This window comes from Chelonia mydas, chromosome 13 (genome assembly GCF_015237465.2).
Source record: "Chelonia mydas isolate rCheMyd1 chromosome 13, rCheMyd1.pri.v2, whole genome shotgun sequence".
Taxonomy (NCBI): Eukaryota; Metazoa; Chordata; order Testudines; family Cheloniidae; genus Chelonia; species Chelonia mydas.
The window spans coordinates 1553840-1625474 of NC_051253.2; the positions used below are offsets into that span (position 1 = coordinate 1553840).

Genomic DNA, 71635 nt, shown 5'->3' on the forward strand with positions numbered 1-71635 from the left:
TTTGCCTGGTCAGTATATTCTTCGAGGATGGATGTTATGGTCCCTTTAAGGTCTTCCGTGCTCACTGTAGTTTCCCTTTTGTGAAGAACATCTACCCCCAGTCCAGCAGCTCCTGTGATCAACTCATTGAGGACCATGGCAGCCTGCTTCCGGTACACAACAGATTCGCTGTATAGCCCCATGAAATGATCCACTAGCAAGTAGAGGTTCCCGTAGTAGCCAAGTACCCGGCAAACCTGCTGAATAAGCAAGAAAATCCGCTCATCGATGAAGAACCGGAAGTGTTTCTTCTGACATTTGCCCTCCCGCAAACCATGCTGCAAGGAATCAGAGGGCTCACCTAGAGAGCCTTCAGGGCCCCAACGTCTTTCTTCAACAATCTTCACATCAGCCACATCCAGCTCCAGAACTTGCATCAGGGCTTTGGAGAGACGCTGGAGGTGGGCTGCAGAGTTGAGGACAATGTTAACCTTGGGGCCCAGCAACTTCAGGGAGCCAAGTAATAAGCTCAAGGTAGAGAACTTGCCTTGATCATCCTGGGAGTTCATCAGACGTGGAAGGGCTGTGGCAAGGGAATGCAGATTCTCTGACAGAATATCAGCAAGAGCCCTGTTCTCAGCTACTGTTCTCAGCTCCGCAATGCTCCTGAGAATCTCATGACACTTGCTTTGAACCTCATTGCTTTCATCATTAACAAGCCCAACCAAGGCTTTTAACAGGTGACCAACTGATTCCACCAGTGACAGACTGCACTTCAACATAAGGTGATGGACCAGCTCCACCAATTCCATCCTGACCTTCCAGTGAGGGTGAAGAGAAGCAAATTCAGCTATCTTGTGGATAAGGAGAGACAATTTGTCTGCAGTGATTTTTACCCAATCTGGTCCTCTATGTACCACAAGCTCAGATAGTCTGCTTTGTTCCACTGAAGGTTTCTCTTCGTCCTTTGTGATTGTGGCTAGTTGTTCATCTGCCATTACCAAGCTGACTGTGTGATAAAAGAGCTTGATCGCAGAAACAGTGACCATATGACCTTGTTTGATGTCTCCAGTAATAACCCGGGACAGGGCAATAGAGATCCCAGGTAGAAAAGAAGCAAACAAATTCCCACATTGTCTTGTTTCAACCGTGTCTAAGAGTCTATGATGCTCCGGGCAGTCACACTGCAGAATTAGGACCTGTAAACACTTTAAGGCAGCCAGCTTAATTTGCTTTGCTTTTTCTTGTTCTGCCAAGGCCAAAAGCAAAGATACAGCAAATCCTAAGTGAGGAAGGGTAGAAGGCTGATACAAAGTCAGGATAATGTCACCATAAGCTGAATGCATCAGGACATTGAGTGCTTGGATTACAGTCAGTTTTAATTCCTCTGATAGTGGGGCTGGCGGCTGCAAACCAGATGGAGAAGATAGACACAGGCAGAGCTCAGAAAAAAGCTCCTGGAGGAGGTCCTGCTTCTTCACACATGTTGTTGAAAGGATGGATGTGATACACTGCACCACACTCTGGACAAGACTCTCCCGTTTGGGCCCTGGGGTCTTCAGGGTGAACCTCAATGGGAAAAGGACGTACTCCTGCAGTTCCTGCAGGGCAGAGTCACTGACAACCTGCAGCTGAGCCTGCAAGCGTTCCACGTTTTCAGTAGTCTGCACCTTTGTCAGCTGTACACAAGCTGGGCGCAAGATCCCGAACGCTTCTTTTGGGGTATCAAACACTGCCATTGTCCAGCGAGCCTCTTCTTATGTGCCTGTAGGTATCCTCCTGCAGGAAAGAACGAAAAGCCATACTTACTTCAGTGAAAGCAGCATTAAAACAATTGCCATCTGTTCCTTACTGATTAGCCAGACCTACGGTGCTCAGAAAAGTGTGACCGTGCCTGCTGCAAAGCAAAAGGTAATTCAATTCATTTCTCTCTAAGTGGTATAAAAAGCATTCAGATTATTATACAGAAGCTCTTTAGGCTTCCACTCTAGAAGTGCTTTGAGTCCTACGGATGAAAAGCAGTATATAAGAGCTTGGAGTTTTTAATTATTAGAATTAAAAGTGTAGACTCCCCTCCCACCCACCCTTACCTATAGAAATCTATAATTTTGTGTTTACGTGAAAATGGTCTACTCTGTGTTAGTCACGTCTGACTCTAAGAAAAATAAATCGTTACTGAGGATTGGTTTTTAACCAGTGAGGGTACAACACAGCCGCTATAGACCCAGGGGAAGAGGGCAGTTTCTTAGCTCATGTACAGTGAATGTTTGTTTTGTTCCACATTTCTCTTTAGTTTCTGGCAGGATGGGTTGAGCCCTGTTTCTCTAGTGTTTGGCTCCATCTCAACCAGATTTACAGTAGGGTTTAACTTTTGGTTTTTAAAAACACTTTAAGCATGAGTGTAACCAAATAGGATTTTAATTGTGAGGACAGATTTTTAAAGGTACCTAGACATTTCCAGATGCAGACAGGGGCCTAGTGGGATTTTCAAAAGCATCAACGGGACCTAGGCCCTTCTAAAAATCCTATTGGGTATTTATCTGCATCTGGAGGTGCCTAAGTATCTTTAAAAATCTGGTCTTTGGTCAGGGGCCATGGGGGCAAACTCTTTAAAACAAAAGCCATATTCTAGCATAGGTAGGGTTATGGCAGAGCATATGCTTGTAGGCCCCAGCTTGAGTCTGCTGAGCTAGAGTGCAGAACAAAGGTGGGTTGATATACTGGACGTGCATGTGATAGGGTAGTGGTAGGACTCGGCTGATTGATTAGACACCAGAGCACACTAATGAGCATTAGTATGTAGGTTATTCCACACTGGAACCCATATAGGGTATCATCAAACAGTTACAACCTATACGTCATGGGGACCACAGCCTGAAAGAAATCTTTTCTGAACCTTCTCTTCTAGCCTTCAAACAACCCCCAACCTCTCCAAGCTCATCAACAGAAGCAAGCTCCCCAGTGACCAGGACCCAGCATCTCAAACCAGAACTAGACCTTGCCAAAACAACTGATGCAAAACCTGTACACACATCTCCACGGCTCTGATGATCAATACCCCCCATGCCCACCCTTTCAAGATTCACGGTTCTTACACAGGCCTGTCACAATACGTGGTGTACCTCGTGCAGTGCACTAAATGCCCCAACAACTATGTGGGTGAAACCAGACAATCACTATGCGTTCGAACGAAGTCACGCAGGAAAATGGTAAAAGACACCACCACCCCATCACCCCCTCTTTTGTAAAGCGATCACTCTGTATATGACCTCTTACTCCCCATCCCCAAAGGAAACCTGCACAACGCCTTCAAAAGACGAGCCTGGGAGCTTAAATTTACAGCTTTGTTAGACTCTAAAAATCATGGGCTGAATAGAGACACTGGATTTATGGCTTATTACATCATTTTATAACCCACTAACCCCTCTCCAGCTTCCCCCCTATGACTGAAGGGGTATCAACCAGCCAGTTCACCTTGAAGGAGCCCTTAAACTATGTGCGAACTACTTATGCTAAACAATCTGTTCCACCTTGTATTTAGCTGTGACGCCCTGTGTACCTTCCCCAGACCTGAAGAAGAGCTCCGCATAAGCTTAACAGCTGGTCTCTTTCACCAACAGAAGTTGGTGCAATATATTACTGCACCTACCTTGTCTCCCTAATGAGAAGTTGACAGGTAAAACTCTGACCCTGACCACTCCAAAAAGCCTGAGTGGGTGGGACCACTCAGTGGCACTGAGGATGCTCCTGAGGAACCCATTAAATTCACAGGTGCATGGTCCAGGAGGTGAAGGCCATGCCTCAGGCTGTCTCTGCACAACTGGCCCGACCTGGTAACCATGGCCATGGGCTGAATCTCTCGGCTTACACCATCTATCTGTAAGCTTGGAGGGGTGGGTGGGGGACACCCTGCCAGGCGGGTCCAGGATGCCAAGCAGGGTAATAAACAACAAGACTCCCCCCACCCCCTCTGCCGTCCCCCCTACCCCTCTGGCACTTGCAGCAGCCCTGAAGCCTCTGCCTCGCCCCGCAATTCAAGAGCCCCAGGCCTGTCCTGCCTTGGGGGAGCCCCTGTCCTCCCCCCCCCGCATGAATCCCTGCCCCCTGCCCAGAGCTGGGGGGGGGGGCAGAGCCCCTGTCGTTCCCCCCCCACGTGAATCCCTGCCCCCTGCCCAGAGCTGGGGGGGGCCCAGAGCCCCTGTCGTTCCCCCCCCCGTGAATCCCTACCCCCTGCACAGAGCTGGGGGGGGCAGAGCCCCTGTCCCCCCGTGAGTCCCTGCCTCCTGCATAGAGCTGGGGGGGGGCCCAGAGCCCCTGTCCCCCCCGTGAATCCCTGCCCAGAGCTGGGGGGTAGGAGCCCCTGTCCCCTCCCCCACGTGAGCCCCTACCCCCTGCCCAGAGCTGGGGGGGGGAAGGAGCCCCTGTTCCCCCCCTCGTGAGTCCCTGCCCCCTGCATAGAGCTGGGGGGGGCCAAGAGCCCCTGTCCCCCCCGTGAATCCCTACCCCCTGCACAGAGCTGGCGGCGGGGAGGAGCCCCTATTCCCCCCCCATAAGTCCCTGTCCCCTGCACAGAGCTCGGGGCGGGGGCCCAGAGCCCCCCCACGTGAGCCCCAGCCCCAGCTCGGAGGCAGAGCCGCAGGGGACCCTCCAGGACCCCGCCTCCTACCTGCTCCAGTCACGCTCCCGCCACGGGGCGCGCGGCACATGCCGGAAGGAACGTGGACAACCCCCGCGCACCTAACTCAGGAGTAAAGCGAAAAAACTCCCCAGACGGTCTAGGCAGGAAGGGGAAACAAGAAAAGTCTCAGGTGAGCGCACTGCGCATGCGGAGCTGGCCCGTGCCGGGGTTTTGAAATAGGGCTCAGTTAGGCATACAGCGCATGCGTCCTCGGCTGGCGCCGGGCGAAGGCTAGAGACGCCTCAGCTGGAGTCGCTGCGCATGCGCCGCTTTCCCGCGCCTGCCTCGGGCCCCCTGTGATGTGCGAGCTATAACTGGACACACGGGTGGGCTCTCTTCCCCGCCGGCGACCCGTAGCATGGGGCCCTTTGACCCGCCGCGGCGGGGTGAGAGGTCGGGTGGCCATCTTGTGGCAGCGGTGGCGGTTTGTTGTTGGTGAGGCCCCGCCGCGCCCCCTCCCCGCGGGCTGAGCAGGCCCCGGGGCCGGGCCGGGCCGCGCCGGGCGGCGCCATGTCCTCCTTCTCGGAGTCGGCGCTGGAGAAGAAGCTCTCGGAGCTGAGCAACTCTCAGCAGAGCGTCCAGACCCTGTCGCTGTGGCTCATCCACCACCGCAAGCACGCGGGGCCCATCGTCTCCGTGTGGCACCGGGAGCTCCGCAAAGGTAGCGGGGGAGGGGGCGCGCCCGGGCACCCTGACCAGCGCCCGCCCCGCCGCCGGAAATCAACCGGGACCGGAGCTCCGGACCCGTGGCTCCCCAGGCCGGCCCGAGTCGGTCCCTTGCGCCCTGCACGCTCGGGCGCTGTCCTGCTCCGGAGCCGCCCGGCTCCTCCCGCCCCATCGCGCTCGCAGGTGGCGGGGCTGGAGCGCTCCCCTCCTCCCTGCCTGCGGCCCCTGGGCTGGGCCCTCGTCTCTCATCCCTGCTGCCGGCTCCCTTGTTTCCTTTCCAGCGCGCTTCCCGCCTGAAAGGGGCCTTAGAAAACCTCGTTTACTAGATGGGGGCAAGCCCCTGGTGTGGCTGTAGCCTTCGTGCGGACTCAGAGACATGTGGGTCTGTAGGACGTCCTGTGCTGAGGCGGGATGAGCTCCACCTAGGCTTTAAAAGCGCGTGTATGTACCGTTGATGTGAGCGAACGCTTTAAGAGCGGTGTAACTGCATCCATACTGGAGGGCTGCGCTGACTTAGTTAACCTTGTGCAAAAACTTTCTGTAGACCAGCCCTGAGAGTCAGCCGTGGTAGAGTAAAACCTGCCAAGAGCCACCACTCATGGGAGTCGGCAAAAGTGGTCACTTGTAAGAGGTGGTCTCTCTCTCTCTCTCTCTCTCTCTCACGACCTCTGCAGGTAGTCGCTCGTGACAGGTGGTCCCTCTTCAGAGGTGGTCTCTGAGGCAGGATTTACTGTATTTCCATTTTGAGTGTCCGGCTCAGTTACGCCTGTGTGGTCCTGTTGTCTTACAATGGGACCCATAGCGATACCTGTGGAACCCCATTGCCTTCAGTGTGTTGGATGGGAATGGTTTTTTTCTAGGTTTTAGTGAGCTTGTGACTCTTTAGTTTGTGCTCTTAGGTCCTTTTATTCACTCTCTTAAATATCCCATTGTTACTTGGAAAAGGCATTTCAATTAAATTTGAATGGAATGCCAAATGGAAAAAATTGAATTGTAAACTATGTTCCTGGAGTATACTATATTACATCGCGTGCGCGTGTGTATGTATAGATATAGATGCGTACTATTAATACAGGTTCCTTGATGTTTGGAACCCAGAAATGTTGTTAAGAAATAACTGGTTTATTTGCTGGGGGGGGGAAATTGTAGTAGTTGGCTCTCTTAATCTGTTAAAGTCCTCAGCATTTTGCAGAATCAGAGACCCAGATCTTAACACTTATGAATACATTTTCTTTAAAATCGTAGACTACTTTGACAGTTATATCTATCAGCTGTTTTGTCTTGGAAGTCATAATATTTTTCCAATATACTTATTCTTTGGGGACTGCTACATGGTAGAAGTAGGTTGTGGCCTTACACGGACATTTTTGGGGCTTTCTTTTCCTGGGAATACATCCAGTGTCTACCTTTCTAATGTCTACACAGCATTTTGCAGTGAGCCTCCCTGCCTGGATCTACTGACTTGGGCTGGTGGGGCTTGTGCAAATGCTCTAAAAATTACTTTGAAGTTGCATCTGGGGCTGAAGCTCAGATTCTGAAGCCCATTCTACTCCCTAGGCTTCAGACTCAGAGCTCCAGCCCCAGATGCAACTTCAAAGTGCTGTCTATACAGCAATTTTTAGAGCACTAGTGCAAGCCCTGCTAGCCAGTTTGTCATCCCAATCTGGGAGGCTTGATTCTGCCTGCTCCAAAATGCTGTGTAGACATATCCCATATACGTTATAGTTTCCTCAAAGAGAACTAGAGTGACTTTAACAGGACTTAGTTTCACTCTTGGGGTTCACAACCCTGTGAATAGGTGTGAAACTGACCAGAGTTTTGTTAATTTCATTTTGCTGCTTGTTGTAGATATGGTAGGGGTTTTTTTTGGCCAGTTGAGGTAGATGGGGCTGTATGGAGTCACGTTTGGAAGTTTTTAAAAACAAAAGCTTAGAAACTGCAGAAATTGATAGTCTGCCTGCATGCCCTTTACTTGGCAAGATTTTGTTAGTCCTGCACTTATATAAGATATTAGGTGTCACCATATATGGTAATAGAAAAAACTATGTATTTGAAAGAGCTGAGGTAGGCTTGCTGTGGGAACCGTAGCTGAATTTCCTGACTCTGGTGTCTGTAAATTCTCAGTTTTTATGTTGTATAATATAGCTTTTGCATATGTTTTAGGCTCTAGAACATAGAGACTATAGAATCTAGAGAGTTTGTCTCTTGTAGATTCTGCTCTTCGGAGTGTAGGGTCTATTGGCATTTACTAATGGTGGGTGATGAATGGAAATAGCTAACTTTTGTGGGATTGAGAAGAAACACACAGCTAATAGCTATTTCCACATAGCATGGATTAGAAAAATTGATTCTGAAAAATAAAAGGTCCTAGGTTCAAGCTCTTCCATCCAGGGATGTTCAGTATTAAACAGCTTAAGTATAAGGCTAAAATAACACTGTTTCAATATATATGATTAATGAAAAATAAGTCTATTGTCACACTGATTTGGTGTTAAAATGAAAAGAACTGTTACAACTTAACCTGCACTTGTGGTGAGGTTTAATGTTTATGCAACACTGAGATCATCAGATGAAAGATGCACAGTAATATTAGGATTATTTCCCTTCTTGTCGTATAAATTAATTACGAACCAAAGAGGATCAAGAACTGCTTGACTTGAAAGCTTCTAGCTGCTTTTGCTACTTTGGTAAAATTGAAATGCAGGAAACTCAGCCATATTTTAAGCTGAGAAACTGTGAGCACTTTTGGAATGTATAACAAGTAGCCTCAGAATAAAACATGAAATGAGAAATCAAGAATGCAAGTTAAGTTTTCTTCTCTTCTTTCCCAGCAAAATCAAGTAGGAAGCTTACATTTCTATATTTGGCGAACGATGTCATCCAGAACAGTAAAAGGAAGGGTCCTGAATTCACAAGGGAGTTTGAATCTGTTCTTGTGGATGCTTTTTCTCATGTTGCCAGGTAAGTTTGCACATTAATCCATTCTGCTTTCCTTCACCAATTTTTCTGTCCACAGCTTTTGTGTTAAATATTCCACAAGTCTAAATTCAAGTGCTTTTCAGTTCTAGGAATATGTATGCTCAGGAAGGTTAACTTGTCTTTACTAGAAGCTGAACTCAACTCCTTTCCTTTAAGAAATTGTCAGTTATGCCTTGCTCTTGAGAAACAGAAGTAAAGTTGTGGGAGGCTGGTTCTAGCTTTGGTTCTGTGCGGTGACAATTGGTTTGTGGGTTTTTGTGCATAACTTCTATGTAGGTTAAATACTTTACACTTATCCATAAATCTCAAAGCTCTGTACAAAGTTGGAAATTATCTCTGGTCTAAAGATTTGTCCAAAGTCACATAATTTGTCACTACGAGAGTGTCACATAATGAGTGACTCTTCCCCTTAGTGGGAGAGTTTGAAACAGAACTCGGGTTTCCTGACTACTGGCTATCTGGTCAGTCCACTAGACCAGTTTTTCCTATAATGAGCTTTGAAATTACACAATTTCAAAGTGCTTTATTAATATGAACACGCACACCATTCCTGCTTTTTTCTGCAGCTGTGCTGCTAATCAGCTGCTATATTTGGTTTTTCTAAAAGATGTGCAGTTTGAAAATTATCTTCATGTTTAAGCTAATAAATCTTTCTTGATCTCACTTAATTACCTAAAAATTTATAGATAGGTCTGAAACGTGTTACTAGCTAGAATATTCCCAATAGAAAACTTAATTTAAACTTCCTTCTTCTATACCATCTCTTTAGTGGGCTTAGGGTACAGTTCTTGTATGTCTTGCCTTTGTGTTGACATTTTAATATGCTACTAGGTGAGATCTGATTATAGAGTTAAATTATGTCTCAGAATCTATATATCCGGTAGGTCCAAATTGTGTGAGCTTTACTGGCTCCTATCAACTGTTATCAAATGATTGGCCTCCTCATTGGGCTGAAAGGGTGACTTGTATAATCCAGAGGAGGAGACAGGAGGTGCAAAGGGGAGCAGCTGCATATTATTCCTGTCATAGGATGGTCTATAGCTAGTTAAGGATTGTTTTACTATTTAAAGACGAGCTTAGTCTCTGAACCAAACAGTTATAATGCACAGGGGAATTAAAGAGCATCTAATGACAGTGTGTTCTGGATAACTACATAACGTTTGGCACTGTTTCTTATCTTATTCCTTACAAGTCTTGCTCATTTGGTCGATGTTTAATAAGTAAATTCTCATTTGAATGCCTAATGACCCAAACAATTTCCTTTTTAATTAGGATGTCATTGACTGAAACAATCATTAGAAGTGAACATTTTAAACTATAAACCTGGTAACTTTGTAGGATTTTCATAGTTCTTTCTATAACAGCAGAAAGATACCATTTTTTTTCCGTCCCTGCAAAAGTTCTTATGTCCTGTTGGTATCCAGGAAGTGGGCGGGCAGAAAAGACTGGGGGTACTTCTACACACTGTTGGGTTCCAGCTTAAGGGAAAAATGTTACCTAAGTATTTTGCACAGTGTACTTCAGACAGTACAAGAAAGCCTGTCCCCAAGTTTGCATCTTCCTTTGACGGTTGCAGCTTCTAATTTGTACGACATTTTTTAAAAAGCATACTCATGTTTAACCATAGTTTTAACTATTTTTTAATATTTGAACAGAGAGGCAGATGAGGGCTGCAAAAAGCCCTTGGAGCGATTGCTTAACATCTGGCAAGAAAGGAGCGTGTATGGCAGCGAGTTCATACAACAGCTGAAACTTTCTATGGAGGACACCAGTAGCCCTCCACCAAAAGGTAAAAGCATAGCTTAAAAAAAAAAAAAAAAAAGCAGTAACACATATCCCATTGAAAAGTTAATGTGTCACTAACTGACATTAGAACTATGGTGGTAAACAGGCCAGTTCCTGGCATCATGCGCATAGAAGGTTAGGAGAATTGCTATCAGAGCTGACACTGGAGTCACTATGGGTAAGTCAACTGCATTTTAAAACACAGGAGTCTTAAAGACTTGGCCTGACATTCTGGTGCTAAAACAGCTGTGTAGATGTCTGAGCTTGGCCTCTGAAGCCCACCCCTCTCCATAGGCTTTCAAGCCAGTGTGTAGAGCCATGCTCTGTGATTTGCTCCTCTGGGTTTCTGCTGGCCATTTAGGCATACCCCTAGACTAAATGTCTTGAAGAGATTTTGCATTTGTAGAGATGACAGATCTGGTTTGTTAGCCTGAGACCTCATGGGCCTGCACCAATCATTTGACTCTACACATGCAAGTGGATACACTCTGGATCTATCTTGATAGACATGAGTGTAGATTTTGGGCATATAGGGAACAATATCCCTATGGTGACCATGGTTACTACCTCCAGGATGAGATTAGGACTCTTCCGCTCTCCTGTAGAAATAGGCAACTGCACTGATGGTCCAACCAAGGAGACAATGTAACTTGTTGGTTTCCAGAGCACTCTGACAGTTAAAATTGTTCTGCCTCCAGACACGAGTCTGGATGGGGGCTAGGTGGGTCATTACAATGGTCTGTTCTCCACACTTTGGCCCTCGGATGCCCTTCCTCATTCTGCATCATCCTTACAGATCACTGTGATTTAACAAAAAGCAAAGGAGTACTTGTGGCACCTTAGAGACTAACAAATTTATTTTGAGCATAAGCGTTCGTGAGCTACAGCTCACTTCATCGGGTGCATTCAGTGGAAAATACAGTGGGGAGATTTATATACACAGAGAACATGAAACAATAGGTGTTACCATACACACTGTAATGAGAGTGATCACTTAAGGTGAGCTATTACCAGCAGGAGAGCTGGGGGGAGGGAACCTTTTGTAGTGATCAAGGTGGGCCATTTCCAGTAGTTGACAAGAACTTCTGAGGAACAGTGGGGGGTGGGGAATAAACATGGGGAAATAGTTTTACTTTGTGTAATGACTCATCCACTCCCAGTCTCTATACAAGCCTAAGTTAATTGTATCCAGTTTGCAAATTAATTCCAATTCAGCAGTCTCTCCTTGGAGTCTGTTTTGAAGTTTTTTTGTTGAAGAATTGCCACTTTTAGGTCTCTAATCGAGTGACCAACAGTGACTTTTTGGCACATGGAAGTGGAAGGCTAGAAAATGATGTTGCAGTTGGTTTGGCTGGTTTCTTTTTAACTCGAGTTGGTAGCAACTGAAACTGGCGTTTGTGTGATGGATTTTCAGTGGCTTCCTGACATAAATTGATTTCAGTCCAATTCCTGGTGGGCATCTATATCACAAAAGCCACCATTATAGCTGGTAGTCGGGTCAAAGATTGAGTGGATCATAAAGTAAAACACTGAGCCTTCTTGCTTATTTTCCTTGTGGCTTTTCAAACACAAGTATGATAGCAGTAACTGACTTCAGTGACTTCTGAATTTGCAAACTACCATGGAAACAGTAGGTTTGGAATCTAGTATAAATATCTTTAGATTGGCAAAAGGTGGTTCTGTTAAAACTCTTGGCACTCCTGAGGATATTTGAGACTCTGATAATGAATATACTTTTTTTTTTTTTTTTTTAATCTAAGGCTGTGCGGTAACTCAAAGCAGAAAATTCTGCGGGGTTATGCCAATGTACACCTTTGTGCAAAGCCACAGTGTTTGATAAGATATGGTTGAATAGATGCGACTTGTTGAACAGGATGGCTCTGAATAAATTCCAACACATTCAGTATGCTTAGGAGCCTGTGATACTTGCCCAAATGTGGTGACACCATAAGAGACTGAGTAGGGAAAGTATCAAAGCTTAACACTTATCCTGCGAAGCAGTGACTCTGAGAAAGATTTGGTGGTCATGGTGGATAATCAGGTGAACATGAGCTCCCAATGTGATGCTGTGGCTACAAGGGCTAATGCAATCCTTGGAGGCATAAACGGGAAGCTTGAGTAGGAGTAGAGAGGTTATACCACCTCTGTATTTGGCCCTGGTGCCACCATGGCTGTAATATGGTGTCCGCAATCTAACTTGGAAAGAGCTCAGAGAAGAGCCATGAGGATGATTAAAGGATTAGAAAACCTGCCTTATGGTGTTAACTTCAGGGATCAATCTACTTAGTTTGATAAAGGGAAGGTTAAGGGGTGACTTGATCATGGTCTGTAATGTGCCTACATAGGGAACAAATATTTAATGGGCTTTTCAGTCTCGCAGAAAAAGGTATAACGCAATCTAATGCTGAAAGTAGTTGACTCTCGCCAAATTCAGACTGGAAACAAGGTGTACATTTTTAACAGTGAGGGTAATTAACCATTAGAACAGTTTACTAAGTGCTGTGGTTCATAGAATCATAGAATATCAGGGTTGGAAGGGACCTCAGGAGGTCATCTAGTCCAACCCCCTGCTCAAAGCAGGACCGATCCCCGAATAAATCATCCCAGCCAGGGCTTTGTCAAGCCTGACCTTAAACTTCTAGGGAAGGAGATTCCACCACCTCTCTAGGTAACGCATTCCAGTGTTTCACCACCCTCATAGAGAAAGTTTTTCCTAATATCCAACCTAAATCTCCCCCACTGCAACTTGAGACCATTACTCCTTGTTCTGTCATCTGCTACCACTGAGAACAGTCTAGATCCATCCTCTTTGGAACCCCCTTTCAGGTAGTTGAAAGCAGCTATCAACCCCCCCCTCATTCTTCTCTTCCAAAGACTAAACATCCCCAGTTCCCTCAGTCTCTCCTCATAAGTCATGTGCTCCAGTCCCCTAATCATTTTTGTTGCCCTCCGCTGGACTCTTTCCAATTTTTCCACATCCTTCTTGTAGTGTGGGGCCCAAAACTGGACACAGTACTCCAGATGAGGCCTCACCAGTGTCGAATAGAGGGGAACGATCACGTCCCTCGATCTGCTGGCAATGCCCCTACTTATACATCCCAAAATGCCATTGGCCTTCTTGGCAACAAGGGCACACTGTTGACTCATATCCAGCTTCTAGTCCGCTGTAACCCCTAGGTCCTTCTCTGCAGAACTGCTGCCGAGCCATTCGGTCCCTAGTCTGTAGTGGTGCATGGGATTCTTCCGTCCTAAGTGCAGGACTCTGCACTTGTCCTTCTTGAACCTCATCAGATTTCTTTTGGCCAATCCTCTAATTTGTCTAGGTCCCTCTGTATCCTATCCTTACCCTCCAGCGTATCTACCTCTCCTCCCAGTTTAGTGTCATCTGCAAACTTGCTGAGGGTGCAATCCACACCATCCTCCAGATCATTTATGAAGATATTGAACAAAACCGGCCCCAGGACTGACCCTTGGGGCACTCCACTTGATACCGGCTGCCAGCTAGACATGGAGCCATTGATCACTACCCGTTGAGCCCGACAATCTAGCCAGCTTTCTCTCCACCTTATAGTCCATTCATCCAGCCCATACTTCTTTAACTTGCTGGCAAGAATTCTGTGGGAGACCGTGTCAAAAGCTTTGCTAAAGTCAAGAAACAACACGTCCACTGCTTTCCCTTCATCCACAGAGCCAGTTATCTCGTCATAGAAGGCAATTAGATTAGTCAGGCATGACTTGCCCTTGGTGAATCCATGCTGACTGTTCCTGATCACTTTCCTCTCCTCTAAGTGCTTCAGAATTGATTCCTTGAGGACTTGCTCCATGATTTTTCCAGTGACTGAGGTGAGGCTGACTGGCCTGTAGTTCCCAGGATCCTCCTTCTTCCCTTTTTTAAAGATGGGCACTACATTAGCCTTTTTTCAGTCATCTGGGACCTCCCCCGATTGCCATGAGGTTTCAAAGATAATGGCCAATGGCTCTGCAATCACATGCGCCAACTCCTTTAGCACTCTCGGATGCAACGCATCCAGCCCCATGGACTTGTGCTCTTCCAGCTTTGCTAAATAGTCCCGAACCACTTCTTTCTCTACAGAGGGCTGGTCACCTTCTCCCCATTCTGTGCTGCCCAGTGCAGTAGTCTGGGAGCTGACCTTCTTCGTGAAGACAGAGGCAAAAAAAGCATTGAGTACATTAGCTTTTTCCACATCCTCTGTCACTCGGTTGCCTCCCTCATTCAGTAAGGGGCCCACGCTTTCCTTGACTTTCTTCTTGTTGCTAACATACCTGAAGAAACCCTTGTTGTTACTCTTAACATCTCTTGCTAGCTGCAACTCCAGGTGTGATTTGGCCTTCCTGATTTCACTCCTGCAAGCCCGAGCAATATTTTTATACTCATCCCTGGTCATTTGTCCAATCTTCCACTTCTTATAAGCTTCTTTTTTGTGTTCAAGATCAGCAAGGATTTCACTGTTAAGCCAAGCTGGTCGCCTGCCATATTTACTATTCTTTCTACACATCGGGATGGTTTGTCCCTGTAACCTCAATAAGGATTCTTTAAAATACAGCCAGCTCTCCTGGACTCCTTTCCCCCTCATGTTATTCTCCCAGGGGATCTTGCCCATCAGTTCCCTGAGGGAGTCAAAGTCTGCTTTTCTGAAGTCCAGGGTCTGTATTCTGCTGCTCTCCTTTCTTCCTTGTGTTAGGATCCTGAACTCGACCATTTCATGGTTACTGCCTCCCAGGTTCCCATCCACTTTTGCTTCCCCTACTAATTCTTCCGGGTTTGTGAGCAGCAGGTCAAGAAGAGCTCTGCCCCTAGTTTTCCTCCAGTACTTGCACCAGGAAATTGTCCCCTACATTTTCCAAAAACTTCGTGGATCGCCTGTGCACTGCTGTATTGCTCTCCCAGCAGATACCAGGGTGATTGAAGTCTCCTATGAGAACCAGGGCCTGCGATCTAGTAACTTCTGTGAGTTGCCGGAAGAAAGCCTCGTCCACCTCATCCCCCGGTCTGGTGGTCTATAGTAGACTCCCACCACGACATCACCCTTGTTGCTCACATTTCTAAACTTTAATCCAGAGACTTTCAGGTTTTTGTGCAGTTTCATACTTGAGCTCTCTTACATACAGTGCAACTCCCCCACCTTTTCTGCCCTGCCTGTCCTTCGTGAACAGCTTATATCCATCCATGACAGTATTCTAGTCATGTGAGTTATCCCACCAAGTCTGTGTTATTCCAATCACATCATAATTCCTTGACTGTGCCAGGACTTCCAGTTCTCCCTGCTTGTTTCCCAGGCTTCGTGCATTTGTATATAGGCACTTGAGGTAACCTGCTGATCGCCCCTCTTTCTCAGTATGAGGCAGGAGCCCTCCCCGCTCGTGCTTTCTTCCGGTATCCCACTTCCCCGCTTACCTCAGGGGTTTGGTCTCCTTCCCCCAGTGAACTTAGTTTAAAGCCCTCCTAACTAGGTTAGCCAGCCTGCTTGCGAAGATGCTCTTCCCTCTCTTTGTTAGGTGGAGCCCGTCTCTGCCTAGCATTCCTTCTTGGAACACCATCCCATGGTCAAAGAATCCAAAGCCTTCTCTCCGACACCACCTGCATAGCCATTCGTTGACTTCCACGATTCAACGGTCTCTACCCAGGCCTTTTCCTTCCACGGGGAGGATGGACGGGAACACCACTTGCACCTCAAACTCCTTTATCCTTCTTCCCAGAGCCACGTAGTCCGTAGTGATCTGCTCAAGGTCGTTCTTGGCAGTATCATTGATGCCCACGTGAAGAAGCAGGAAGGGGTAGCGATCTGAGGGCTTGATGAGTCTCGGCAGTCTCTCCGTCAAATCGCGAATCTTAGCTCCTGGCAAGCAGCAGACTTCTCGGTTTTCCCGGTCAGGGCGGCAGATTCTCCATCACTGGCAATTTTAAAATCAAGATTAGATTTTTTTATATTTAAGATCTGCTCTCGGAATTATTTTGGGGAAGTTCTCTGGCCGGCGTTACACAGGAGGTCAGACTAGATGATCACAATGGTACTTTCTGGCCTTGGAATCTATAAGGAGACAATCCCATGAGGCGAGGAAGAGAAATCTTGCAGCAGATTTATTATTTAGCTTTCACTTCTTATGAGTTATAAGCTATTTCCACACTGGAAGTCTTCCCGTTTCCTCAAGGAAATATGTGGCATACTTCTCTCACACATACATGCAAACATACGTGGACATCTATATTTTGTTTCTATGTCTTTCAAACCTAAATGTATCCAGTAAGATATTCTTGTAGCTAGTTTCTAATTAATCTCCTATTTGTTAGTAGTAGACTTTGAATAGCCCATTCCTTTAGCAAGAAATGAATTTTATATATCCTACCTAGTTTCAGCTAACTTACTTTTTAAGTACATAAAAAATAAAAAAAAAAAAAACTAGGTCCGGGCAGACTTTAGTTGTAAAATTCTTTGTCTAACTATTAAACATACCAGCGTTATAGATTATTTCCATGTGACTGGTTTGCAAGTGAACTAGGGGAGAAGCGCTTGAGCGAGCTCTGTCACAATTAGAGGCTGAGCAAAACATTTTTGGACAAGTTTATTTGTGGGAAAATGCAGTTTCAGGTCAGTCATTGTTACTGTTACAACTCCTAGTCGTGATGGCAGTGGATAGTCCTTGGGCTAAGGCAGGGGTCTCAAACTCAATTTACCAAAGCGCCAGAGCCAGTCCTCAAATCCTCCCAGCGGGCCGATGATGTCACTGAAGATGGTGTTCAGAAAAGAAAACGTTTATATTGTATTTTTTTATTTTGAATTTCTTAAAAATAATAGTCATACAACTTTACACAATTCTTCGCCTGCCAGAGAGTTTATAATGTTTGCCAGACACCTGGCAACACTTCAGTTCTGTCCATTTGTTGATGTTTGGCCTCAGTGACTGAGCAGTTGAAACCTTCAGGATTGCAGTAAGGTGTGCATCAGACAGCTGTGTTCAGTATTTTGACTGGTTTATATTCCATTGTGGGGGAAAAAGTGATGCTGTCTCCATGTCTGACTCTGCCAGGCAACTAATGATGGTATCTCTGTCCCTCTCCCCCAGCCAAAAGGAGCTGCGGGGGAGGGGGGGAGCCGCCTGCAGGAGACATTGCCGGCCCCGTGGCTGCATGTCTCTCTCCTCCACGGGCTGCAGTGGAGAGGTTCTCGGGCCACAGATGGCCCGCGGGCTGGGACTTTGGGACCCCTGGGCTAAGGAAAGAGTGAGTGATTCTACAGCCTGGTTGAGATTGAGAGAACCCCATTCCAGAATATCCCAGTATCTAGGCACTCTCCTTCCATGTGGGAAACAAATCCTTTCTGCATATCAGAGACAGAGAGAGAGGAATTGAACCTCAGTCTCCCACATCTCGGATGAGAACCATAACTCCACTGGGTTAGGGTTAAGGGAATCTTCTCCTCCTCTAGCCACTTTGTAAATCCTTCCCTTTCCATTTGTGAAGCACGATTTAAAAAAATGAATAGAATACCATTTATTGAAATATTTTTGGATGTTTACATTTTCAAATATATTGATTTTAATTACAACACAGAATACAAAGTGTACAGTGCTCACTTTATATTTTTGATTACAAGTATTTGCACTGTAAAAAAACAAAATAAATAGTATTTTACAATTCACCTAATACAAGTACTGTAGTGCAATCTCTTTATCATGAAAGTCGAACTTACAAATATAGAATTATGTACAAAAAACTGCACTCAAAAACAAAACAATGTAAAACTGTAGAACCTACAAGTCCACTCTGTCTGAGCGATTGGCTGAACAAGAAGTAGGACTAACAAGTTTGTTTACATTTACAGGAGATAATGCTGCCCTCTTCTTATTTTCAATGTCACCAGAAAGTGAGAACAGGCATTTACATGGCACTGTTGTAACCGGCGTCGCAAGATATTTATGTGCCAGATAGGCTAAAGATTCATATGTCCCTTCATGCTTCAACTACCAGTCCAGGGGACATGCGTCCATGCTGATGGCGGGTTTTGTTCGTTAACAATCCAAAGCAGTGCAGACCGATGCATAATCATTTTAATTATCTGAGTCAGATGCCACCAGCAGAAGGTTGACTTTCTTTTAGCGTAGTTTGGTTTCTGTATTTTCCACATTGCAGTGTTGCTCTTTTAAGACTTGTGAAAGCATGCTCCACACCTTGTCCCTCTCTTGGACAGGCCTCTTGGAAGGCACTTCAGATTCTTAAACCTTGGGTCGAGTGCTGTAGTTATCTTTAAAAAAGGAGTACTTGTGGCACCTTAGTGACTGACAGATTTATTTGAGAACAAGCTTTCGTGAGTACAACTCACTTTAATTAATGCATTTTTTTTAATGTGCGTCATGAGCATGGAAGCGTGTCTTCTGGAATGGTGGCCGAAGCATGAAGGGGCATATGAACGCTTAGCGTATCTGGCACATAAATACCTTGCAGTGCCAGCTACAAAAGTGCCATGCAAATGCCTGTTCTCACTTTCTGGTGACATTGAAAACAAGAAGAGGGCAGCATTATTGCCTGTAAATGTAAACAAACTTGTTTCTCTTAGCGATTGGCTGAACAAGAAGTAGGACTGAGTGGATTTGTAGTCTCTAAAATTTTACATTGTTTTGTTTTTGAGTGCAGTTATGTAACCACAACAAAATACACTTGTAAGTTGCACTTTCACGGCAAAGAGATTGCACTTCAATACTTGAATGAGGTGAATTAAAAAATACTATTATTTTAGTGCAATATTTGTAATAATATGCATTTTGATTTCAATCCCAACACACACAATATATATGAAAATGTATAAAAATATCCAAAATATTTCATTTCAATTGGTATTGTTGAACAGTGTGATTAAAACTGCAATTAATCGCAATTAATTTTTTTGAGTTAATCGCATGAGTTAACTGCGATTAATTGACAGCCCCATTGAAGATGTAAGCAAAATCTTTCTGATCAAAATGTTCTGACTTGAAATTTATTCAACTTTTTGATATTTTTTTTTGTTGAAAAATGTCAAGAACCATTCTTTTTGGTTTGACCCCAAACAATTTATTTTAATTGCCAACAAACTGAAAAATCTGTTATTAACCCACCAGCTGCATGGGGGCATAACTTAACAAGGAACTGACCTGTTGAGCTCAGTAGCAGAGGATGGATCTAGTGTAGGATTGGAATGTGAGGGGCAAGACCAGTGCTGAAGCTGAGGGAGCAGAGAAGAAGAGTACCAGCAAAGAGAGAAAAGCAGGGAGGGATGGCTCCAGCAGTAACTAATGAGGCAGCCAGGTGACAGTAGAGGAGAAGGAGGCAGTTTGGAGCAGAGCAGCATTGCTCATGTCCATCCTGGATAGGCTACCAGCTGATGTCCGTGTAAACGGAAATGGATGATCTTCCCCCATCCCAGAAACCAAAGAAAGGGTTAGGTATCGGAAGATGCACTGGAGCTTATGGCCATAATCTGTAATATTTTGGGAGGGCTCTCATATTTAGTCATGCCCCCAGCCTCTGATTTTTCTGATGTTCTCCTTCTGTCCAGTCCCAAAAGATGTCTTTTAGTTCAGATGTGTAATTTGATGGTAAAACAAACAGACCTCAATCTTTTTCCGGAAATGAATTTCTCAAACTGAGTTTCCTTGGACATGGCCCAAGTTGCTAAATTGCTGTAATTAATAAGCTAAAGCCTACTGAATGTTCACTTGTCCTACACAGGTGGCAAGCTGTGTATTTAATATTTTTATTTTCTTGTTCTCGGGTTCTTTTATAAATAAGCAAAGTTTAAAACACCAGGTGGGTCTTTGAGCATTTGTCCACACAGATCCCATTGTAGGATGTGTGCTCCCATGCATGCAAGCCCAGAGTCTTTTAGCCAGCAGTGTCCGTTGGGGCTGTGCGTGTGCCCTGTACACCCTGGCACCCCAGAATAAGGGTATAAAGGGCGAAGCAGCCCCCACCATTTCCTGCCACCCATAGTAGCTAGTCAGAGTCTCTGTGTCCTCTTACTTTTGGATAGGATTAGGATATTATAGTTGGTTAGTCTTGTTAAGTTTTTAATTAAAGTACATTGGATTTTTAAAAAATACTTTTTCTTGTTTCTTCTGAGTCTCATCTTGGTATCGAGGAGTAGGTGTGGTGGCTGAGAATAGGTCTTCTGGCTTTTAAAATCTCCCTGCCTGTGAGACAGCTATGCCTATGAAATGCCTCTTGTTTTGGGGCATTTCCTACCTTAAACAAGCGCTCTATTTGTAACTTTTTTTGAAGTGCATTCAGAAGGCTCATGATGTCTGCTTGAAGTTGTTTCTGATGGAAAAGAGAATGAGAAGTCTCTCTGACTCCGAGGATCCTCCTCAGAAGCAGTCTGCTCCTGCCTCGAAGCTGGGTTCAGCTAATGCTCTGGCTACAAGAGACGCTACTTGGGGTGCCAAGAGCTCTAAAAGGTGTCATTCTTCCTTGAAACACTCTCTGAGCCTTTTCATCAGTCCTCTTCAGCTCAGTCAGTGGCTGCTACTGCCCAAGGTAGAAGGGACAAAAAAATCTCTGGATGGGCCTTGGCACCAATGGCTGTCCCTAGTCCTGGCCCAGAGGGAGGCTCAGTTTCATCATGCCTCCAACATACCCAAGCATGCTCCTTTGAAGTTGCAGCTGTACGTTGAGTTTTCAAAGACTGTGAGATCCCACTTTTCAGCTGCTATACCACGTCCTCTGTCTTCAGTGACTGACTGCTTTCTTGCTACTGTTGGCATTGATACTCCCCTTTAGCTGGGAGCTATAGAGAAGATGCCTCCAGAGTTCTGCAGCAGGGAGTTCTATTCCCACTACTTCCTCACCCCAAAGAAAAGAGAAGGATGGATGGTGTCCAGTTTTAGATCACAGTTGTCTCAGCAAATTCATGTCAAGTTTCAGATCACCCTTTCTTATAACGTTCCCTCCCCCCTCCTTACAGCCCATGAATTGGTTTGCAACTCTACTGGCAGGACACCTACTTCTGTGCATGAATCTATCCTGCTCACCAAAAGTATGTGTTTCATGGTCAGTGGACTCCACTACCAGTTCAGAGTCCTACTGTTTAGCCCTTCAACAGCTCTGAGGGTGTTTACCAAATACTTGGCTCTGGGAGCAGCTCAGCCAGGCAGAGAAGTCCTCCATATATATTTCTATCTTGACGATTGGCTGATTTGCGGCCCCTCATTGCAGCAGATCAGCAAGGATGTTCTCACAGTTTGACAGCCATTTTCCACACTGGGTCTCAGGGTCAATTGAGAAAAGTCTCCTCTCTCCCCATTTATCCATAGAATTTATGGGGGCTGTTCTCCACTTCCACTTAGCAGGAGCATACCTTCAAAGATTTTTTTCCATAATGAATCGCATCAGTTCATGTATTCAGTCTCATCCAGGAACCATGCTGACCATCTGACTCAATTGTCTGGGTTATATGGTAGTTTATACTTATGTGACTCTCTCTCTCATGGTTGTCTTTGGCCTCCTTTGGGGTTGGTTAAGGATGTTCATCCACCAGCCAAACATGGTATGAATGTCCCTCTAGAAGTTCCTCTGTAATACTGTCATACCTACTTTGGTGAACAGACCCTCAAAACGTCCATCTGGGTACTCAGTCTTTGAAGGAGATTGTTTCATTCACTATCTCCTTCAAAGATTGAAAAATTCATCCAATCAAGCAGTGCACATTTGGACACATTGGACTCTCTCCAGATACATTGGAGTGCACATTTGGACTCTCTCCAGATACAGGGCTCATATAATTGGACAGAATCTCAATTATAATAAATGTATTAGAGCTCATGGCCTTTCAGCTGGCTTGCAAGGTGTTCCTGCTTCTCCTTCAAGGTACTGCTGCTCCAATCCGGATGGATTATATCCTGGCTATGAACTATATAAACAGACGGGGGAGAAAGATTATCCCCCTTACGTCAGGAAGCAACACATCCGTGGGATTGGTGCATTCTGCATCAGAGTAATCTAATAGCCCTGTGGAAGATCAGCTAAGCAGAAGAGTTCCTTCACTCATAAATGGGAGTTAAAAGACTGTTCTAGAGAAAATATTCCTAAGGTGGGGAGTTGCTCAATAGACCTGTTTGCTACCAACATGAACATGAAATGTCCAGTGTTCTGCTGATGAGGAGACGTAAGACCAGGGTCTGTGGCAGATGTATTTCTGGTTCAGTGGGAAAATAACTTGCTTATGTCGTAGTCTTCCCATTCTGCTAATTCTCAATCCTCAGAAGGACATGCCAGTTCGAGTATTCTGATCTGATACATCTATCAATCAGGCCATCTCTTCAACTTCCCCAAACTCCTCCATGTTTATCAGAACCAAGGCCTGGTGCTGCACCCATGCATTTGATAGCATGGAGGCTACCTGGTCAAATTTCAGTGGACAGAAGCTGCTTAGCAGCTGTATGGGAGGTTTTGATCCATAGCAGAAGGGCCTGTGTTAGAAGGACATGCCAAGTTAAGGGGAAACATTTCTCACTGGGGTCCCATTCAGAGACCTCTTCAGCCTGTGGAATCTTCTATTCCATCTATTTTGAACTAATGTTTCAAATACATGATTGCTTAGTTCTAATAGAGTTCATCTGGCTAATATATTCCTCTGTCACTCAACTGAGAGTTATTCAATTTCCTCCCCCCACCTAATGGTATCTGGAGATCTTATTTTTTTTTTATTTTTATTTTTATTTTAAAGGTCCTAATTCATACATTTCCATCAGTGAGGCATAGTTACCTGTCAGGAGCACCACATTCAAGCCCCAATCGTAGATGTACCCACCCTTTGAACCCAGATTGTAATATTTACTATGTCCCTTTTCTGTTAAAATGGCATCAGCTTGGCTCAGAGGGTGAGTGAAATTTCAGACTATGATGTCAAGTCCTCCATTAGTTCGTTTTCATAAAGACAGTTAGACTCAGGCCATATCCAACATTTTTATGGAAAGTGGTTTTGGATTTTCATATAAATCAATTTACACATTTTCCATAAACCACATGATTCTTCTGCTGAGGCTAAACTCCACAAACTAGACCTTCTTAGGACTATTCTCTTTCTTTCCAGTACAAAGCCATTTCACAAAGCATCCAGGCTCTTTGTGCTTTTGTGATAAGTCTCAAGGGCAGGCTGTTTCTCTTAAAGATCTCTAAATGGGTTACAGACTGCAGTAAGATTTTCCTACTCCATTAGATAAACTACTTCTTCCTTCTTGAGTTAGGGCACACTCTGCTAGGCTCAGTCAACCTCCATAGTTGCTTAGGTGACCCCCCCCATTTGAGACTTGTAAGGCAACTATATGGAGTTCGGTACATATATTTATCTATTACTACTCCATTGTGACAGCTTCTAGCTCAGATTCATGGTTTGGAAGGGCTCTCCTACTGTCATTATTTAGATACCCCTCAAGTAGAAGTGCTAACTGCTAGTCACTCATCTACAATGGAATCTGCATAGACAAATGCTTGAAGAAAGAGGTTACTTAACTTTCAGTAACTGGAATTCTCTGAGATGGTTTTGTCCACACATCTTGTGACTTGCCTCTCTTGCCTGGATATTCTTTATTAGTGAAGAAATTAAGTGGTGGTTGGGGTGCTTTGCCCTTTATAGGGTGCATAAGAGCACACAGGTGAATGCACAGCCCCAAGGGACACTGCTGTCCAGAATATTCCAGGCTTGTGCGTACATCTGCTTTTGTTCATAGGTCTCACTACAGTCTCAAAGAACTTCAGTTACTGTAAGTGATCATTCTTTTGCCCTTATGCTGCTGATCATTCTGAAAGTGATGCATAGATTAGCCCTCTGTAAAGAACATTAAATTGTAGATTGACCCTCTGTAGAGCTCATGAAAGCATCTGGTATAACTTTTGAAAATGTAGATAGTTAAGATTCTGTGAATGCACAAATGACATCAGGCTTGAATGGCTTGTATTGAGACTGTGTGTGTCTACAGTTACAGAGGAGAAAAAGTCCTTGAAGCGGACGTTTCAGCAAATACAAGAGGAAGAAGATGAGGATTACCCTGGGAGCTACTCGCCCCAGGACCCCAGCACTGGGCCATTACTGGTATGTTTGGAGGGCTAAGGATCTGAGAAATTGTGAAAGGTGACCTCTTATAAAGACACAGCCACAAGATGGAGCCATTAACAAGTAAAATGTAATTAATGGAGAAATACAATTTACGCTTGGGAAGCCAATGTGTAACAGAACAGTTTTATTAAACCACTGGGTTGTCTGTTTTGTAGTGGGCAAGAGGAAGGGATTATAAATGCATTCTGGTGTGAATGCCATTCCAGAAGTTATCCTTAACAATAAAAACCTGGGTAGGTGTGACTTAATCTAGACCGAGCCAAGGCCCTTGCACTACTGCCAGTGTGTCTTGTTTTTGTTTCCTTTTTTTTTTTAAAGGAAAAAACAGAAGATATATAAAAAGCTTTTTATATATTGACCCATGAACTCTCAAATCCAGTGCACGAACATTGACTCAAGAAATTTCATTTGGGTTTCAGGTAGAGTACAGCCTGACAAAGAAACCAACAGCAAGTTTTATATACCCTGTAGCTGCAAAAGATCAGCATTAAATAGATTTATATGGAGTTGGAAACTAAAGTCAGTTGAGAAGATTTGAACCTTAGTTTGAGACTGGCTGGAGTGTAGCGTTAATGACACGGAGATAACAGAAATGAAATAGACACTATAATCAAAACTCTTCTCTTTAAGGCTACAATTGGCCTTTTGTTAAATCTGTGGCTATTTGAAGGAAGGTGAAGAGTTAAACAGTCTGCCAGATGGGTGGCGTAAATACTACCAAATTACATGAGCCGAGGAAATGAGAGCTTTTACTGCAGATTGCTTACAGCTTTTGGCTTGTTTTAACACACGTTTAATTTGTCACTTATTGGAAATCATTATGTAGCTTACAAGGAAGTATGTATGTCAAGCAGACAGTGAACATCTTCTGGTTCTTCAAACCAGCATAAACAGTGAAAGGGTGCGTGTTAAGAAATTTGTGTATTTTTATAATGAAAGTTTTGAATGTGTGCCTAAAAAATTAATTACTGAAAGTGGAGGATAAAAATCAGCACTACAAAGTTAGCCTAGCTAATGCCAGCAAAATCATCAAATCCTTGAATGCTTTTTAAAACAAAATAAAACTGAATATTTGAGGTTTTCCTGCTTAACGTCTCGCTCCTATTAATGCTATCACTCAGATTCTCCTTTTGACTAGGTTAGTAAAAGCAATGTGGGTATGGTCAGTTGCACTGGTGGGTCTTTCTCAGTGGCCATTCCACTTGCTGATTGTTAACATCAGAATGGCTATACTGGGTCAGACCAAAGGTCAATCTAGCCCAGTATCCTGTCTGCTGACTGCGGCCAGTGCCAGGTGCCCCAGAGGGAATGAACAGAACAGGGAATCATCAAGTGATCCATCCCCTGTTGCCCATTCCTAGCTTCTGGTAAACAGAGGCTAGGGACATTATCCCTGTCATCCTGGCTAATAGCCATTGATGGACCTATCCTCCAGGAATTTATCTAATTCTCTTTTGGCCTTCACAGTATCCTCTGGCAAGGAGTTCCACAGGTTGACTGTGTTGTGTGAAGAAATACTTCCTTGTTTGTTTTAAACCTGCTGCCTATTAATTTCATTTGGTGGCCCCTAGTTCTTGTGTATTAGAAGGAGTAAATAACTCTTCCTTATTTACTTTCTCCGCCCCAGTCATGATTTTATAGACCTCTATCATATCCTTCCTGGGTCATCTCTTTACCAAGCTGAAAAGTCCTAGGCTTATTCATCTCTCCTCACACAGAAGCTGTTCCATACTCCTAATAATTTTAGGATGATTTCTGAACCTTTTCCAAGTCCAATATATCTTTTGAGATGGGGCGACCACATCAGCACACAGTATTCAAGATGTGGGTGTACCATAGATTTATATAGAGGTAATATGATATTTTCTGTCTTATCTATCCCTTTCTTCATGATTCCCAACATTGTTAGCTATTTTGACTGCTGCTGCACATTGAGTGGATGTTTTCAGAGAACTGTCCACAGTGACTGTAAGATCGTTGAGTGGTAACAGCTAATTTAGACCCCATCATTTAATATGTATAGTTTGGATGATGTTTTCTAATGTGCATTACTTTGCATTTATCAACACCGAATTTCATCTGCCATTCTGTTGCCCAGTCACTCACTTTTATTGCAAAGAACTAAATAAAACTGGCAGAACAGGATTCATGGAGTACAATATCAGTCAATTGTATTGCAATTATATTCCCAAAGAATCAGTTGAGCTAGTGAAGGAATGGCAATGGCTTTAAAGTCTGCTTTAAAAGGGATGCTCTTTAGCTGGGGCCAAGTGAGTATGTGGTGCTTAACTGGTGTTATTAAATAAACTAGCCTTTCTGAACCTTTTGGATTTATAAAATGTGCCCCCTCCACATTATCCCAAGGTGCATGTACGCTGTTGGATAAATTTGCATGTAAATTTGCCTCTTGGTCAAGGCAAAATAAAAACAATCCTCTAAGGCAAAATATTGAGATGAAAAGAAATAGACGAAATGCGGAAGTGAAATGTAAAGAATATTTTTATTCCTCTAATCTGCATAGTGTTGTCCTCCATCTTTTCAGACTTGTTTTTAAATGTCCTCTTCTCTTAATTGGATGAATGTCCACTGCAATGTACCAGTTAAGATAATTGTATTGGACTTATGCAAAAGTCCATAGTTTTTTGGTTATTTTAGAGTTTTGTGGATACTGTGGACAGCTACTTGCTGCAGTACTGAGTGTAAGGAGAAAGTAGGACACTAAGGAGCACTTTAAAAGGTAAGTGATTCAGCCTGTAGTGCAATGACAATAGCTAGAGAAAATGGCTTAGCAGTAGTCCTGTTTAGAACTTGGCAGTGCTGCAGTTACCTGCGACTCCATTTGAAAACTGTCTGTTTTTTGTCTTTCCATCCTGCAGACTGAGGACTTGATCAAAGCCCTGCAGGACCTGGAAAATGCAGCATCAGGAGATGCCACAGTGCGGCAGAAAATTGCCTCGCTGCCACAAGAAGTTCAAGATGTGTCACTGCTGGAGAAAATTACAGGTAAGAAGCTAGAAGATGAATGAAAATGAGCGTAGAGGGATTTGACTTTCAAGACTATAATGAGCAGGATGGATGCACCTCGTGCCCTTTATGCCTGCCAGCTTTATAGCTCCCTAACAGTTAGCAGGTAAAAATCTTCTGGCATGCGGTTGGAGGTAAGATTTACATCTCTCCTTCCATTCCTTGGGCCCAAACCAAAATGTGTTTACAAGGATTTTTATACTTGGAGAACCTGTATTCACTGTCCTTTCCTCAACCAACTTCTGACGGCTTCATTTTGTAGTTCTGAAAAGAAACTAGAGCCAGAATATTCAAACTCGGGTGCTGAAAGTTAAGCATTAAATATATATTTATGTATTTTAAGTGGCCTGATTTCTCTCTCTTCTTCTCCCCTCCCACCCCAAGCTGAGTACCTGCAACTCCCTTTGACTGCAATAGGAAGTGGGTGCTCAGATGTGCTGACCATGAATATGTGGGTGCATATAAATGTATGCACCCATGTTTGAACAATATTTGCTTAAGAACCTGGGAGCACATGCAAACAGAATTGATTTTGACTCTTGGTTTTGAAAGTATTCCTAACTTTTAATTTTAGAATTCTATGAGGACTACCACTTATTCAACTCTTCGTAGTGTGTGCTCATCATGTCCAGCTGTGAGAAGGACAAGTGTGTATTTATGTGTAAGCGTGTGTTCTGTGTGTTGATAAATATTCACAGGCATAAGGTCCATCATACAGTGCACATCTGGCATGAATGCTAGGGCCCCATGATGTGACAGAACACATTCTGTTACTGTAAGCTAATATTCTAGTATAATAGCTCATAAAAGATCCACAGAAACAACTTCTAAGGGAGTGTGAGCACAATTGCAACAGCGGCACAGTTGTGGCGCTGCAGCTGTACCAGCATGGCTCTGTAGTGTAGATTCTCCCTTCAGCAACAGAAGGGGTTTTTCCCATCAGTGTAGTTAATCCTCCTCTCCAGGAGGCGGTAGTGTAGTTGACAGAAAAAATCTTCTCTCAACCTGACTGCATCTACAGGGGGTTAGATCAACCTAACTGTGGCACTCAGGGTATGAATTATTTTGCATTCCTGAGTGACGTAGCTAGGTTGAGCTAGTTTTTAAGTGTAGCTCAGACCTCACTGTTGGATCTGCAAGACTAAAAATGTGACCATCTGGTTCTGTGTTTAAAATCTTCCGTTTTCAGGTTGTTAGTCTTAGCAGTTTTTGGGTGCCCCTTAAATCTCTTGATTACAACTATTTTCTTTTAACCCCTGGATAACTCTTGTGAATAAAATGTTGTGCATGTGGTTGTTGGATTAGAGCCTTTTTTCAAAGCATAAAAGGGTTTTAGCTGAGTCCATGTACATTTTTACCACCTTTGCATGTAGACAAAGAGGCAGCAGAACGTCTTTCGAAAACGGTGGATGAAGCATGTTTGTTACTAGCCGAGTATAACGGGCGGCTGGCAGCAGAGTTGGAAGACCGACGCCAGCTGGCACGCATGCTGATTGAGTACACCCAGAACCAGAAGGATGTATTGACAGAGAAAGAGAAAAAGTTAGAAGTGAGTACTGCTCCGAACAATGCTGAAATCTTATCCTCCTACCAAACACACATACTTGCCTTCAAAATTTAAACATTTTTTTTCTTTTAAATGAGAATGATGTAAGGTAATGTAGCAATTTAGTTCTCCCTGGAGCACTCTGCTGTCAAAAGAAAACAGGACTGAGGAAAAAATATTTTCTGTGAATAAGTAAATTAAAAACTGTGAACTGCTGAACTCAGATGTCCAGCACAAAAGTAGATGGAGAAGGAAGCACTAGAACTTAAATATATTTTTTGAGAGAGACTGTTTTATCATCAAACATTTTTGATGTTCAGTCCAGGTTCATGTCAGGGTTTGTTCTTGAATGAAATCCCTATCCCCCCAAAAAATCAAGTGTCCATGTTACTCCTTCCTGCAAGTAACTGATGCTTTTTGTATATTTCGTGTGTAGTTGGTTGTTGCTTGTCTGGCTTGAAGGTCCTATTTGCTGAGCTGACTTGTCAAATGTGTGTTTTAGTACTGCCAACCCTGCTTAACCAAAAAATGGTGATGCTTTTAATTGGATTTACGTGCAGTGCTTACATGAAGGAACAGGTAGTGGTGATGCAGAAAGATGACAACTCAGACTTCATGCCGTAGCCAGCTTGAACTTGGAGGGCAAGAAACTGCTGTAAAAATAATACTGTCTGACTGGAACTCAGTAGTGACCAGAAACCCTAGAGTGAGTACATGGGGAACAGCAGACGGTCGTTTATCTGAAATGTTCTTCTTTCACTGAGGAAGTGTTTTCAGCACCATGTCGTAGGACTAATATGGCAGTTTAATTAATGATTCTGGTTGTATGTCACTTTGCCATCTGTTGAACTGCCCCTTGGCGACACATTATGGGCTTCCTCTACACTGTCGGATGCTGATTATTATGAGCAGCTGCTGTTGGGTGGGACATGAGTTACAGAGGACGTAGTCTTCTAGAAGGAGGCTGGATTGTAGAGCAGTTCAACCCTTTGTGTGCCCTCTTTCCATCACAACTTGTCTTCTGTCCTGGAATGTTAGGCAGTACTCTTTAACTTGTACTCTGTTTTGGCCATGGGTTTTCCTCCTATGTCTATACATAGTTACTTGAGTACATACTGTACATTATCCATCCAGAGTTTAAAAATCAGCTAGAAGATTTAGGACTGTTGCATTCAAAAAATCTAAAGACTGTTAGGCTTTAACTATCTGTCTAGCAAATTTATTTAATCTCCGGAAGCTGATTTGAGAGTTGAGTTTATGGTGGTTTTCCTATAGTTGGTTCATTTATAAAGCACTTTAGATATCATGAGTACAAAAGAAGCCATAAAAACAGCTTTCTGGCATCCGTTACATTATTTACGGAAAATAACAATAGAAACCTTGGGTCAGATTCATCTTTCACTGAAGTCAGTGATAAAACTCCAGTTCAGTTCTGCAGGAAGGGGATTGTGAGCCCCTCCCATCTCTTAACTGCTTTAATGGCATCTACAGTAAAAAGCAGAATGCCTCAGCGTGCATTTTAAAAATCCTAGATTTTGAATCAGCTTGAGTTGTCGTAAAACTAATTTGGAAACTTGTGCTATAGCAACTTTAGACTAAAGTTTATAATAAAGTAAATTATAAATGCTGTGGGTTTTGTTTGCTTTTGAAATGACACTTCTGATAAGGTCTCTTATGTGAAAGTTAGCAAACTGCTATAGGCCAAAATAATGAAAGTTCAAGCACTGAGCCTTCAAACAGGGAAGCCGGTATGTAATTTAATTCACATACATAGTCCCATTGACTTCAGTGGGACTAGTCATATGCTTGACTTCAGCGTGTGCAAAAGTGCTTGACACATTATGGACTAAACCTGTATTTTATTAAAAAGGTCTCTTAATGGCATGAAATCTTTGTTAGTTCAGAACACAGTCACCTCATTAACAATGAAAAATTAGACTTGTAGCATACTCTCACAGTATACCACCAGGCCAAAACTTAAAAAACCCCAGGAGTCTTAAATTAAGCACCTAAGTGTGGAATTTTCAAAAGCAGTTAAGTGACATAGAAGCACAAGTCACGTTGACGTACTGCAAACCCTTTGGGGTATAGTCGACAAGCATTTCAGCTTTCCTGACTTGTGGAAGTTTAACATATTGGAGGATTTTGTTGGTTGCAAATGCAGCCCAGGCTATATGCTTATCAGTTTTGTGTTTGAGTTTCTGGTGTTCTCAAGTAACAATGTTAATGAGACCCTGGGTTTATCTCGTTCAGCATAGATGGGCGTTTTAAGTGTGTAATCCCTTAACAGAAAAAGTTGAAATTCTAATAAGATACTAAAGAAACAAGGACAAAACATTCACTCTAGAATTTAAGTCTATAAAATAAGAAGAAAGTAAAGAACTAGCAACATGTAAATACTCCGATTTAAATTAAAAAAATCATGATTCTTTTTTTATCTATCCCGTTCTTAGTACTTCTGCATGACATGTTGTGCTCCATCATGATCTTTTTTCCAAATATTTCAATTGCTAGCTGTATGTGTTTACAAAAACAAACCTTGCTTTCAGCTGAGATGCATTTAGAAGCAAAGTTCTGTTTTGGACTGTTTACTTCATTCACTTTTCTGGTCAAAGTGACTGAGAGGAGAGAAAGTAGGCTCTTTGTTGGTAATATGAACCAGGATTTCATTCTGTCGAGTCATGAGAAGTGCCAGTGTCTGTCTGATCAAAAATTGTAAATCATTGTGGATCTTCAAGGTACTGGGGTTGCACACACAAGTAACTCTTTCTCTGAGATAGTAATAAAAATAGCTAAGCCCCGTGTCTGGGAAGGGAACTTTTCTGTCTAAACACTGGAGTGCTTATTTAATTTAAATAGTCCAATACTATTGCCTTTCATCAACCATGGCAAATTCTACAAACATACATTTAGGCTGAGTGGGAGTATTTACTCATAGTAGGCTATTGCTCAAGAGATTTTGAAAAGTCCAGGGTGCCAAAAGCTCTTGTCGTCCTCAGTCACACACAATCCTTTCATCAAGACAGGATATATTAGAAAAGATGAGGTTGGACAAGTGAACTACAATTCATGAGTGAGCAGTGGCAAAGATTTGCATGGGTGAATTCAAAGGCTGCTATAGTACTAAGAAACCCACAAACTGATGGTTTGAGGGGAAAGGTGGTACTGGATGTTGAGTCTGAGAGAAGACATCAGGGTCAGACATCTAGGGGAAGAGAATGTAGGCCCCACATGCTGTGGGACTGTCTCTTAAACAGTAACTGTGAAAAGGAGTTGGGGGTCATGGTTGGATAAGCAGCTGAATAGTAGCTCTGAGTGCAGTGCTTCAGTGAAGAGAGTTAGTGAGGTTCTTGGAGGTGTAAACGCGAATATCAAATAGGAGTAGGGAGGTGGTATTACTTCTGTCTTCAGCATTGGTGAGACCATTAATAGAACACTGTGTCCAGTTCCGTTGTCAATGCTTCCAAAAGAATGTAGGAAAAACTGGAAATGCTTCATGGAGCTACAAAAAAGATTCATGGTCTGAAAAACCTGCCAACAGAAATTGGTCCAATAAAAGCTATTACCTCACCCACTTCGCTTTACAGTGAGTGACTGTTTCTTAAATCTGTGTAGTTTACCAAAGAATAAGAGGTGACTTGATCACAGTCTGTATGTACATGGGGAGAAGATGTCTGATAGTAGAAGACTCTTTTTAATTTAAGAAAGGTTTAACAAGATCCATTGGCTAGAAGCTGAAGCTATACAAATGCGAACTGGAAATTATGCTCAAATATTTGAGGGTAACATTGGAACAATTTACCAAGGGATGAGGGGGGTTTACCATTACCTGGAGTTGTGAATTCCTTTCTGAAAAGATATGCTCTAGCTCAACCAGAACTTATGGGCTTGATGCAGGAATTATGGAGTGAAATTCCATGGTCTGTTTTATGCAGGAGGTCAGGTTACAGTATTGTAATAGTCCCTTCAGGCAGTAAAATCTATTAAATTAAGTAATGGACGCAAAAATCAGTATTTCAATACCTTAACATGTATAAACATTCTTCTCGGAGAAGGTGGCTTCCTACTGCTGATGAATAGGTGACTCAAATCTAAGTTCCTTATCTTTTGATACTAACATTTTTTTGACCACCTAAGATCCCACTGAAATGCTGATCAAATAAAAGCATATTGAGAATAAAAACTGTGCCAGAACCTGCAAAGTTAAATGTAACAGGCTAGCTACTGTGAAGCCAAGTGCACACTGTGCCTGTTGAAATAAATGACAATAGCTATCTAAGAAAAAAGCAAATCAGTTATACTGTATAAAACTGGACACTGAGGACTATAGGGAAGATATTCAATGGAGGAGACAGCCTCCATGTTCAAGTTGCCAGATGATTGTAAAATGAAGGTAGCTGAATAGATGGAGCAACATAAGTGAAAGTACTACCAGAATATCTCCGATCCTATGGAAGAATGGATACCTAAAGTATATGTGATATCTGCAGTAGATCAGGACAAGGTGAAACAAAACGGCAGAATGACTCTTCTGCAAGAAGAGTCAGTCTAACCTGGAGGAGGGGCGAATTGTGTTCACGGCTGTAACTTTGGTTTATAAAGTCAATGCTATGGACTGTTCCTTCTTTTCTCCCCAGTTGTCATCTCCGTATGCTTTTGTTTGTTTTTTTTTTGTTTGTTTTTGGTATGCTCTTTGGGACAAGTTATGTTGCTGCTTATATCCAGGCCCCTATATATTCCATGATTCTGCAATCAAGAAATTTTTCTGCAGAATTCACCTGTTGCTGAACATGAGATCCATTATCTCCACTTTTAATTAAAAGTTTTGTGACCTTACAGTTGTGAAGATAACTTTTGACGATGTGACCTGAGTATAAACCAATAGCTGTCTGAGTCTGCCAAGAGCCTCAAAGAATAATTCAGAGGTGTGAACTGCCCCCGTCATCTCACTTAATGTTTCATGGACTCTGTGATTGTGTGGCCATGGAATTTGCCATTTTCCCAAGCTACCCATGCGCTGCATGAACTTGCCTGTAGCTGCCACTTTCGCCACAATGGGGAATTATTTGGGTTACAGTGCATGCTCTCTTCACCGTTCTATAGAGCAAGAACTGGAGTCCTGTTCGGATCCAAGAAGTGTGTAGGCACAGATAGCTAGGCTGCCTAGTGACTAGAGCACTAGGTGCACCACTGAAACAGACTACAAGTTCTCTCTGTCTCTGGCACATGCTGAGTGGAGTAAGAAGTCTCTGAGCTGGACCACCGAGATAATGTAGTAATTGCTGCCATAGAACTGGGCTGTCTGGAGAATGCAGTGAAGAAATCAATCATTGACTGACTGTACGTCAGTGAGTATTTCCAACTATGAGCTATTGGAGGTGGCGGGGAATAAAATGTTTGCAGCAGAGTTTGGTCCTGTTGTGCCATAGAGCACACGTGAGCCATGACTATGTGCTGCTTATACAGTGTTCAGCACAATGGGACCCTGGCCTGATTGGCACTTCTAGGCACTCCCGCAATATAAATGTTAAGTGAAATAGTAATAAAAAAAAATTATCTAGAGATCATGAAATTATTTCCATGTAATGTTGCTGTATTTTTCAGAGAGATGCATGCATTGCTACACTTCCACCTGGCAATGAAAATCAATAAAATATTTGAACAAAGGTGAATGTATGACTGGAAGTGTGCTTGTGTTCTTCTTAACCTGGCATCGTAGTAAAAGGTGAGCAGGAGGAGTAGTTTGTGGAGCATGAAATGCTGCCAAAAGCAGAAACAACATGCTTAGTAAATTGAAGGTGAATGATGCTGTGAGGGGAAAAAAGAAACTGTATCTCTTTATTTAAAGAGTGGGAGAGGAAAAAGCCAACCTGCCAGCAGACCTGATCTACCAAATATAAGCTTTAGCTCTGAAAGGAGCTATCATTACCCTTCAGGTTCTGAGTAGTGCGTTGTTTCTTTGAGAGAAACTTGTCTGCAAAGTCAAGTTTGTTGCTCTCTTGCTGCTGTGAAATGAGAGAGGGGAAACTGGTTCCTTGGTTCTGTCTGCTCTTCCCAGATTAGACTGTAGAGAATATCTATTCGGAAATGCTTGTTCTGTTCAGAAACCTGTGGGACATGAGAACCCACTCGAGACACAGCTTTGCTGCGCGACTCTAGTATTTTTGGTGTGTGTATGTGTGTGGTGTTTTTCTTTTATTAAGATGAATTCTTCTGTTGCACAGAATCTGACAGATGGAGGCTAGTTCCCTCTGCTATATTATCTACCTTTCTGCATGGGGGAAATTGCATGGCCATTTTAAAGAAATACTCAAAATAACGTATAATCTATTCAAATGTTAACTTGGTGTCAGACCTCACCCACAACTTATCTGAGAGTACTCTGTTCCTTCTTTACACTGAGTCTGCAAGCCCCCTCTGCTCCATGTGATCTTTGGAGCCTTGAGATCAGAAGTAGGACCCCGAGGTGGGAAAGGTCACTTCTAAACTTTTTTGTTTGTAGCAACTCCAGAGGAGCTTCTTTTCAAGGGAGAAAACTTTTAGGGCTTGATTCAAAGCCCCCTGAAGTTAATGGGTGTCTTTCAGGTTACTCTGGTCTCTGGATCAGGCCCTAAGTGTATCTAACTTCTCACCTACTGTTCAGCTGAGTTTGGATGAAAATTAAATATAAATTATGCACACTAAATATTTAGTTTCTTGTTCTTTTCCGGCTTGATTTGTACACATGCGTGGGGGCCTCCTTTATTGGGACCAAGTAACTTTTTCATTCCTGGGGTTGATGTTTCCTTATTAGGCTAAGTTGTCTCTTTTGCATGCAGCCAGGCTCTCTCGCAGTCATCTTTGTAGTAAGTCGGGTGTTACAGCTGATGTGGGGAACTCTTCCCCCAACCTTGTTTGACTGTTAGTAATTTTATTTGGCACTCTTGAACAATGACTGGCACAAAAGTGTGGGGGAAATGACTTGTTTATAAAACAATAGGGGTGCTATACAGAATGGGAATAAATACAATTTTAAAAAACTACAGACAGGACAACTGAGGATGTGGGGGTAGGTGGGATTGTGGGCAGAGGAAAGGGAAGACAGTGATAATACCAAACACCTCAAAATTGGAAAATCTTTAGCTGTTTTAAAAGCAGGGAACAGTTAAATGGCTGGATTTCAAAGGGGAATGAATGCTGTACCATAGAATCATAAAATATCAGGGTTGGAAGGGACCTCAGGAGGTCATCTAGTCCAACCCCCTGTTCAAAGCAGGACCGATCCCCAATTAAATCATCCCAGCCAGGGCTTTGTCAAGCCTAACCTTAAAAACGTCTAGGGAAGGAGATTCCACCACCTCCCTAGGTAACGCATTCCAGTGTTTCACCACCCTCCCAGTGAACAAGTTTTTCCTAATATCCAACCTAAATCTCCCCCACTGCAACTTGAGACCATTATTCCTTGTTCTGTCATCTGCTACCACTGAACAGTCTAGAGCCATCCTCTTTGGAACCCCCTTTCAGGTAGTTGAAAGCAGCTACCAAATCCCCCCTCATTCTTCTCTTCCGCAGACTAAACATCCCCAGTTTCCTCAGCCTCTCCTCATAAGTCATGTGTTCCAGTCCCCTAATCATTTTTGTTGCCCTCCGCTGGACGTTTTCCAATTTTTCCACATCCTTCTTGTAGTGTGGGGCCCAAAACTGGACACAGTACTCCAGATGAGGCCTCACCAATGTTGAATAGAGGGGAACAATCACGTCCCTCGATCTGCTGGCAATGCCCCTACTTATACATCCCAAAATGCCATTGGCCTTCTTGGCAACAAGGGCACACTGTTGACTCATATCCAACTTCTCATCCACTGTAACCCCTAGGTCCTTCTCTGCAGAACTGCTGCGAAGCCATTTGGTCCCTAGTTTGTAGCAGTGCATTGGATTCTTCCGTCCTAAGCGCAGGACTCTGCACTTGTCCTTGTTGAACCTCATCAGATTTCTTTTGGCCCAATCCTCTAATTTGTCTAGGGCCCTCTGTATCCTATCCCTACCCTCCAGAGTATCTACCACTCCTCCCAGTTTAGTGTCATCTGCAAACTTGCTGAGGGTGCAATCCACACCATCCTCCAGATCATTTATGAAGATACTGAACAAAACCGGCCCCAGGACCGACCCTTGGGGCACTCCACTTGATACCGGCTGCCAACTAGACATGGAGCCATTGATCACTACCCGTTGAGCCCGACAATCTAACCAACTTTCTACCCACCTTATAGTCCATTCATCCAGCCCATACTTCTTTAACTTGCTGGCAAGAATACTGTGGGAGACCGTGTCAAAAGCTTTGCTAAAGTCAAGGAACAACACGTCCACCGCTTTCCCCTCATCCACAGAGCCTGTTATCTCGTCATAGAAGGCAATTAGATGAGTCAGGCATGACTTGCCCTTGGTGAATCCATGCTGACTCTTCCTGATCCCTTTCCTCTCCTCTAAGTGCTTAAGAATTGATTCCTTGAGGACCTGCTCCATCCTGTATCCAAAGGGATGATCCTCGGCTGGTTAAGTGGCAGTGAAGTTATCCTGAAAGAGGTTCATGTTGAGCACAGAATAGCCAGGATTAAGCCCTAGGAGGTGTTCTTTGTAATACAAATAGTAATAAAAGGGTTTATGCTAAAAACGTTGAGTCCAGTAGTTACCCATCTAGCAGCTGCATCTATTAATCCACACTAATGAATAATAACAGGCTGCTCATGGAAAATCTTATGGTCATATACTTCAATATGTTTTGACTTTTTGAAAAGCTGTAGAAACATTAAGGGGAGGGTTTAGCTAATAAATATATGCTGTTTAAATAGCTATTGATCAGTTGCAGTAACTGTTTTTCAACAAAACTTCATTGGATTTTTTCTAGAGGAACAATGTCTCCAACTGTCACATTGTGACTTGCATTTTAATGAGTCCACTTTCTAAAAGCTTGTTTAAACACAAACTTGAGTGGCAAGCTAGAATAGCCAAGGAATGATTGATTGGATTGCTTTGTAAATACTGCACATTTTGAGTATCCCTGATGCATATTTACATGACTTTAATTAGCCTGTTAAAATGTAAACCTAACAAGCTTATGCCAAACTATTTAAACTCTACATATTAAGCTATTTATACAAGTTCCATGGTTTTAAAATAATTACTCTTGAGCCAATGGTGCATGTTTTAGAAATTCTGAGTGAGCCCTTCTACTTCCCTTTATACAGTAATAAAAATGTAATTTTTAATGTAAATTTCCAAGGATCTGATTTGTTAACTAACAAAACAGACGATATTCACAGCTCAGACTGCAACTGTCCTCAGTTCATTCTTGCACTGTAGCACATATAATGTAGATAAAAATTACCCACTGATCTGATTTCCTGCATATGAAAGCCTAGTTAAGTTACGCATAAGAGTGCAACCTAAAAAGGGTCTTTCAAAGGTTTATTTTCAAAGAGAGAATTAACCCTGGTGCGGGTTAGTGGGAGCTGTGATGATACAGAACGTTGAATTCTGGGCCATCTGGTGTGACTTCGGAGGAGCTAAACAAACTGGTGGTGGGAGGGGGGAATCTTAGAACTCTTTTTTTTCGTTTTTTTTAATTATCCCTCTTATTTCAGGCATTCAACACAAACTGAAGGGTCAGTGCCATTTAAACGTGCAGATCCCTTTTTAATACTGAAACTTTCCACTTTATCTTCCATCACTGTGTGTAATATATGTCCTTTAATCAGCAGTGTCAAGCAGAGGGTGTTTGTACATATGCTATAACAGAGGTGCTTGACATGAGTATCTGAAGAGATTTAGCTCCTTCTCCAATTCACCTACTAAATTATGTTAAAGCTAAAATAAACACATGTTTTGTAGTGTAAGCATAAGAACAGCCATACTGGCTCAGACCGAAGGTCTATCTAGCCCAGTATCCTGTCTTCTGACAGTGGCCAATGCCAGGTGTCCCAGTGGGAATGAACAGAACAAGTGATCCATCCCCTGTCGCTCATTCCCAGCTTCTGGCAAACAGAGGCTAAGAACACCGTTCCTGCCCATCCTGGCTACTAGCCATTGACGGACCTATCCTCCCATGAATTTATCTAATTCTCTTTTGAACCCTGTTGTCATCTTGGCCTTCACAACATCCTCTGGCAAGGAGTTCCACAGGTTGACTGTGTTGTGTGAAGAAATACTTCCTTTGTTTGTTTTTAAATCTGCTGCCTGTTAATTTCATTTGATAGCCCCTAGTTCTTGTGTTATGAGAAGGAGTAAATAACACTTCCTTATCTACTTTCTCCACATCAGTCATGATTTTATAGACGTCTATATCCCCCCTTTTCCAAGCTGAAAAGTCCAGTCTTATTGATCTCGCCTCATATGGCAGCTGTTCTATACCCCTAATCATTTTTGTTGCCCTTTTCTGAACCTTTTCCAATTCTAATATCTTTTTTTGAGATGGGGCGACCACGTCTGTGCGCAGTATTCAAGATCTGGGCGTATCATGTGTATAGCGGCAATTTGATATTTTCTGTCTTATCTCTCCCTTTCATAATGATTCCCAGCATCCTGTTTGGTTTTGTGACTGCCACTGCACATTGAGTGGATGTTTTCAGAGAACTCTCCACAATGGCTGCAAGATCTTTCTTGAGTGGTAACAGCTAAGCAATTGTTGTAATTGCATACAGGGATCTTATATGACTATAAATTGGGTCAGAAGTTGCCAGTGTAATCTCTATACTAAAGTGAAGTTCAAACTATAAAAAAGTTTGCAATTCCCTGTGCTATAGCTCTGACTTTCCTGTCTTGTCAGTTTAATGGTCAAACGTTTTCTCTTAATTTTCCTGTCAGATCACACTGTTTAATGGTGTTAGTGTGATTCTGGACTTGCTTTGCCACTGAGTTAGAATTTTAACTTTTTTATTCTGAAAGTGAACATTGATTAGGAAGGGCACTCACGATGCACGCTGCCAGTTTTTTCCAGCATCATCCTCAAAGCCCAGCTACAGCAAATATTGAGTCAGTTCTCATTACTTTGACCATAAAAGGCAAATAACATCCAAATGCTGTCAGTCTTAATGAACCCATCCTATGCAGCAGTGGCAGTCGGCTGTGTGCAAAGAGTGTAGATCGGGACCACAGAAAGTAGCAGCTTCTTTTAAGTACATTTCAAGAGTTGTGGGGTTTTTGGGATAGAAGGACTTTAGGCAGTAACCTTCAGGCTGTATTTTCAAACCATGCCTCAGCATGGGAGCTAATTTAAGACTATCATATTCTTCTTAAAAGCTTTTTCCAGAGTTCTCCACAGCAAGTTGCCTGTGCGGTTGCATTCAGAATAGCTAACACCACTATCCTTAGGAGGGTTTGTTGCCACTGCTTATGCTCATCTCTGAAGGGAGAAAACAGTCCCTTTTTGGGCTCCTCTTTCTCTTCTGCATGCTGAGGTCTCTGAATCTCTGGTGTCTCTCCAAATGGAACATTCTCCTTTTTGTTTATCTAACTTTTTTCAAGCACAGTTTGGACATTTTATTTGAAGTTAGTCACTGTTTTTAATAGATTTTATTTTTAAGGCTTGTTAATGATCCAGTATTGCCAAGGACCGGGTTTGGAAGTCTGTCAATATACACACAGTGTGCCCTGTAGTCCAGGCTAATGTGACTTGGGGTGACATTTTCCTGCGTGACATCCTGTTTGAAGTAGGACTGAGCATTCCAGCCACTGACTGGAGCAGGGAGTGTAGGCTCCTGAAGCTGGCTACAGGAGCTTTAACTTTAATATTGCGCTTAGGGGTAGACATTGAGGGTATGTTTACACTGCAGCTGGGAGCATGCCTCCCATCCTGGGTAAACAGACTCATGCTAGCTCTTCTTAAGCCAGTGTGTTAAAAATAGCAGTGTGGGTGGTGCAGTGCAAGCCTGTGCGACTCCCTCTGTCTGAACTTGGGTGGCTGCCCTTGCTGCAATGTTCACACTGCTATTTGAGGTGTGCTAGCTCAAGCAGAACTAGCATCTCTGTCTGTGCTCGGGTGCATGTTCCCACCTGCAATGTAGACCAACACTAAGGGGTCTTTTAACTAGGGTTAAAGGGATCACCCTGCCCTGACTGAGCACCATCCTCGCCTTGAAGGATTAATCAGTGAAGTGTTTACATACTCTCTTGAGACCCTAGCTTCAAGGCTGGTGTGGTCTGTTCTTCTGTTGTACCTGTCAGTTGCTTCAACCCTCCTAGCTGTTCCTGCTCCAGCAGTGGTTTCCAATCTTTCTTCTCCCCTGTTGCCATTTTCTGCATCCGCGCACTGTCTCCTTGGCACCAGAACAGAGCGTGGCTGTTCAGTAGAAAGTAGGTAATACAGTCTCTGTAGTGCAGTCAGCAACCAAATTGGGTGGTAGCTCTTTAACTGGAGGGATTTGATACACAGCACAATGTTTTGCCTGGCATCCTGAGGCACCTTCTTTCGCTTTCAATCATCTAGCAAAGCTTTTGGATACCTGGGTCTCTTTCTCAACCTGCTCTGGCTCAGTGTCTCTTTCTCATGGCTGAGATCGGTTTCTGAGCCCTCTTTGTAAGTTCTTCAGGGTAGGAACCGTTTTCTGTCTGTCTGTCCAGTGTCCAACACAGTGGGGTTCTGAGGTGCAGTAATGTTGGTTTGGGGGTAGATCACGCTCCCTGTAGCCTCCAGACAAAGAATGTTCTACGGATTGTACAGATGTGGTGGTTGGGGTGACCTGAATTATTTTGCCATTGATATGTGTTCAAAATCCAGTTCCTTTTCAGATGGGAACACTTGCCCCATGTGGCTGGGTGTTGGAGGGATATCTCAAAATAGTGCACACCTACAAATAAGGATAAACTTAAGAATAACGTTCTCCATCATATAGTTTAAATGTTTGAAGCTGTGCACCATATATTTGGGAACAAATAGCCCTTCAGCCCTTAGAAGAAACTCTATCTCAGTGTGCACACTTGTCTGCAGCACCAACATACAGGACAGATGCACATACCCACAAAAATGTTTGCAAAATGTGCTATTAATGTGGAAGTATGCTGTCATAAGACTTCAGGCATTCCAAAGATTTACAGGCCTGAGAATCTTTCTGGGAAGGGAGGAATGAGATTGTTTTGGTTTTCAGTTAATTGGAATAAGGTTTTCTTATCTCTCTCATTAATATTAAGGCATGCTCTTCCTGTTCCCTCTTGCTTAGTCCTGCATCTGAAAGACTGGGGAGGGGCTATGCTCTTCCCAACTGGGCAAAAGTAGTTTGCACGCTTGGATTTAGTTCTATCTTGCATGCACACGTCTTCATTTCTTACGAGTAGTTAACTTCATCCCTTGGTCCTCACATGGAATTTGCAACCCCTCTGTATAATCATACCGTTCGGTTTTGCTAGCCTCTTGCCCATTTTTATTTCTTTCCTGCCTGTTGAGTGTGTGGCAAGCTTTCTTGTTGCCCTCCCCTGTCTGTGTTTGGTGGACCTCCGCATTCTTGAGAGAGCGCAGCCTTTTCCTCCCTCTTTTCTAGCTTGGCATCCGTCATTGTCTGGCTGATTCATGTACTACAACTTTAAGACTGCAGCTTCTTTGCAGAAAGCCATCTGTAGATGCAGCAGTATCCACCTCCTATCTGTGAGCATATACAGTTCAATAAGCCCCTTTGCTCTCTGTATTCTAGGTATATGAGAACTTATGCTCTGTCCTCTTCTTACTGCATGTTAACAATTAACTTGTCGTGCTTAAGCAGAGCACAGCACTCAGCTTGCCGTAACTCTGGGTGGATGATACAACATATACTCCTGGGGGAATTCTGTGCCACTGTGCAATGCAGAGTTTTGCAGAAATTAATGTGCACACAGAATTTCCTTTTTTTCCCCCCCTCCCCCTACAGAAATGGGCTGAAGAGCTGTTGGCTGACACAAGGGGCCACTGGACCCAGTAGAGCCCAGCTCACAAATAGAAGACAAGGCTGGGGGGGAAGAGAGGGAGGGAATTGGAGGGTTCCCAGCAGCTGCAGTTCCCAGCATGCCCTGAAGGAAGGAGATGGCGGTGTGCAAGAAACTCTATGCAAGCCTGGCACTCAGCATCAGGCAATGTCTCCCTCTGTATCCCTGGCTTCGGGGGGTAGGGGATGTGAGTGTCTGGGCTATGTGGAGCCATGGCTGGACTCTAGGGGGAAGGGGGTGTGAGTGTCTGGGACTGGAGGGTAGCCTCTGGGGATAGCGGGTGGGAGTGTCTGGCCCCCCAGTTGGGCTTGGGGGGGCGGGCATAGAGACAGGAACTGGGTTGTCATACACTCTACTCCAGGGGAGTGTTTTTGTGTGTCTGTATTACAGACATACTTGCTGACAGGTATTTTGAAATAAATTACCAAAATAATTGAAACTGGCATGATTATATACTGTTTGACAAAATTTGCAGAATTTTAAAATATTGTGTGCAGAACTTATAATTTTTGGCTCAGAATTCCCCCAGGACTAAACATACAGTAAACCTTGGAATTTCTTTTGGGATTGTATTTGCTGAGACTTAAGGAGGAGATGGGAGGAGAACTCTTTTGGTTGCGCTACAACTCCCTTTTTTCTGTGTTGGTTTTCGTATTCTACTGGAGAAATGCAATAACATCTAGAACCATGAATATATTGATAAATCTGTCCTTAGAGCTGTGTTGCCTCTTTCACTTTTTGTTCCCATCTCTTATTCTCTTATTTCATGCCTTTAACTTCATACCATGTTCTCATTTTTCTCTTCCTCTGTTGTTATGCATTCAGTGTCTCCCCCCGCCCTTTGCCTCACTTTCCCCATATGAAGTCCCTTCCCCACATTGTCCACTTTTTCCACCTCCTTCCTTCCCAATCTCTCTGCTCTTTCTAACAGCCTTGGCCACCAATTGTAGCTGCTCACATGCTGGCCTAGTTCAGGGCACTAGTTCAGTACAGGGTCTTCAGTGGATCAATTTCTCAGCTTCCTTGGCTGCTTATGATCCTGTGTGGACTCATAGGCTATGGTTCTAAAGTCCTTCAGCACCTTTCCCACTTGGCACTCTTGCAGGGTCTCTTGTTTTCCCTGTGAACTGCTCTTGTTTTCACATAGACTATGCGCACAGCCAGCGGCAGTGAGCCTCCCGGCCTGAACTGATAGCCTTTGGAGTGCGAGCCCCGCTAACCAAAGATGTCTGTGTAGACAGGACTTGGAAGTGGCAGCTTGGGCTCTGAAGCCTCGGGAGAAGGGTGGGCTTCAGAGCCTGAGCCACAACTCCAAAGTGCTGTCCACACAGCTATTTTTTAGAGTGCTAGTGTGAGCCCCGCTAGCCCAGATCTGTTGACCTGGGCTGGGAGGCTCATTTCTGTGGATGGTTTAGACATACCCTTAAGGTATGTCTTCGCTGCCCGCCGGATCAAAGTCTAGATGCGATAAATTGACACCCCCCGCCCCCCCCGAGTGCTCTCCCGTCAACTCCTGTACCCCAGTGCCGCGAGAGGTGCAGGCAGAGTCGACGGGGGTGCGGCAGCAGTCGACTCACCGCGGTGGAGACCCCACATTAAGTTGATTTAAGTACATCGACTTCAGCTACGTTATTCACCTAGCTGAAGTCGCGTAACTTAAATCGATTTCCCTCCCTCCCCACCAGTGTAGACCAGGGCTTTGAGAGCAAGACGTAGCTCAGGAGGTAACTGAAAGGTCCTTGGTATTCACCAGTACATCTGGATGGCATAATGAGTCCTGGGATTGCAGAAGCATTTCTCAAAAACTGACAATTGGGGATGTTGAACGCATTCTTATTTCTGTCCTTTGCCTCCCACCAACCCCTCCGCCCCCCATAAATTGAAAAGTGCATTTCCTCCTGGCCTCTGTGGTTCTTTACCTTCTTAAGCGGCACACAAACAGTTTATGAGCCACCAGAGCCTCATTTGTATTCCATCCTTCCAATCTATTATCCTGTGTGTGTACATGTAGATGTTTGATATGATGATCTGTTACTGCCTTAGCCTGGTGAATCTGCATAGATTTGAAATAGGGTGTTAAAGGAAATCCATATTTGTGTGTCTACTGGAAATTTACAGTATACATTTATACACCCACTTCAAGTGTAGGAATATTTTGCATTATTGCAATCAGTTCTGTTCTCACTATTCCAGTACAAAGCAATAAACCGATAAGAATGTAAACCCATCATTCATGGTCATGTGGGAAATATTTTGCTTTACTTTGATATTTGGGGAAGGTGGGGAGAGTTTTCCATCATTAATCTGAATCCAGTTCCCCATTTAGTCCTTATAAAGTTGTAAACTCTTCAGAAAGCTGATTCACCATTAAATGCCCAGTTTGTCTTGCTCTTCAAAGAGAGGATTCTGTAGTAAACAGTTCTACTCTTACTACTAATTAAACAAGAAATCAGAAGTAAATTAGTATTGCAGTTGACTATATGGAAACCTGTTTGGCATTCGAGGTTTTTTAACTCAGCCACATGGTTTCTCATAGATTTATACCACATTTCAGAGATGACTTGAAAAATACAGGATAAGCAGTTGGGTAGAGACACTTGAATATGGTTTAAAAGTATGACATTCTATGGGGATGGATCTCAATGAAATGATTTAGTATTTATCATATTGGACTATTAGATATCTTAATGCTATTAACCTATTGTATGTAGGCAAAGTGCTCTGATGGGAATCATGTTACAAAGTTAATGTGTTCAATCTTAACTGAGCTTTTGAATTGGATAGTTTACTTGTATTTGGGTGTGAACGTGTTAGTCTGCTTTTGACAGTCTCTAAAAGTCATTACTAGACAGGATAATGTGATGCATGATGATAGGTGGTTTCCTGGGCTTTTGGGCTTCTGACCAACCCTTTCTTCTCCCCACCACCCCCCAGACTTCCCACAATGAAGAGTCGGCCTTATTTCAGGTTATCTTCAGGCTGTGGAATTCAAGGATGACTTCCCTTGGAGCTCTAAAATATTCACTTACTGGGCTTCTGAGTTAACAGTCCTGGCTTCCTAGCTCTTGGAAGGAATCTTTTCAGATTCTCTCTTCAGTATCTGTTCCTTCTACATACAGCCTTTCTTCTGTTGCTTTTGCACATTTCTGAAGTTAACAGAGACTATGCTGGTGGTTTCAGTCTCTGACCCTCTGATTTTCACTCACATTTTGTGATTATGTGCATAATTGAGTCACTGCTAATATAATATATATATAATATAATGCGCCCAATATAATGCTACAGCTGTTATGGTTAATAATCAGCACTTATCCATAACATATTAGCCAACTAATAACAGACTGGCTAGTAGTAATGATTTCTCTTTATCCTTGGCTACTTTTATAGCTCACAAGGGAGTATCTACATAGATTGTTCATAATGTCATTCTTTAAATGTATGTGGAGTAAAGACTATTGTAGTACTGTGCGCTGGGAAGTGATGGGCTTGCCTCTCACATGCATATATAATATGCTTTGTAGGGATTGATCTCATTTACCTCTAGGAGGAGACACTATTGACCTTCAGCAAATAACTAGTTGTTAATAATTTTAATCCCTTCAGTTGTACCTGAGGAGGGACATGCTTTCTGTAAACCTACCATCATACTACAGCATGTTAAAAAGGTAACTGGACCAGACTTACACATAAAAATCATGCAGCAGATGGTAAAATTTCAGAGCCATAATTTCTATTTGGGAGCTTATTACCCCTCTTACCAGTAATAGCAGTCACAGGCCTAGGGGGTCTGTTACTTCATGACTGCACTCCAGAGTGGCTGAACCCCTGTACTGCCTCTGTCTTCCAGAAAGATGGCAAACACGCACACAAGGCTAGATGGAGCAGGAACTGCTGTGTCAGTATAGGAGGCAAATGTAGGAAATTTCCTACAAGGTCTTGAGCCTTGTGGAAGCCACAAAACCAACATAGGTCTGTTTGACCAACCAGGGGAAAGGATAAAAATCTGAAGGGAAATCCAGATTCTCAGTTTGAATTTTTAGATGAAGTTTGAAGAAAGTGTCTTCTGTGGTGACATCTGTAGCAGCTGATGAGAACCCTATTAGTTGTCAGTGAGAAATAATTTCCCTGCCATTGCAGGGGCCTTGAGCACTGGTGCACCTCAGTTCCTCCTGTTCTCCGCCTGTGACACGCAATAGTCTAGTCTCCTGTGGGTCTCATTTCCATGGTTGGGTTTAGGGTGGTGGTGGCCTCTGATATGCAGGAGGTCAGATTAGAAGATATAATGGTGTCTTCTGGCCTTAAACTCTAACTCTGTGACATAATTGACAGAGGCACTAGGGGACTCTACCCCACACCTCAACAGGAGGAGGAGAATGAATGGCTCTGGAATGCTAAAGCGTGTGGCATTCCTGCCAGTCACATGCTGGGAACATGGACCCAGGTGATGGGGAACTACTAGACTTTGTAATTATTGTTGAGATAAGGTGGGTGAGGCAATATCCATTATTGGACCAACTTCTGTTGGTGAGAGAGACCAGCTTTTGAACCACACAGAGCTCTTTGGGTCTGGCAAAAGGTCCTCTGAGCATCACAGCTAAATACAAGTGGGAACAGATTGTTTAGCATAAGTAGCTAGCACTGTATTCTAAGGGACCATTCAAGGTAGAGTGGCCTGTTAACACCTCTGCAGTCATAGGACAAAAAGGCAGTTAATCTGTTACAGATTTTTGTAGTAACCCACAGGGCCGGCTCCAGGCACCAGCTTTCCAGGCAGGTGCTTGAGGCGGCATTCAGAGCGGGGGCGGCCATTTGGCGGCAGCTCCGCCGCTCTTCCGGGCGGGGCGGCAATTCGGCGGCAGCGGCAATTCGGCAGCGACTGCTTGGGTGGGGCAGCAAAACTGGTCGAGCCGCCCCTGGTAACCCATAAATCTAGTGATTACCTCACCGACCTTGTCTCTCTCATATCCTGGGACTGACCATGGTTACAACAACACTGCTATGCATCCGATGAAGTGAGCTGTAGCTCACGAAAGCTCATGCTCAAATAAACTGGTTAGTCTCTAAGGTGCCACAAGTACTCCTTTTCTTTTTAACAACACTGTAATTATTATTCTCAGAGTTAGTAATCAATCTTCTCCAGGAAACCCGTCCTAGAAAACTCTCATAATACACACTGATCACGTGTTTTTAAAAAAAAAAAAAAAATCTGTTTCTAATCTTATTCCCTTGTCTCTTCCCCTCAGGAGTATAAACAGAAGCTTGCTCGGGTAACCCAGGTCCGCAAGGAGTTGAAATCTCACATCCAGAGCCTTCCAGATCTCTCCCTGCTGCCCAACGTTACAGGAGGCTTGGCACCTTTGCCATCTGCTGGTGATCTGTTTTCAACTGACTAGGACTGATGGTGCCCGTATTTACTAATTCCCCTTAGTACCAGCAGAAGTAAGAAAAGTCTTGTGTTGACTGGAAATACAGTCTTCCAATGATCTACCATAGGAATGAACATACAGACCCTACTTTCAGCCTACCAGCTGCACATGCGCACTCTCTGTGTACAGTGTCTCACGTTGAGGGGACGATGGAGAGTGTGTATGTCCATGTTCTGAAGGGAGTGGGTATAGAGTCCATATATATTTTGAAAAGAAACTTTTCTCACCTTTTCTGTACTCAGATTAGTTTCCGTTTGCTCTTAGCACTTGTTACTCCCACAGAAGTCGTAAGAATCATGTACATATACCTTGAAAGTTTTCAAAGAAATGTTGTGTTTTTTCTCTCTCTAAAAGTGTCTGATTATTTCTGAATCTGTTTTGTCTGTGTTAGTTGGGTTTCTGACGTTCAAATCTATAAGCAGTAGAGCGGCTAGTGTGCTTTATGGGGGCGTATGCATGTGTGTACTGTACCATACTGGGATCAGGGGGCATGTCCAAAGACCAACCGTACAGTTAACCTTTTGTTAAATCTGTAGTTGCGGTTACTGTTGTAGGAATGACCTCAAGGTGGTTCCTATTTGGTATGGTGCATATGTGTATATACACTGAGACTCGCACTTTGGGCAATAGAAATTAACAGCTTGTTTTTGTGACTTAGGGATAACTTCATAACTTACACTCTGCTGAGCAATGCAGAACTGGTTATTAGACATGAGTAGAAGTGAATTTTATTCTAACTCCCTTGTATTATATTTATACCACATTTTCCCTCTGTATTATATAAGCGTAAATCTACAGAAGTTTAACTAGCCAAGAGGTTGGATTGGTGGAATAAAACTAGTGATATCTCAGATAGGTACTGTGTAACTTTCTTTGTGAACTTGAGAATGGCTATATTGGAAATCTTGTTCTATGAATTTTGTCTCCTTAGGTTAAATAAGTGAATTTATTTGATGGACTGAAGTTAAATGTGGTATAAATATTTTATTTATATATGTTGATACGCTATACAGACCTGTGTGTGTATATGTATACACACATCCTGTATGCCATACATCAATATACATGTGCATGTATATATTGGGAGGATGTATGTAATTTCGTATCACACATTAATGAGTCGATTTTTTCCAGTAAAAATCGAAAAACAAATTTAAGAAAATACTAAGTCTAATTCCATTGTCATGCTAGCTAATGGTATAACTACCATGGATATAGTTAGGTTTAAATTTGTGTATTAGTTTTAGCAAGCAGGCCTGCCTGCTCATTGCAGACCATTCCAATCTGGCCATTTTGTTTTAATTTAAATACTTCTTGCTAAGGGATGTCATCACTAGCAACGTTAAAGTGCTGCGACAGCTGTGTAGTCGCGGCACCAGCGCTGGGAGAGAGCTCACCCGGTGCTATAAAAAACCCACCTCCGCAAGGGGAATAGCTCCCAGCGCCGGTGCACTGTCTACACTGCCACGTTATAGCGCTGAAACCTGCAGCGCTCTGGGGTGTTTTGTCACACCCCTGAGCAAGAAAGTTGCAGCGCTGTAATGTGGCAGTGTAGACCAGACCTAAGACTTCACAAGCTGCTGGAAACACTTAATCGGATAATATTATAGGTTCTGTAATACAGAGGTTGAAATCCGTAAGGCAGAGTGACGTGCTTTGTTTGTGCCTCACTGTGGTCTTAAGCTGCTCTTTTCAAAGACCTGAGAGGAAACCTATAGAAATATGAAGCTTGTTCTGTGTGCTCATTAACTTATTTTACAGAGAATTTAATGGCTAATTCAGCATTCAGTGAAACTGAATAAACTAGCATTTCTGGTCATTTAGTTTGTGAAAAGTTCATGCACTTCATTCTGGCCCTTTATTCTTGCCTCCTTACTGCCCAGCTGTGGAGTCTGTTTTTCCCCTTGTTGTAGAGGAGAATTCCTGGGGGCAGAACTGCACTCTTCCATGAATTGACATGATTGGAGAGCCCTTTATCTGAGTGTGTGTTTGGACCATAAAGTGTTGTACACTCTCTCTGCTTTTGCCAAAAAACAAAAGAGAACCCCAAACTCTTAAACACAAACCAAAAGATGCATCTCTATCCTGTCCCAGCTCAGTGGAGTTAACCCCAGGCTGTATTTTATTTAAACAGTAACTGTTCTTGACCAGTGATTGACTGCATAACCATTACAGGACAGAAATGAAGCAAAACTATCCTAGAAATTATGTAGACTAATGAGTGTTGGCATCTCAAACTGCTATTTTGGGCGGATTTTCTGTGAGAAAGTTGTATGTTTGTTTTTTAAATTGAAATGCTTTGATTTTTCCAAAAAATGTGTGTTTTACTTTATTTTGCATAATTTAAATAGTCTTGTGGTTTTTATTGAGTGGGGGAGGGCAAAGGATGCCTGGTGAACTGGGTACAGCTTCCTCCAACAGTTTCCCCAAAGTCTCTTTAAAAAAACAAAAAAACAAAACAAAAAAAAGCTTAAATCTGTATATGAATTGATCTAGGAATTAATTTAGAAGTATAGGCTGCCATTTTGGCAGCAGTATATTCTGAAATGTCTCATAGATATCTATTTTTGAATAAAGAGGGTGTTGTTGAATGGTATTGGGTTTATTTCATTCAGAGCTTCCATTTTGCACTTGCACACCCCAGGTTTTGCTTTGTTTAAAGCAGTGAGATCAATGTGCAGTGGCTACTAGAGAATTCCCATTTCGAGGAGTTCTGCAGCTGTGAAGTATCATTTGAACTTGGCAAATTGACAGTTGCCCTTTAACTGCTTACAGGCCACACTTGTGTATGGTTGTCTTAGATCATCACCACACCAAAGACCCTCTACTTCAATGGACTAACTTCTGCTTAGAGGGACAGAAGGTTTGGGAGACCAATTCAATCACCAAGTAATCCTGGTTGCACCAGGAATCGTGTAACTAACTAACTACACTGTAACTAGAATGCTATATCAAGAACTGTGGTTATAAGAGTTTGATACTGGGTAGTTGAGGCACTTTAGCTTTAGAGAAAGTGGTATGAAAGAGAAAACATAGAAGTAGTGAGATTAGTTCTTGCATAATGTTGACCAGAGTGTGTGAGATGCTTATGGCAAGGTTCTTCAGCCTAGTTGACCTCTGAGTTTAAGGATGCCTTCAGACAAATTTAATTAGCAAGGGGTGCATCTACATTGCAGTTAAGGCTTAGAGGTTGGAGAGTAGTCATAAATATTCTCCCGCCTCTCAAATTATATACCATCTTTGAGAAGTCCTGTGGCATATTTAAAATTCAATGCTACTTTCATTACCATGAAAGGCATTCAAGGTGGACATCCTTCCTGTGAATAAGAGGAGACCTATTTCATTTCCCTACCCACTTGAAAATTCATCATCTTCTGGTGATCTTAGGAACTAGAAGGAAGATTTTTTTCAAAGGCACAGATTGCAGGTAGGTGCCACCTGCCAGACACACCTCTGGAGATTTTCCTCTTACAGTTCTCCAAAAAAGATTTTGGCTTGTTCACAACTTTCATGCTGTTCTCTACTTCAAAACACTCTGTGCCCTTCGCCCAAAACATAACCATCAGATAATGCTAGTTAACAGGCTAATACCAATATTTCACACCTTCTCTGGAACGGTGGAGGGGGGAAAAAGAAACTTGGGTGTTGACGGCTCAAGGATTTATGTAATTTTGTGAAGTGCTCAGATAACATGTGATCATGGTGTCAATAAAATTAAAACAACTTTTAGCTTCCACCCAGGAGTTCAGAGATGAAGTAGACTCTAGAAGCTTTGTGTTTGCCCCTTGTGCTACATGAGAGCATTAATATGTTTAAAAAGTATTCTGATGCTAGGAGAAATAAATAACCTAAGTACTTTACCCAGTTTACCGTCCAGGAGCTCATATATGGTGTCCTTATGCTCCATGAGCAGGTCCTCCATGCTTCTATTCTCTACTCCTTCATTGTAGCATGGTATATACAGTTCAGCTTGCATCTTGCAATCATCTGCTTAAGATGCTCGATTAAATCTGACTTTTCTGCAAGAGCCAGATACGTTTATAAGTGCACTAGGCTGCTGCCACACACACTCTGAAATCTTGATATTTTGAGGATCACACCGATTCTATGTTTTACAATTGAATGGAAGCCTAGCTATTTAGCATGTTAAAATTAACAGCAACCACTGTCATCACTATTCCTGCCAATAGCAAACCTTGGAAGTGCAGCATTGTAGAGTAGGATCCTCCATCTGGTTTTGAAGTCACGAATAAGACTTCAGATCTTAAAAGCAAATCTCCTTTCAAGCTGGTGGAAAAAATACATGTTGTAACCTTTTTAAAAACATCGTCCCAGAATGCCAGACCTCTCAAGTGATTTTGAAAGGATATAGTTAAGACTTCTGTGTAGTGCTAAAATCTTTCTTGTGTGTTTAATCCACCTTAAAAGCCTAAATATGTTTGATCAGTTTTGACAAATGTGACCTCTTCTGTATGGGAGCTGAAATGTATTTTCCCTGATTTGTGTGCCAGTATCACTGCACCTCCACGAGGAACTGTGTAGCCTATTGCCCCTGCCATGGAAGGATAAACAGGGAGGTTTAATGAAAGTACAATTCTCTGAAAAATGACTTGGTAAAACTGTCATTTTCAGTCCATCTCTGTGTATTCCATCACATTTGCTTATTTTAGTGACAAAAATAAGTTGTTACTAGTACTTTCTCTGCCAGCCCTATAGCAACATGAGTGGGAAGGTCTGGTCTGGGTATTAACAAAACTGTTTACTGAATTCCAGGCCAATTTGTGTACCATTTGAACCCCACCAGTTATTCCTAGCGCAAGTGTAACTGACAGCTGGAGTTGCCTGAATACTATTCATCTAATTGATCCAATGCGTTAATGTTGTTTGAAAAATATCACAAAACAACTTGTTTTCATTATTCATCTAGCTTGGAAGGCAGAATTTTGTCTGCCTGATCTCTCTACTTCTGATGTTGGGAAACCCAAAAAATACATCTAGACTTTCAGAAATTAGATGATGCTTAGAAAAACCTTTCTATTTTTTTATATGGAGCAGATTTGATGTGGAAATCCTAGAGATGCAATGAGCATGGAGCCCCACAGTGACATCTCTAGGCACGTTTGTGGAGTAGAACTGCATGCTTGGGTACCTCCAGAGATGGTGGTGGATCTAACTTTACCAAGTCAGTTTTCAGAGAACACGTTTTCCCTTCTTGTCTGACAAGCTAAATATTTAAATAAGCCAAACTTTGCCCCACAAGCTCCGGAAGTGTCTCCTTCAAAATAGTTCAGTGGTTGGAGGATATATGATTTGATAAACCAACTTTTTTGGGGGGGCGCTGTGGTCTCCAAGACTGCAAATTTCACTTAATCGGAGAGTCATCATTAAATTTCTTTTTTCTTTAATAGAGAGAAGGTCCTGTTCCAATGTTTACAATCAAAGCTGACTCCCCTGTGGATGACCTAAATAGATTTCCTCCATCTCTCCGATGATTCTGTAAAGGGAAGTGGCACAAGACCCAATACTGCTGTTGGTTATTGGTCCAACTTTCCTTGCAGTTTTCCCTGCCATGCATGTCAATTGCTTCTACTAACCTTTACGAGCAAACTCTGCCTTTTAATGAAATCACGAGGGGCTTATCTTTAGCCACATTTTCAGTACTCGTTTTAACACCACAGCATTTAAGAAGCTAATATAATAAACATTGTTAGAATACCATAAGAAGCCTCTCCTTACAACAGGTTTCAGTTCTTTCAGGTGTAGTTATGTAACTGCAAAATGTGTATAGGGCTTTTCATAAGAGAGAGTACTTTATTATTTGTAAAACGCCATGCATAATTATACAATTCAATACTTTCATTTTACAGATGGGAAGCTGAGAGACAGGCCAAGCTTTCCCAACAAGTACAGGGCAGAGCTGGGAATATGACCTGGGTCTCATTGTTTGTGTTCCCTTTGTCTTAACAGCTGACCCACACAACTCTATCAGAAGCTTCTGTGAAGCAGCTGTTTCAATAAGACTATGGGACACCTGCTATTAACTGTGATGGTGGATGATGATGATCTAGACTGCTGGAATAAAGTTAAAGATGGTTTGAGGCATTTGGGGTTTTTGTCCATGGATTTTGGGGTACAGTGTGCATTGATGTAGAACTTTCTACTGCATTCTCCTTGCATCTCATTTCTAGTGGAGCTCAACTGCAGAGAGTCTTGCTTCAATGGAACCTGCATTAGCAGCCGTTTGGTGCATCCCTGTTGTCAGTGGTCCTGGAGGGGTGACTACTTCAGAAGGATGAATGGCTTCAGATGGGTCTTCTGTTTCCTCTTGATTCTCTACACTAGTAGCCGCAGCAGTTGTTAAAAAACCAAACTCCTGGTTGGCTTCCATCTGTTTGCATTGTTGTGGCTACTCAGGATTTTTATGGATGTACCTGGGATTAAGGAGTTGCAAACAATGCTGGCCAGCTGTGCCACCTGCAGTTAAGTACATTTCTCTTTCATTTTTGAGACAGCAGAGACACAAATTCAAATCAGCGGAGCTTGGAGTGAGACCATAGGAAAAGCAGATTTCACTGATACTGACCTTTGTGCCCTAGGCCTTCCTCTGGTTTCTGGCAGGAGATTTTCCTCCCTCGTTGCTTTGGGGCCACACAGCAACTTTAAAATCAAACAAAACAGCCAGGTTGAACAAATTTTGGATAGTGAAAGACTCAAGCAGCCATGTCCAAGAAACTCTCTTCTAAAGACCCCACTAATTCTACACAGGTGGATGCTTTATTGGCCAGACCCTCTATGTACTTTTTCTGGCTCCTTTTATGCCTCTCATCAGTTGATTGGGCCACCTTGTTATATTTTAGTTCATGTCCTATCATCCTCTCTGGTAAGTGCAACGATCCTTTTGCTGACGTTAACTGTTCAAGACCAGGTGCTACTTTGAAGCAGAGATTATGGAAGCATATCCGCTTAATAACAAATGAGCTTTTGAGGGCTAATCACCAGCTCCAGAGTCCATTCCTACCATTTTCATTCTTCTCTTTCCTATGCCCTCCGTGCTTGGCCCTTGGCTGAGTTGGAAAAGAAGTAGTTCAGATTCTGGATATGGAAATGCTTTGGCAGCTCGCACGTTTGAACAGTGCTAGTCAAGGGGTGGGGGCAGAAGGAAGGACTTTAAGGAAGCACAGCCTTTCTAATCAGAATGGTTTGTGATAAGTGGGGCACTCCTAGACGTTCAGGTAGATGAATCCTCCAACTGCATGTGAGGTGCGAGCAGAGCTAGTTGACTATAGGTTGATCTACTTTAACTTTGAGAACTCCTACCTTAATAGCACATTGCTGGAGCCACATCAGAGTCATTTCCCTCTGCTGCTCTGACCTTGTATCTGACAACGGACTACACACACATGCCTGGCACACCAGCATTTCACCTGTTTCTCTTACTAATAAATAAATCACCTGATTTGTTCTCCCTTCTTGGAGAATATGCCACAAAGTCACCTCATTATCGTCCTTGAGATCCCCACTTCAAAGTGTCCTGAGCTGTGATGCTGATTCTTATTGTTTCCTTGTGCTTCCCCATCTGTCTGTATCAATCTGTCTCTTGGGTTATACTTTGACTGTAAGCAGCTGAGGGACCATCTTGTTTTGTTTGTACAGCACCTACCACAATGGTCCATCGACACTGCAATAAAATAACAAGCCTTGGAAGGGATGAACACTTCGGTTGAGGCTTAAAAAGTCTAACTTCAAAGCAGTGAAAATATCAGTTCACCAGTGCTTAAAATAGACAAGGCCTGGGGAGAGAATATCTTTTATCGGGCCAACTTCCGTTGGTGAAAGACCCTTTTGAGCTCCACCAAGAACTAAGAGCTATGGCCTCACTCACTTTGTCTCTAATATCCTGGGACCAACCTGGTCACAACCAACTACAAACAAGTGCTAAAATAGTAACTTCCAGGGTACAAAGATTTTTCCAAGGCCTATGGACACTTTGTATCCAAGGTTGTAGAAACTGTGGTGGGTGACTGCTACGCCTTGTTCTGCTCGCCTGCCTTTCTCGTGGCCCCTTGAGTACTTACCCTCTGTCATCTCCATTCTCTTCTCTATACTGCACCAGGGGCTGGTCTTGTTTGGTGCCCAGATAGCATCACCATTGCATCTCCCAGTTCCCTTTTGTAGACAAAACAGATAAGGTGAAAGGAAGAGAGAGGAGCAAGCTGTGTGTTTGTGTTTGTACATTCTTACAACACCAAGAAAAAGACTAGCGTTAAAACATACCTTCAGGATTTGTGCATATGCTGTTTATATTCTGCATTTGAGCGCATAAAGTGGTTTGCTCGGGGGTAAATGGCTGACTCATGCACACACATACCCACTGCACAAGTAAATGCCAGATTTGGACACACACGTTTTGTGGGTACAACTATACCATGAGCCTTGAAAATCTGGTTGTAATGTCTTTTCCCAGCATTCTCCCCTACTCCAGGGATTTAATCGGTATCTAGAAACTTAAGTGTTTTATGGTCAATTCCATTTTACTGGTTTCTACTTAGTGCTGGCATCAGAAAGAAGAGCCCATGTGGAAATTTCTTGGGAACAGACCTTTTTCGTTTGTAGGGATCTAGCAGACAGTTGCGTGATACGGTTTGAAAATGAGAAGGCTCATGACGATAAGCAAGGCACCTGCTTTCATGGATCTGGTGGATTTTTATATATACATGAGTCCAGCCATGGCAAATACAGTGCTAGGCCCAGAAACAATGCTGGTCTGTTACATGCAGCACCCATTATCAAATTAAAGCCGGCACCAAAATCCTGTTCACTGTTTTCTCCTTCCTGGCACTGTACGACGAGATTTTTTTTCTGGTGGGCCTGGAAATCCTGTTCTCCCAAAGTGACTCTAATGGCCAGGCTGTAAGCTGACCCTGCTTCCTGTGGAATACTGTTTTCATAAAGGTGGGGTGGGGGGGTTGGGAAAGCAATGACTTAACAGGACTTGTGGGTTCTGTTCCTTGCTCTGCTTATGCTACATGTCTCTGCCTTGGTTTCCTCCTTTGTTTGATCAGTATAACATACTTTCCTGCCTTGGACAGATGGTGGAAGGCTGATGTTTGCCAGAGTCTTGGAGAGGGTGCAAGGGAAAATCCTACAGAAATGCAAAGCATTGTTTGTACTACTGCCAGTCTCCACTCCCTTGATCAAGGCAAATCAAGGTTTTAAGACCAGAATGAACTGACGGTCATTTCCTGGGTACCAGTGTCTGACCCCTCAGTTGGCTAAGATGTATTTATCTGTGTTTTCCACATACACAGATGTGTTGCATTGCCTTGGCATGCCGGTCAGTGTCAAATTACTGACTTCCCCTGTCATCGCAGCCCAACAGCTGTACCAGAGCGTTCTGTGACCTAGAGATGTAGTCAGACTTTGGCTGCCCCACTCCAGCCTTTGAGTGAACATCTCTGCTATCCTGTGACAGACCCCTCTTCCTGCTGTCTCACTCCTCAAACCAGCAGTCTTTGGGAGAGCACTAAAGACTTGGGGCAGAATGGCCCTGGGCGTTGAGTGAAGTGCTCTGCATTGTTTAACATCAGCTCCTGGAAATGGTAGGGGTCAGGGTGGGGGAATCCTGACCTAACGAGAGCTAAAGCCCAGCTTTGAGCCAGGAATTCAACAACCGGTTTCCTAAGTGCAGTTTTTGCCAAAGCAGCACTGTGGCCAAGTGTGGTTCGGACAGATGTGACTGACCTTCAGAAATAGCTGGGCTAAGGCTTATTTTATCAGGACTCCACTTTGAACCGGAGGAGCTGCAGGTTATTTTTAAACCAGGCATTGAGCAGCTTGAAGCCCGCCTCCGCAGAGCTGTGTGTGACACATGCTCTTTCAAGGGTGCTCGTGCATTGTTTCCTGCTCTGAAGAATGCTTCAGACAAAGGGGGAGAGTCTTGAGTTGTTAACCCCTCCGGGACCTCTCCCTCAATGTCTCTCGTAATGTCTGTATTCGTGTTTGCACAGTGCAGTCTCTGGCCTCGCCAGGCAGTCCTGGAGGAAATCTTGATGGCCCCCACTCTTCTTCCTTCATTCCTTCAAAAAGAGTTTTTCTGAGCTCCCCAGCTTCCAAGCTCTGGTGGAGGAAGCCTGTCTCCTCTTTGCCCAGCCTGGGAGCTGGGTTCATGTGCTGGTCACTAGCACCTCCCTCCTCTTCCTGCTCCTTTCGAAGAGCCATAATCAGTTCCTTATTCCATGCCTTCAAGATCCTCTGTCCTATGCCTAGGAGAGCCACCACAGACCCCAGGCATGGCTTTCCTAGGCTAGCTGCTGCAGGGATACCAGAACACTTCAAAAGAAGCAGGCACAAGGGATGATGCCTTTCGGGGAAAGGAGCATATCCACCCCTCTAAAGGGCTGTTTGGTCACCTGATACTAAACTCTGTCCCATGGATTCCCAAGGCCAGCCCTTCAGATCTGCAGAAACGCCCTCTCAGGCGTGGTTGTCCATCCTAGCCATGGTTTGCTGAGAGAACCTGGAGAACCCCAGCCAGCCTGAGAAGCAGTGAAGAGGTTAAAAGTTAAATGTCTGCTGCACTGCAGCTAAAATGCCAGGACTGAAACTGCGCCTTCCATCATATCCATGTAGCAGCAGGTGTTCCAGCAAACAGGCCCAGGGTAATGGCTGCCCCCTGTCTACCCCTCCAGCCAAGTGTGTGTTGCATTTCATTGTGTGTTGAGGGTGGTATTAGCACATGTGAGAACAATCCACATTCAGCAAAGCACAGTAGTTTGAAAGGACAGCTGCCAGGAGCTCACAGACTGAGGGGGAGAGAATCAGGGTGGCCACTTGCATGTGTCTTTAGAGGCTGAGGTTTGGAGCACCCTGAACCGGCCTGTAGAACAAAAATCTCTTTGGGTAAATGTGAACTGTCTGCTCATGTTCGGGTCTTAACCCAAACCAAAGCCCCAGAAATTAGTATCTGGTTCAGAACTTCCCAGCTGGTCCCTGCATCTATGATGGACAGAACCAAAGCCCTGGGTTGGATTGTCCTGTGACTTGGGAAACTTTGTGGCTTAGGTCCATCATTATTTACTCTGTCCTGTGCAGTGCTGGAAAGCAAGAAGCCAGCCAGTCCCCTGGGCGGGGCTAAGGAGATGACAGCACAAATTGGGATTTGGCATCATTAACTTTCTTGCTGGGGAACTGTTCAGCAAGGAAGAAAACTGCTCCCCTTGCCAGCCTGTAGCTTTTGGTGGTCCTGTCCATTAACAGGCTTGAGAAGTAAGGTTACATATGCCGAGAAGAGAATGAAGAAGGGCTGTTTATGTGGCTAATTTTTGGGGCAACGCGTTCCAGGAAGCAGATCTGTATTATGGGACCTGTACTGGTATTAATGCCCCTCTACCGATTTTAAAGAGCATTTAAAGTACAGTATTGTAGCCAGAGGACTGGGCGGGGGGAGGGTGCAGTTGTATCGAACGCGGGCTGAAATAGGATCTGCATTTTCTCTTCTAGGACATCTAAGCCTTTGCTCTGACGCTAATGAATGGGACTGAAGGATTAAACATGGACATTGTTTGAGTGAGACTGAGAAATCTGGGCAGCAAAGCACAGTGGGGCCAAGCTCTTGCCTTAAACTGTCCTGCTGAACAGTAACCAGGGTTTCAGCTCCGATGGGTCCCCGGCTCCAGTTTACCACTCCCCGATTCCCAAGGCTAGGCAGTAATTCCAGTCTGATGTAGATTCCTCACCAGGGCTATCCAGCAGGCTCCCCCCCCTTTAAGCGCCGCATCTCCCCCTGCGAGAGCCTGAGTTGTGCTCCCAGGACAGGTGCCAGGTTTTGTCCTCTGCAGGGGAACAGGGTAAAGCCTACGTTAACAAATCTTAGTCAAATCTCTCGTGGTGTGTTAGATCACTTGCAGGGGGCAGGGAGCCCTCCCTTTTAATGTAACTTAATAACAACAAAACACCCTGAAACCCTCAAAGCTGAACTCAGCAGAAACTGTCAAGTTTCAGGTGTTACCAGCAGTTCTCCCCAAGACTTGACCGTCTCCTACCCCCATGTAAACCTCTGTTTTTCTCTGTAGCGTGACAATGGGATGCTGAGAAGTTGGGGTACAGATACGGGGAAGTGTCACTCGTGCTCCTCTCTTTGGGGCTAGCACAGGCGCTGCTGCCTGTCTGACATGGCCCAGGTTTCTCACTGGGCAAAGCATCTTTGTCGAAGTAGCTGAGGATTCATTTAAAACGTGTCTTTAAACGAAGGGAGAGAATGCAGTGCTGGGGCCTAGCTTGACCCCTCTGCTGCATTTGAGTCCTCCCTAGCCTAGCCAGAGCATGAGCAATATGGGCACCAGCAGGCGAAGCTTGCCTTGTGGAGGCCTGACCCATTCAGTTGCATTTGGACGCTCTCCAGATTCAGCTGCCCACGCTCCCAGCAGTGCCGATGGTTCGGGCACCGTGGGTACACGGCCAGCTGGAGCTGGGCACGTTCCCCCTCTAACAGGAGACAACTCGGCGCTCGGATCTGCGTGAGCTCTGCCTGTGCACTGGCCAAGCGCTGCTCTCCACTCAGGGTGCGGTAACTCCAGCCCGCCTGCCTGCCCCCCAACACCCCCAGGGTTAGCCCAAGACAAATGAAACGGTTCTCTGAGGCAATGTGCAAGTGTCTTAACATGTGTTGGATGAGCCTCTCCCCTCCCCCACAAGCTCATTCGTTTGGCTTTAGCTGGCTGCCCATGGAGACTTTTTTAATTTATCCCTTAGTAATCAAGAACAAACAGGAAGACTGACTTGGGCAAGCAATAGCTGTTTTCCTGCCTTCGGAGACATAAACCAGATGCCTATGGAGCAGCCAAAGTTCTCTGAGTAACCGGGTACGTGCACGGAGCTGGGGCAGGACAAGATTTCAGAGCCACCAGCAGCAGTGTGGATGAGAAACCCAGGGCTGAGGGAAGCATTAAAATTCAGTTAGGTTCAGGGGCACTTCTGCTGAATTATAGAGAGAACTAAGACCTCTTTGATACAGCAAGAAACTCCGGAATGTGCCACAGAACAGATTGCCTTTGCTAGGAAGGACAGAGCATGACACACCCTGGGATTTATCCCTCAACATCATTGTTAGTGAGAGAGAGGCACGGACATCCTCTGGCTACCCAGCCCTTGCACCTCCTTAAGGGACCAGATCACAGGAGTGAGATTGGTCAGGGACGAAACTGATTAAACCGTTCCTGTGTAAAGGATTGACGGTGCCTCCCCTTTTCCCAGGAACACAAGTGCCCCCTGCTTTTTCAGACAGCCAGCCAGCCATGTTCTGCTCTCCGCGGTTCTTTAGGCCAGGCCCTGGATGGAGCAGACAGACGTGGGGACACTGGGGCATTCCTAGGTCTATCCGAGAACATGTCCTTGCGGATACGGTACGCTGGAAGATTTGACATGTCACTTCAGCAAATAGAAGCTGAATGCCAAAAGCCTGCCTCTTACAGCCTAGGCTCACATGGCCATTGGTCCCTGAGGGGTGGCATAAGATCCTCATAGCAATAGGTCTTTTCCATCACGGACTTGTAGGCGTCTATGAAAATAACACATTTATGGCTGGGTGAGTGGGGGGAAATCTAAACGCTTTATGGAGCTTTTTTCTGTAGTCAGATCCCCATCTGCAAATAGAACTAAGAAGATTTCCAAGCACTGTTAATCTTGGGCTTCTAGTTCTCCTTTTGTCATCACACTCACTATTTCCTTCTTTATCAGCATTTAAATAACTCGGACTAGCAAGTAATACACAAGGAGGGAGAAATTTAAATAAGACATCCTATGTCATAATACCCCGTGCTGCTGTTATGCACTACGAAACCAACCTGCAGCTGGAGAATTGGCTCTTGCCAGGAGTTCTTTACTCTTAAAAGACTGAATTAAAATGAGTTCCTGTCAGTTTCTAGTGTCCATTTCTGCTCTTGGAGGCTTTCAGGCTGAGTTCCTGGGAAACGCAAGCAGGGAGTCTTCAGAACTCTGAAGGACTGTCCTTTGTTTTGGAAAAAAATAAATCCAATCTTCCTATTTCCACCACATCCTACAGCTTCTAGTAAATCTGTCAAAACCCAAACTTTCCTGCCCTGCAGCCAGTCCGTGCTTACATGACCAATTGTGGAAGACATGAGCCTGGCAGTGTTCAGGAGGGGATCAAAGGGTCACTTAGGGGAACAGTGAAAGCTGCTGTGTCATGTTGAGAGTATTTCAGAAGATCTAATCTGTCTTGGATATGGCGCATTCACTGCACAAAGCAAATCTGAATTATCCTCTGGAGAGTTCGTTATCCTCCCTCCACATGAACTCACACTGGAAGTGCACAAAGATGGGTGAAACCGGAATTTGTGTCTCACTTCATAACACCATACCAGCTGGAAACCCCTCCTGACCCAGCGGGGCCTTCTAGTGATATTTTGTGGGCTGAACCAGTGCTCTCATTTGTCTTTCCTGATGTTTAAAGACACAGGAACCATGCTCCCCCCCCCCACCCCCCCCACTCTCCCCCGGGCCTCAAGACCATTCAAATACAGTGTCAGCACTGCAAGAAGAGAGTTACTGTATTTGACAGCTCAGCCCCACTGTCATTTTGTGCAGCTGAAGTGATGTCTCCTAAACAGCTGGGCTTCTCCATGAGACACAACGTTCTGACAGGTAGCACTAGTTAGGAACATGCCTACGTGCTGCAGGGAAAGGCATGATGGCCATGTCCAACATTGTCCTGGTGGTACGTGATACACGTGCTATGAAGCTGCCTGGGAACTTGTCTGTAACTAGGGACATAACGTGTCACTGCAATGTGACCAGCTGTCCTTCAGCTATCTGTCATTGGCCCACGCATGATATTTCAGAAGATGGTGAAAGCCTACGTTGCCCCCCACCTCCTATAATGCACTCATCAGTTAAGCCACGCTGAATCTCAATGGTTTCCAGGAGTGGAGTGGAGGAGAGGAGAGGGTGGAGGCAGGTAACTCCTTGGACTGTAAGAACAGGATCTGCCCGGGAAGGGGAGATTGTAATTTTTGAGAATGAAAACTCCCAGATTGAGAGTGTTTGCCTAAGATCAGCCTTGGCCATCAAAGAGAGGGATGGGGTTAATCCTCAAAAAATGCTCATGTTTCTGCTCTGCTTTTTGAAACATGACTGCACAAAGGGCATTGTGAAGGTCCATGCTGCTTTCGTGTCAGTGGGTTGTTTTTTTTTTTAAATCAGATGCCTTTTTTCCTTGTAATACAAGTATATCTTCTGAACTGCCAACCTGGCACACAGCCTGGGATCTGAGAGTCAAGCTTGGCTCTTTCCTTCTTGTACATCATTGCTACTTACAAAAGTTTCATTATGGTTTCTGGACAACCACACTGTTGTGATTTATACCTTTAACAACACCCATGCAATCCAGTTTCCTTCAGTGGATTTGAACGTATATAACTGGCCCTAGAATTGGACCTTCATAAGCAATTCTCACAAGAGTAGTGAACTCTTATCTGCTGACTTCTGTGTCAAACATGAGACTTGGAATGTGCCTGGACAGTGAATCTTCTGAGCAAGAAGGTGCCATTCTCACATCAGAGAGGAGCCTTCTTCACATTAAACAAGGTCAGGACTGGATGCCAAATGCCCAGCAGAGCCTGGACTCCCAGTCAGGCAGTAGGGGAGCTGCTATTTTAATAAAATAAAAACGTTTTCAATATTTAGTGCATTTTCCCCTCCTGCTCCTGGCTCCTAATTCCAGCACCCGAACTGGGTAGCCGGCTCCAGGTGCTGGCACTTTGCTGCTCTCTCCCTGTGTCCTTGAATGAGCTCAACTGCAGCGTGCAGAGCTGTGATAAATGAGGCCTTCACGACCAACCCTGTTGGTCAGTGACCTCAAAGGCCTGACAGATACTTTGTCGCAGGGTTTAGGTGAGAAATGCATACTCAGAACTCCCCCTCCCAGTCACCTTCTCTACTTCATCTTAGCCTGCCAAACCTCCTGGCTTTGCAAAAAGCTTCATGCTTTAAGTCCCGGATGGTTTCCCTCCGTGATTGAAGGTGATGTTAGACTCTGATTTATCGTTCTGGGAATGAGTTTGTCGTCATTCCATGGTATTTCTTCTCTGCTCCCCCCGAGTCCGGTCCTGGTGTTTGAGGGCTGGAAGAGACACAGCTGCAGCCTGACACAAATCACACTGGCTGAACTTTGGAGCCAACTTCTGCCTCAGCTGGTAGCCAAAGGCTTGTGGTACTGAAGGAGGCAAATCTGCTAAGGTGCTTCCTGCAAGGGGGAGTGAGAAACTGGACTCGGGGGTCTCGTACTGACAGGTGAGATATGCTCAGCCTGTCCTGTCTTTTGGACAGATCAGCCAGCGCTTTTCTACCTGGAGCGAGGAATATGCAATCAGGGCTCTGCGCTGCTGGCTGGACATCACCTGCCCTGGTTAGCCAGAGCTGCACTGGGAATTGCACCAGTGTAGCTTGCCTGGGTTCAGTGGTGCCAGTGGAGGATGGAAGATCCCATATGCCTAGACTCCCTGTCCTGGTTTTGGGTGCACTGTGCATACACGTGGCATGTCCTGCAAACTGTGGCTTGCTATAGCTACCCTGCGGTGCCTGGCAGAGCTCCCTGGAGTGGGGGCAGACTGGCTAATGGTCACATTTTTGGTTGGTTCAGTTAATGGCTCTGCCCCAAATCCATCAAACAGAGAAGCCTGGAAGGGAGAACAGACCCTCCAGTTTCTTTAATATTTCTCTTCAATGTGTGAACTAGGCCATTTTCTCTTTGAGCTTGTTTTGGGTCTCGGTAGCTGGTGCTAAGTGTCACTGTTGACCAGCCCTCTGGATTGTCAGATAGTCAGAGCTTCCTGATCTCAGGCTGTGTCCTTAGTAACTGCTCCATTCCCTAGGGCTGGATGGCTCCTGAGGATCAGTAATGATCCCTGTAGGGGCTACTTCAACTCTAGCTAAGGGCCTTGGAGCCAGTGTCATGAGACAATGGAAACACTCTTTGTACCTTGGCTGAAGGTTTAATGAGGCCCTAGGTCACTGGCAATTGCTGTGCAAATGCTTGTGAAGAGCAGGACACAGTCATGACTGATACAGACCTTTCTGTTGAATTGGCTGGCGGGGGAAGCTCTCAGATCTGTTTCAAAGGCCTTCATGTGACTGATTTACTGGAGCACGTTAATAGGGGTTGCACCATGCTCTCGCTCTTCCTGGTTACATTTGGGTCTTTAATTCCATCTCTCATGCCTCCCTCAGTCCCTTTAGCTGGATTCGTTTTTTTTAAAAAGATGTTTTCCTGGGACCAGAATAAAAGACCCATCGCTCTGCATGAAATGCTAATCTTCACATAGCACTTTGTATTTCTATTTATTTTCTAGGCTTAGCACGCTTATCGCTGTACCAGCTAGCCCCAGAGAGAATCCTCGGCATCTCCGGAAAACCTCTCGTCCAAAGAGCTCAAAGACCTTTATGGGTCCAGCTGAGAGCTTGTCTCTCAGCAGAGAGTTCAACAGCGGCCATAGGCTTGGCTCTTTAGGAGCCTAATGGGCAAAGAGGCTTTGCGGCTGTCAGTGCCAGATGGAAATGTTAGAAGTAGAAGGGAAGCTACACGAGGACTGAGTGTTCCAGGGACTGGTGAAGGGACATGGTCTTTCACCTTTAGGCTGCTAGTTCAAATCTGGCTCCAGTTGGAGTAACTACAAATGTGACTGTGTTACTGGCCAGCATAATGAGCTGCTCTAACTCCCGAGTGCTAGAAGAACCTACTGTGACGGGTTGGATCACAGAAAGCCCTACTTCTGCCCCTACTTCCCTTGCCCAAAATAAGCAACAGAAAATAACAAACCAGTAACCACTTTCTGTTCTCCAGCCACCACACTTAAAACTCACTTAAAGTCACTACCCGTATCTCAAAGCAATCAGCTGTGCACAGATCCTGCTGACTACGCCACTGTGACGCTTGGATCGCAGAAACCCCCTGGGGCTGCCAACAGATGTGCCAAGATTACTTCTACCGCCGCTTTCCCTGCCAGCTTGGGAGTCCAGCACCCTGTCTGGCTGAGCCAGACGAGCCAGACACGCCCGTCTGCTCCAGCACAGACTCAGGGTCTGAACCACGGGCCCCAAAGCTGCAGACTTAACTGAAAGCAATTTAAGAAGTATTTAGCCTGTCTTTAACACTCAGATGCCTGACTCCCAATGGGGTCCAAACCCCAAATAAATCTGTTGTACCCTTTATAAAGCTTATACAGGTAAACTCATAAATAGTTCGCCCTCTATAACACTGATAGAAAGATATGCACAGCTGTTCTCTCCCCCCCCCCCCCCGTATTAATACATACTGTGGGTTAATTAATAAGTAAAAAGTGATTTGATTTTATTAAGTACAGAAAGTAGGAATTAAGTGTTCCAAGTAGTAAGACAGAACAATGTGAATTACCAAGCAAAACAAAATAAAACCTGCAAATCTATGCTAATACAGTAAGAAGCTGAATACAGATAAAACCTCACCCTCAGAGATGTTTTACAGACTAGCCTCCTTCTAGTCTGGGTCCAGCAAGCACTCACACCCCCTGTAGTTACTATCATTTGTTCCAGTTTCTTTCAGGTACCCTTGGGGGTGGAGAGGCTATCTCTTGAGCAAGCTGAAGACAAAATGGAGGGGTCTCCCAGGGGTTTAAATAGACTTTTCCTTCTGGGTGGAGACCCCCTTCTCTCCCCTATGCAAAGTCCAGCTCCAAGATGGAGTATTGGAGTCACATGGGCAAGTCACCTGTCCATGCAAGACTCAGAACTTATAGGTGGCAGCCATGGTTCACATGCTTCCTTGAGCATCCTCAGGTAGACTTCTTAGGTGGATTGGAGCATTCCAAGATCCATTGTTCGCTAAGTTTCAGAGTAACAGCCGTGTTAGTCTGTATTCGCAAAAAGAAAAGAAGTACTTATGGCACCTTAGAGACTAACCAATTTATTTGAGCATAAGCTTTCGTGAGCTACAGCTCACTTCATCAGATGCTGTAGTCACGAAAGCTTATGCTCAAATAAATTGGTTAGTCTCTAAGGTGCCACAAGTCCTCCTTTTCTTTTTTCATTGTTCTCTAAGTGCTTCTTGACTGGGCACCTAATTTGCACATTCCTCTCTCAAGAAACTGACCAAACGCTTTACAAAGGTTACTTAAAAATCAAGCCATTACACAGCCAATATTCATAACTTTGAATACAAAAATGAGACATGCATACAAATAGGATTAATAGATTCAGTAGATCATAACCTTTGCAGAGATATGTTACATGGCATATGTAGCGTAAAACATTTTCCAGTTATGTCATATATACATTCATAAGCATATTTCCTTAAAGCCTTATGGGGGGCACCATCACACCCACCATCTTAATTCTCCCCTTTGGTGATCCTTGAGAGGCCAAATGTGAACAGGTCACAGAGGCTGAGCTCTGCTCTCTTTGCTCAAGCCCTCCAGTGCAAGGTGGGGGAAGGGAAGCTTGCCCTGCATCTGCTCTTGCTGTCCTCTTGTGTGTGAACAGAGAAGTCCTGGCACAGGGCTATCGAACTGCCCTTTTGCACGAACACTGCATCTGCCTTCGAATGATCCAGGCTGGAGTAAGATCACTGTGGAGAATGCCCGAGGCCCCTGCTGGGTTGTGCAGTTGGGCCAGAGAGGAGGCTGGTGGCAATTAGGATTTGCCCCGTTCCCTGACAACCTTAACGTCTTGTGCCAAGCCAACAAAGTCGGCAAGTTTTTACACAAATCCATCTGTGCTGGAGTGGAGAACTCCTCATGAGCCAAAGGCCTCTGCTCTGTTCTTTGCAGTGTCGTCTTCTCTAAAATACAGTCTGGGGAAACTATTTCGGGGGTATATGTGCTGTCGTTGGTCGTGCTTTTCAGAAACTCCTCTGCTATTAGCTGCATGCGGAGTGGTTTAGAAATGCTTCCTTCTGGGTTATGGGGAGAGCGTATCAAAACTCAGAATTCCCGTTTCACTGGAAATTTTGACATTTTCAAAAAAAAAATTCATTCCAAATCAGAATGAAAACACTTGTTTTAAAATTCTGGAAAACAAGTCATATAGAATGATTTGCTGCAGACATTTTTGTTGAAGTTTTGTTTCAAAATGAAGTTTTGGTTGTGAAATGTCTTGTTTTCATGTTTGTATTTTATGTTACTGCATAACATGTCCGTAGTAGCACGTGTTGTCATGACACACTAAACTATTTCAAAAAGAAAAGGAGGACTTGTGGCACCTTAGAGACTAGCCAATTTATTTGAGCATAAGAAGTGAGCTGTAGCTCACGAAAGCTTATGCTCAAATAAATTGGTTAGTCTCTAAGGTGCCACAAGTACTCCTTTCCTTTTTGGGGATACAGAGTAACACGGCTGCTACTCTGTAAACTATTTCAGTGATTGTTTTAATATTTTTAACAAACATTAAGGGCAGCTGTTGTTTGAGATGTTTCAATCAGTGCTGTTTTTAGAGGACGGGTACTCCTGTTTCTGTTGTGATAAAATAGTTTGACACTGACACATTCAACATGAAAATACGATAATCTTTCCGTATGCTAATTAGAAGAGCAGCTGAATTTAATATCCTCGCAAAACGATTCCAGGATCACAGAAGGAGATTGGAAACAGCTGCTCCTCTAATTAGTACTCCGGGCACTTATCTTATTTTCTTGTTGAAAGTTTCAGTGTCAAACTGTTTCATTACAACACACACAGGAGACGTTTTCAGCAAGAAAACGAAGTGTTTCAATCTGTACTGAGCAGCAGCTGCCTTTAAGGATGTTAAAAATAACTAAGTAGATATTTCAATTATTATTTAGTTGTCACAATATGACAGGACTTGACATGCCAGGCCATAACGTAGTACCGCTGCCATGTCATGAAATAATGTAAAAAACAAAACCGTAAATGAAAATAAAATAAATGGACACATTTTATTTTGAAACGAAATTTCAAAGTTTTTTCCAAACCAGAAATCGTTTCAATAAATACGGGAAATTTAGTCTCTACATCCTCATGACAAACTTCAGCGTTTTCTAACAGACCAGTTCTGCCAGCTCTCAGTACAGGTATATAACTTGGAGAAAATTTAATTATTTTTCTTCCGTGGACTAGCTGTGTCTCTTGGAGCCGTTGGCATATGTACCTATTGTCATTCTTAGAACGGCCGATGTCGAAACAGAGCTCGACGGAGCCCCTGTCAGGTAGGGTGAACTCGAAGAGGGCGTTGGTTTTACCCCAGACCAGGGCCAGAGAGCCCTAGAGCAGCAGGGACCTCCATGCGGCTCAGACTAAACATCCTCCAGCATGGTCTGGGACTCCATGCTCTGAAGTGTCCCTAGCCTCTGCCAGTACCTGGGAATGGTCGACGGGGGATGGATCACTTGGTGATTCCCTGTTCTGTTCATTCCCTCTGGGGCACCTGGCACTGGCCACTGTCGGCAGACAGGACACTGGGCTAGATGGGCCTTTGCTCTGACCCAGTCTGGCCGTTCTTATGGACTCGTCTTGACAAAGTCATGGATTCTGAGGCCAGAAGGGACCACTGTGATCCCCTAGTCTGACTTCCTGCAAAACCCAGGCCAGAGACCTGCCCCAAAACAATCGCTAGAGCAGATCCCTGTAAAGAGGAGGCAGGATCAGCTGCCAGGGAATGTGAAGGCCTCATTCTGGGGCAGAAGCCCTGATCTCAACATCCTCAGTGTAGACAAACCAGCCTTACTCTAGCATCAGTTCAGCCCTTAGGCTTGCAAGGGGAAGAAAGCTACAGGTCCCCAAGGTGCTGGCATGTTACCACTGTGTGTCTGGCTGTGCTCAGAGCAGCGCTGGATGGCACAGCTGAAAAGGGCAGCAGATTGTCTAGACCAGTCCTCTCCCATCATTGCTGGGAGCAGTAGAGCTGCCCTGGTGCTGGAGTACCAGGGGGAGAATCTGAAAAAAGCTGGAGCCTAGAGCCAGAGTGTGGGGTTCTCTCTGTCTCCTGGCCTGACCTGTGCAAGCTTCTCTCTCTCACCAACAGAAGTTGGTCCAATAAAAGATATTCCCTCCCCCGCTTTGTCTCAGATTTTTCTCAGCAGCCAGAGGAATGTGTTTTCTCATGGCCCAAACATCCCTGATAGACAGGAGCTCACATGATGAAATTCAGGGGTCCTTGGGTTCCAGAGGCCAGGCTGGAAGATTTAGGAGCAGGAGAGTCTTGGAGGTCTGGTGTGGAAGTTTGTGAAGGGGGAGGAGGCTGTACATGGGCTCCAGATACATGTGCATGAACTACTAATGTGAAATTCCCCACATGAGACCTTGACTCCATTTTAGGGGTCTGTGTCTTGCCTGTTCTCAGTTGCATCATGCCATTGTCCTTCCGCATGGGGATCGACTTTGAACTGTAACTGGGAGCTTCAGCTACGGCGCTGTCATGTGCCTGGCTAACTATCAGCACCCGCCTGACTCTACTTATAAGCAAATTTAATTTTTTTTTTAACATAATGTGCGTGTTTGGCCTAAATGAGAGAAAAGAAATTCCCTGGGGTCTTTGCCCCTTCCCCCTTCTAGACCACAGAAAGTCCTATAGCTTGATGGGAGACTAGACCCAGCCCTGGAGTATGGTGAGAGGGGAACACCCCTGTACGGGCCCCGGCTCGTGCAGCTGCTGGAGAGTTTCACTCGTTGACCCTGGACGCCAGAGGGCCACGGTTGTTATGTTGGGCCTAATAGTGCAAAGTTCATTAATTGTGTTTCCTTGAGGCTTAGCTGCTGTTTTCTTCTCCCGAGCATCTGGGAATGTTCCCCTCAGGGCCTGTGCTTTCCCCACTAGACAACGCTTCCTCTCAAAGCCTAAATGAATGCTCTCATGCAGGCCACTGCTAGCCGCCCCCCAGGTGGCTGGGTCCAAGTCCCAACCTGCTGGGCCCATGCATTCTGGAGCATCCCTGGGTCCCAGTAGGCTGCAGCCCAGTTTCTCCCCTTGGCCTCCATGGCAAGCTGCCTGGGCATGAGTTCTGTCAGAAAAAGCCCCCAGCTGTCCTAGGCCCCCACTCCAGGGCTGACCCCCCAGCCTCCCTCGGAGTTCAAGCGCACCCTTTCCCAGAGCTCCCAAGGGGTGGGCGCTAGGTTTACAATTCTCTCCAGGGACCCGGGCGAGTGAAAGGCAAAGACATGGGCATTGGAGGGGTTTCTAAACATAACTGCCCTTTACTAAGACAGTGCGAGAAATACACAGATTTAGGCAAAATGATAAAACCCTACACGTATGTCTCTGCATCAGTCTCCTCACCACGTTGGAGCGTTCTGTGGGCTAAGGCAGAGTCCCCCAAGGAGGCCAGGATAAGGCTCAGGATCCTCCTCCAGGACACGCAAAAAGAAAAGGAGTACTTGTGGCACCTTAGAGACTAACCAATTTATTTGAGCATGAGCTTTCGTGAACTACAGCTCGCTTCATCGGATGCATACTGTGGAAACTGCAGAAGACATTATATACACAGAGAACATGAAACAATACCTCCTCCCACCCCACTCTC

At 44.2% G+C, this 71635-nt stretch overlaps 2 protein-coding genes across 4 annotated transcripts in view; one reads left to right on the top strand and one right to left on the bottom strand.

Moving 5' to 3' along the window:
* TTI1 (TELO2 interacting protein 1) overlaps positions 1-1762 on the bottom strand; it is a 20181-nt gene extending 18419 nt beyond the window's left edge. For both annotated transcript variants that reach the window (XM_043527437.1, XM_037877264.2), the window contains exon 1: positions 1-1762. This exon is cut by the window's left edge and continues 599 nt beyond it. In XM_043527437.1, coding sequence (XP_043383372.1) covers positions 1-1718 — 1718 coding nt within the window. In that variant the 5' untranslated portion in view covers positions 1719-1762.
* Positions 1763-4846: 3084 nt separating this feature from the next.
* On the top strand, positions 4847-50710 carry RPRD1B (regulation of nuclear pre-mRNA domain containing 1B). Of its 2 annotated transcripts, XM_037877267.2 has the most exons (8): positions 4887-5318; positions 8155-8284; positions 9958-10091; positions 24056-24168; positions 27069-27195; positions 28590-28765; positions 46292-46353; positions 47932-50710. In XM_037877267.2, exons 1-8 carry the CDS (start codon positions 5168-5170, stop codon positions 47957-47959), a joined length of 921 nt encoding a protein of 306 aa, XP_037733195.1. In that variant the 5' UTR covers positions 4887-5167; the 3' UTR covers positions 47960-50710. The 2 variants fall into 2 exon arrangements, with proteins under 2 accessions (XP_037733194.1, XP_037733195.1); XM_037877266.2 differs by lacking the exon at positions 46292-46353 and having other exon boundaries at positions 4847-5318.
* Positions 50711-71635: the final 20925 nt, after the last annotated feature.

Coding starts and splice junctions, on each gene's coding strand:
- RPRD1B (XM_037877266.2), top strand. CDS start 5,168: ATGTCCTCCTTCTCGGAGTCGGCGCTGGAGAAGAAGCTCTCGGAGCTG. Junction 5,319..8,154: donor GCACCGGGAGCTCCGCAAAG/GTAGCGGGGGAG, acceptor CTTCTTTCCCAG/CAAAATCAAGTAGGAAGCTT. Junction 10,092..24,055: donor CAGTAGCCCTCCACCAAAAG/GTAAAAGCATAG, acceptor GTGTGTCTACAG/TTACAGAGGAGAAAAAGTCC.